The sequence below is a fragment of the Haemaphysalis longicornis genome, unplaced genomic scaffold, assembly GCF_048455015.1.
Source record: "Haemaphysalis longicornis isolate Haplotype H1 unplaced genomic scaffold, Haemaphysalis longicornis Haplotype H1 scaffold_1, whole genome shotgun sequence".
Taxonomy (NCBI): Eukaryota; Metazoa; Arthropoda; class Arachnida; order Ixodida; family Ixodidae; genus Haemaphysalis; species Haemaphysalis longicornis.
In genome coordinates this window covers 353067285-353131964 of record NW_027526203.1, presented here as the reverse complement: position 1 = coordinate 353131964, position 64680 = coordinate 353067285, and the positions used below count along the sequence as shown (strand labels likewise).

The 64680-nt window shown below is 47.5% G+C and overlaps 2 protein-coding genes across 6 annotated transcripts in view; one reads left to right on the top strand and one right to left on the bottom strand.

Annotated features, from left to right (window-relative positions):
- The first annotated feature begins 17989 nt into the window (after window positions 1-17989).
- On the top strand, window positions 17990-43950 carry LOC144154892 (uncharacterized). Of its 3 annotated transcripts, XM_077685988.1 has the most exons (19): window positions 17990-18385; window positions 18508-18600; window positions 18668-18811; window positions 19881-19979; window positions 20080-20127; window positions 20189-20275; window positions 20353-20436; window positions 20761-20856; window positions 25916-26032; window positions 26099-26218; window positions 26300-26404; window positions 27737-27805; window positions 27889-27987; window positions 28074-28136; window positions 32169-32288; window positions 33343-33456; window positions 33521-33622; window positions 33686-33766; window positions 42814-43945. In XM_077685988.1, exons 1-19 carry the CDS (start codon window positions 18380-18382, stop codon window positions 43036-43038), a joined length of 1872 nt encoding a protein of 623 aa, XP_077542114.1. In that variant the 5' UTR covers window positions 17990-18379; the 3' UTR covers window positions 43039-43945. The 3 variants fall into 3 exon arrangements, with proteins under 3 accessions (XP_077542114.1, XP_077542116.1, XP_077542115.1); XM_077685990.1 differs by lacking the exons at window positions 17990-18385; window positions 18508-18600 and having other exon boundaries at window positions 18673-18811; window positions 19885-19979; window positions 42814-43949; XM_077685989.1 differs by lacking the exons at window positions 17990-18385; window positions 18508-18600; window positions 18668-18811 and adding an exon at window positions 18898-19183 and having other exon boundaries at window positions 42814-43950.
- A 5267-nt stretch (window positions 43951-49217) lies between these two features.
- LOC144154893 (vesicle-associated membrane protein-associated protein B-like) overlaps window positions 49218-64680 on the bottom strand; it is a 34380-nt gene continuing 18917 nt past the window's right edge. For 2 of the 3 annotated variants that reach the window (XM_077685992.1, XM_077685991.1), the window contains exons 4-7: window positions 61989-62069; window positions 55670-55750; window positions 50772-50873; window positions 49218-50676 (exon numbers count right to left, since the gene is read on the bottom strand). In XM_077685992.1, coding sequence (XP_077542118.1) covers window positions 50470-50676; window positions 50772-50873; window positions 55670-55750; window positions 61989-62069 — 471 coding nt within the window. In that variant the 3' untranslated portion in view covers window positions 49218-50469. The remainder of the gene's footprint in view (window positions 50677-50771; window positions 50874-55669; window positions 55751-61988; window positions 62070-64680) is intronic. The other variant, XM_077685993.1, reaches the window with a different exon arrangement.

Sequence of the window (64680 nt, the reverse complement as noted above, 5' to 3'; positions counted from 1 at the left end):
TTGTGACTCAGGCCCCTGAATATACACAGCTCTGGGCAGCCGCCGCCCAGGCAAAAAGCGAAGATGGCCATCGGGTATTGGTTACTGTCGCGACCGCCGTTTGCCCGTGGTAGGGCTGGTGACTGTCGCGCCTTCGCGCTTACAATAAAGCCGCGCCGGATTCGCCGAACCAATGCGATACGCTGCTGTCGCATTCATGTAAACCCGCTTTGGGGGCAGCGCGCCCGTTTTGTCAAGTGGGTGTTCCCCAGTTGAAAAATACCGCCGAACGAATCTGCCTAATCGCGGAGGAGAAAATGTCTGTCTGGAACATCGCTTTCAGGAGAGGACATGCAGTGCGCGCAAGCTGAGACCATACAATTATCCCACGCCAACACCCTCCCGGGCTCCACAGAAACGTGAAAAAGAATGAAGGGGTGACGTGCAGAAGAGGGGCATACTTTGCTGTGCGCCTCACCCACAAAGGCCCTCTGCTCCCCCCCCCCACCCCCCGGCAGTCATCCAGCTAAAGCAGACGTTTCGCCCAATACGCAGACCCATCGTTTTCTTCAGAAGCCCCGTGTACATGGACGCGACGGGGGCGGGGTGAGTTGAGTGGCGGGTTCAGCTTACCTCGACGCGTCCGAGTTTATATGAACCCCGTCCAAAGAGTCGAGGTGAGGGGAGCGGCGGGGTTCACGGAAAAGGGCCTACCGTATTTTCACGATTCTAACGCGCACCCTCTTTTGCTAAAAGGTAGCTTAATATTTGTGTGCGCGTTACAATCGGGCTCAAAACCGAAATAGGCTTTAGAGCGGCCAGAAGCATTGCCATGCGCAACGGACACGAAGTACCCGCAAAATCCAACTCAATCCTATAAAAACAATCCGTCAACACCACGTTAGTGAATTTCGGCGCACTGATTCCTCAATGGCATGCCGCATACCCTGGTCAGATGTTGCACATTTTTTTTGTGCTTCTGCTTAGCCCCTAACGCTTAGAATTATGAAGATCAAGGCACTTGAAATCGCAAGCAACTTCCTCGCTATAACTTTATTTCCAGCAGCAGCTGGATAAGCAACCTTATGAAGCACAATTCATTTTTGGCTTCCAGAGCTGCATGCCAAATAAAATCTCCCTCTTCCAGGTACGTGGCAGTGTTGTACACGTTCCTCCAAAATAGGAACTAAAGCTCGTTCCTCGTTCCTTGCCAATTTTGAAACGAGTTCCCGTTACAAGTTCCTTTATTGCGAAAGGAACGCGTTCCAGTTCCACTTCGAAAATTGGAACGAGTCGTTACATTAACGTTACAATTAGGTTTTTAAATTAAAATATAGTGTCGGATAATCCTGGGTCGAAATTAAGTGAGACATTTAAAACTCACATCGAACTATGTATATTATACGAATATTAACACCACCGGCAGCAGATTATCTGGAGATAAAGATAATCAAAACAACGCTCCTAGGCGAATTTTTTCAGGGAGCACCGGACAAACTCCCGACGGCTCGAGGACATTTCGGTGCAGGATATTTCGGTGCGGAAATTTCGGTGTACGGACATTTCGGTGGACGGACATTTCGGCGACCAAATTATCCGGTGCTTGCCTGTTTGCGACAGCCGTTATATTTTTATTTCCGCTTAACGTGGGTTATGGACAACAATCTGGAGCAGTGAATTTATTTTTTTGATTGATTATATGTTCGATCTTTGCCAGGTATTTTTAGAAATTCTACATTTATATATTTTTGTTTAATACCTTTTCCTGGGGACACCTGTTATGCAGCCGATTGAATTCTTTAGCACACGTTTTTTTTTTTCATTTATGACAGGTTGTTAATTTATATTCGCTCTTTTTTAGCTAAGGCAATTACCCGCGTTTACGATGGTCTACCACCTCTTTTGTATTTTTTTTAATTACACACCCTCAAATTACATAAATTACATGCACACTCAATATCCAAAAAGTAACAAACATTTGCTAGCCCCCTAGAATCTAGAAAACCTTATGAAGAGTATTACGTAGGCTGGGCTGCCTTGCTAAAATGAATTCGCGAACACTGGTCTAGGATATTGTCGGGGAGGAAAAACGGGCCTTTTGGAAAACAGCCGCAGGTTCTAATGTCCTAAATGCTGATTAAGCGCGTACCGGTTGTGCATACAAATTCCACCCATTGTGTTCGGGACACAACCAACCTTCGTTTAATGTTTACAAGCCTACATTTACCACATTTTAATTCTTCGTTCTAGCGCCCCCCCCCACCTCCCGCCTGTACGCTCGAATCTCGACCAGATTTCTTTTTCAGCCATATTATTTTCGGTTTCCCCTGAAAATCCTACTGGCGTGGTGGAGTTCACGGTCTCCGAAACGTCACCGCAGGGATTTTTTATTTTTTTTTATTTAGAACATACTGCTGGCCTCTTAGTGGAGGCTTTTGCAGGAATTGGGTGATACATTAAGAACAATGACATAGCACACTTCGCGTTTAAAACAGAGAAAAAGCTTTACATTCACTATTGGCGCACGAAACCATTATAATATGACACAAAAAGCCACCCAAAAAGCCGCTCAGAATACAATGGCCACTATCGTTTGCTGGCTACGCCCTTCCGCGCGTCGCGGTCATATCGACGGCGCCCCCACTCCAGGAATCGCTCTTTCTGCGCCTTCATTCGCCCCCTTGGGAATTAACTCATCAAGTCGCGCATATCATGGACACCCCAAGTACACATCGCTTCCTCCCATTATAAGGAGCAAACCCGCCGCGGTGGCTCAGTGGCTAAGGCGTTGCGCTGCTGAGCACGAGGTCGCTGGTTCGATTCCCGGCCGCGGCGGCCGCTTTTCTGATGGAGGCGAAAAGCAAAAACGCCCGTGTTTACGACATTTCGCCGCACGTTGAAGATCCCCAGGTGGTCAAAATTAATCCGGAGCCCTCCACTACGGCGCGCCTCGTCGCCTGCGTTGCGTCGGCGCGTTAAACCCTACAATCAATCAAATCAATTATATAAGGAGCAAAACAAAATGACTAGGCTAGTGTGACGAGGGTGGCAGCAGTCTATAGCTTTCGAAGTCCAGTAGACGCAATGGTGAAGCACAAGTGGCACCCCTGTCCCCACGCTTCTGGTCAAGAGGTCCAATGAGTCAAGAGGTCCAACGAGACAAGAGGTCCAATAGTCACGTGACAGCCGAGTCAAGAGGTACAACGAGTCAAAAGGTCCAATTTGGGTCAAGAGGTACAACGCGTCGAAAGGTCCAATGCGTCAAGAGGTCCAACGCGTCAAGAGGTCCAACGCGTCAAAAGGTCCAACGAGCCTCCTTCAGCTCACTTTATAAAATCGCTGGATCCAATAAAATGTCCTAGTAATATCTGGTTTAAGTTTTGCGGGTTTAGATTGCGATAAATAAGTGCTTGGGATGAGTACTGATTGTTCTAGCTATTTTGATGATTATGTCCTATACTACTTCTATATGGTTGTTGGCGAAAAGTAGACAGACAGACTGCTAATAATATCCTGCTTACACGGGCGCAGTTAACAACGGTCAAGCGAACCGCGGTTAGACAAAACCACAGTTTGCTGCGTTACACATGCAGTTCAGTCACGCTAACCGCAGTTGCCGCAGCCGCAGTGCTCAAAATCGCGCAAGTCAGTTCGGACGCAAGTGGCGGCGCATCAGCGAAGGCGGAAAAAAAAATCACCTGGCGTTCAGAGGAGACGAAGGTTCTCAAATAGCGAGCTTCCCAAAGCTTTTTGGGAAGCCCCTCTCCTCGCCGCGCGCGACTGCATTGTGTTTGGCTCTGAAGCGACTGCTTTAAAGATATTTCCTTTTGTCTACACTGCTTCTCTTTTGTTTTTTATGGTGAAGTTAAAAGTGTGGTCATTTATTTTTGTTACGCTCACAACCAAGTGACCGCGGTCACCGCACTTGGAATTTCGCGTGTAACAGCCAAAACCGCAGTTTGTGATAACCGCGGTTAAAGTTAAGTAACCACGGTTAAGCTTAACTGTGGTTACGTCCGAGGTGTAACTACAGTATAACGGTTCCTGGTAACGGTTACTAAGTGCTTGAGTGACATATTTTGGTCTATTAGAATTAAGGGTCTGTGTTCCAGTATATGCGTTCTCTGACAAATATTACACTAATTCTATAGAAATTCTCGCTTCAGCATCTTACGTTCAGCCTTCCAGTTTAGTATCTCAGTACTCTTAATCACCAATACTTCCTTGCGTAACTCTGACCAGTCCTTGGATCTCGTGTGTTCTGTTTTTTATAAACGTGACTAGCGATCGGGGCCCCTCTCAAAGGTTGCAGAATGCCGTAGTCCCCAAACCGAATTAATATTCTTTCAAGGCGTAGCACAGATTAGGCGTTTCTTCGTCCCTGTAAAGTAAAATAATTCAGCTTCCATCTAGTGACTTCCCAACGCCGACACACCCTGTAAATTAGCTACTCTTTCAGCGCTATGGTAATTATTTTACTCAAGAAAGGTATAGTGAGGAATTTTTATCGAAACAGAAACGCACAGTTACAGGAACCATTTATTGAACAGTTGAATGATATTGAAGTGGAATGAGATGTTGTCCGCAACAATCAAGTGAACACAAACGTCGAAGAAGTGCCCTACAAAGTCCCGTGCATGGTCGAGCGTCGTCGACTAAAATGTAGCGGTGTTTGCAGCGTTATTCCGAACCATCAAACTGGATAGGAAACATTGTCTATCAAAGAAACGTTTGATACACAAAAGTATCGACTAAAAGTATGTTCACATTAAATAAGGTCGCCCGGAGCGGTGCAGAATAAACAGAGGAAACATTGGGTCAGCTCTAAAAAGCTGAAATAGTCTGGCGCGGATAGGCGCTGGTAAAAAAAAAAAAAAAAGAAAGCTTTTCGAAATTACACCGTGACTAGAAGCCCAAACGTGGCAACCCTATCGAGATAGTTGATTATTACCTGTACCCTGCATAAACGCCGTTGGAGCTTTCCTTGTAAAGACAGCCCACAAAATTATTATTTACTCGCATTATTCGCACTTAACCCAACACAGTTGCGTAAGTGGGAATAACAAAACGCTGTGCATGGTTGCGTCTACCGCGCTCTGCTTGGCGCCTAATAAATATTCGTAAAGTGTGCTTGAACAATTCTACGAGCATGGATGCAAATGTAGCATCCTTTATAGAACCTGCAGTGCCAACAAACGTTCACGTAGTGCGGTTGGCATCTTGCGGTGATTTGTTACAGCGTGGACCTCTGGACTCGTTGGACCTTTTGACTCGCCTCAGCCGCGTCAAGAGGTCCACGGTGAGCCAAGAGGTCCAAAGAGACAAGAGGTCCATAGCGTCAAAAGGTCCAATATTGGACCTTTTGACGCGTTGGACCTCTTGACTCATTGGACCTCTTGACTCGGAATCCTGTCTCTCTACTTAGGGGGATGATTGCCGGCGGGGCTCAGCTTTCCCCTCCCCTAAGTAACGCCACCGGAAGTGCGATCGTTGGTTTGTTAGTTTTAAGTAGAACTGACACCGAATGCAACAAAGGCGAGATTGATTGAGAGAATATATAAAACGAAATGCACACGCGCCTAATCGACCTCGTTTTTCTGTTGTCTTTGCGCGGAACGTTTGCTGGGGGGGGGGGGGGGGGGGGGGGAGAGAATAGACTAAAAGCAGCAGCGTCTTTCACCGTTGGGTGAAGTGAAAGGACAGCGCTTTGGTAACACTTAAAGTATTAATTTGTTGTTCACATGAATGTTAAAATAACAAAAAATGGTTGAACGGATCCAAACTAACAACGTTAATTTTTAACATCTACTACAGAAATTGGGTTTCACGTGACGATGCTCCGCCAGGGTTTAGCGTTCGTTTCCACGAATGGCGGAGCAAGCACAAGTCTCGAACGTAAAATCATATCAAGTCACGAAATTACAATATTAAAGCTAAAATGTTCAACGAATGCCTGGGACATCCCCTCACTCAAAATGTCTGGGCCAAGGCGTCGTGCACCAAAATGTCCGTGCCCAGAAATGTCCAACCGAAACGTCCTGGACCGAAACGTCCAGGACCGAAATGTCCGACACCGAAATGTCCGGAACCCGTTTAGCAGTCCGTCCGTTTCGTTGGCTAAGTTGTTACCGGATTGACCGGGACCGGTCTGCTCCTGAGCGCGTGGAAGGGCGAGTAGGAAGGGTGCGGATGCACGGACATGGCCAAGGCAGGCCCGCGGAACTAATCCCCCTACCGCGACGAATGCCCAAGTGCCCAGCCGGGTCCCGGTCAACTCAGTAACAACGCATACGACAGAACGGACGGACTGCTAAAACTCTCTATTCTTTCTCCGCCAGGGAACAATTCTATCGGCCAGACGCGCATTCTGGCCTCCCCAGACAAACGATGAAGGGTGAAACGCATTCTCGCAACTACGCTATTCACCCGCCGAACGCTGCGTAAGCAACCAGCATGAAAGCAAGCACAAGCTGCGGCCTGCTGCGTGGTTATTCTTCTGCCTTTGACCTTCGAGGAAGCACGTACGGCTGAAGGGCTGGCAATGTGACCATCTTATAGGAAGAGAAACGCAGTAGCGCTTTGTGGATTTTTTTACTCGAGCCTTGGCATCAAAAACAGCCAAATCCTAGCGATGTAACGGCAGGAACGCCGTTCCTGCCGTTCCTTAAAAAACGTAACGAGTTACCGTTGCAGTTCCACCGACCCTTAATGGAACGGTGGCGTTCCTCCGTTCCTCCAAAAAGGAACTAGTTCCAGGAACGCCGTTCCTTGTAACGCCGTTCCGTACAACACTGGTACGTGGTGTCATGTCCTTTCCATCTGCGCAGTACCGTCAGTGTCAAATTTTTTTTTTTCGAATTTTCCTGCGCAAAGTTACCCTCGCGTTACGATTGGGGGCGCGTTAGAACCGCGCAAATACGGTATTCTGCTCCCCGCGCCCCGCCGACTCAGCCCGACGAGCGAGCTAACCCACCCCCTGCCTCCGAGTTGACTGGACTCGCCGCGACGGCTCTCTGACCCACCCCGTCCGCTTATACATGGGGGTGTCGAGTCCAAAAAACCTGTTTATTTCGACTCAACGCGCCCTCGTCGGGTCAATGTAAACGGGGCTCGAGTTGACTGGACTCGCCGCGACGGCTCCCTGACCCACCCCGTCCGCTTATACATGGGGGTGTCGAGTCCAAAAAACCTGTTTATTTCGACTCAACGCGCCCTCGTCGGGTCAATGTAAACGGGGCTAGAACCACCACCGTTTACACGTGGTTCTGCTTACGCATACAGAGATCGTCTTTTCCCTTTCGGGCCTTCATCGTGCCAGTCTTCACCCGTCAATGACCGGCGGTCCCTCTTTTTTTGCGCACTCCATGCTTCCCCGGCCATACCGTGACGAGTCAATCTACTCTGCTGAGAACGACTCAGCCGGGCAATTATTCTCTGTGTGGCGACATGCCACACACAAAGGGACACAACGCACGCCTTTGGCGTCACTCACTTTGACCCTTCGGGCAATGAATCCCAACACGGCAACAACATACCGCCGGCAGGTTCTCCGACGTCAACAACGGCGGGAAACTCCCATTCTGTAGACCTCGCAGGACCTCCACAGACCGGATCAGCTCCCAGTTCCTCCCCTTCTCTCTTCGACCCCAATGTGCTCTGCTACGCATGCCATGGCACAACGAAGCCTGACCTTCCGCACCTCGTCTGGTCTTGCCCGGACCTTGCCGTGCTTCGCGCCCAACACCGCCCGGCGTGGGTTCACTCCTACGAAGAGTGGATTCGGCCCTCTTGGCGTGTCAAGGACACCTTGACAGCACTCTGGAGCTTTGTCTGTGCGGCGTCGATGGCTGGACATTACTAGCGTCCTTCCTGCCCTCCCCCTTCCCCTGCGGCTTCGGGCCATCCTTTCTTAATAAAGTTTTCTTCCTTCCTTCCTTTGGCGTCCCGTGGGCTGAGGCTGCTGAGCTTACCCGAAGGCGCCATCGCTTTTGAAGCTGCACCCCTCCGCAATTATCCTGACCTGAGTGCTTCGTTTTGTGTAAGCACCAATGCGTCAGGACAGGCATTCAGTCGTGAATGTTTTTATTAGCAGCACGTCCGAAGGTTATGCCCCTTTGTTCACAGGCGACGTACCAGGCATAAGATGCAGCACGGCGCCGGCCGGAAAAATTTCGGGGGGGGCTTGAGCCCGGTCAGCCCCCCCCCCCCCCCCCCCCCCCCCCCCCCTGGCTACGCCACTGGTTCCGTTGCCAGTCGACCCAAAGACCAGGGAACAGCCAGGAGGAGTGGCAGGGGAATCTGCACCATGGTGAAGAAGGGCATCACGTTCGTCGATCACGAGCTTCTCAACAAGAGCATGATAGAGCACACAATGGTGGAAGTGGTAACGGGAAGGAAGAAGAAGGAAAGCACGTACATAGCAAACGTATACAGCAGTCCGTCGCACGGGAAGCAGAAATTCAAAGCTCTACTGCACAAGGCGAGCAAGATCGCGGGACCGGACAACAGATTGATAATATGCGGAGGCTTCAATGCACAGAATCAAGCATGGGGGTACCAAAGGACATTAGCAAAGGGCAGAGACTTGCTGCAAGATGCCACGGACTTGGGACTAAATCTAATCGCGGACCCAACCCAGCCCACAAGAACCGGCAACTCGGTCACCAGAGACACAACGCCGGACCTCACTTTCGTCAGAAAGGGCAAAAACGACAGGGCAGACTTCGAGTGGCGCAACACGGGCAACCTGGGCAGGGACCACTACATCGTGGAAGTCATGATCCCGATCGGGTGCAACGGAGGTACATACAGAGGCCACCGAAAGCACCGACACACGGATTGGGACGCCTTCCGAAAGCTGCTACCCACCCAGCAGACGGACATCACGGACATAGAGGAGTGGACAAACGAAATCAGGTAGAAGGAAAAGGAAGCCACCAGAACCATCGAGACGGAAGACAACGTCGGTAGAATCGACAGACGACTGGCCCACCTCATCGAAGCCAAACAATCGATACAGGCAAGGTGGAAGACGCAGCGAACCAACAGGAAACTGCGCAAGAAGGTGGCCTAACTAAACAGGGAGATAGAAGCCCACAGCAGAGTGCTGTGCACCCAACAATGAAACGAAGTGTGCAACGAGGCGGACAGCCAGATGCACTGCGGCAAGACATGGAGCATGCTGAAAAGCCTCTCAGACGAAAGGGCAACCAAATCCCACCAGCACGACAACCTGGCCCGAATCATCCACAAAGCCAGAAAAGAGCACGGGGAAGACGAGACGAAGAGGAGAATCAACAAGTACCTACCGACGGCACCCACCGAGGCGCACCCGGAATACCAGGGGGAACAGAACGAGTGGCTAGACCGGGACATTGAGGTGTGGGAGGTCAGGGCCGCCTTACAAGACCTAAACACAAAGTCGGTGGCGAAACCCGACCGCGTCACAAACAGAGCACTCAAAAATCTAAACGAAACGGCCATCGAGAACCTCATGGCCTACTTCAAAAGTGCTGGCGCGCAGTGTCGCTGCCCCGACAATTGAAGACGGCCAAGACCATCTTAATCCCAAAGCCAGGCAAACCTCCCGGCATCGAGAACCTCAGACCAATCTCGCTGACGTCCTGCGTAGGCAAGGCGCTAGAACACGTCCTCATGAACAGATGGCAGAGGTACCCAGAAGACGGAGGGCTCTACCCCAACACCATCATTGGGTTCAGGAATAAGCTCGGCACCCAAGACGCCATGATTCAATTAAAGCACGATATTCTCGACGACACAACGGGAACGAGAGACAACAAGGCCATACTGGGCCTGGACCTCCAGAGCGCCTTCGACAAAGTGAGGCACTCGGCGATCCTGGCGCAAGTGGCCAAGCTAAACATGGGCGGCAGGACGCACGCGTACATCAAAGACTTCCTGACGAACAGAACCACCGAGATCAACGCCGGTGACCTGCGGCTACAAGAGAAGCAGCTGGGCAGCGTCGGAACCTCGGTCATCTCACCATTACTCTTCAGTCTGGTACCAAGCTAAACATGGGCGGCAGGACGTACGCGTACATCAAAGACTTCCTGACAAACAGAACCACCGAGATCAACGCCGGTGACCTGCGGCTAGCAGAGAAGCAGCTGGGCAGCGTCGGAACCTCGGTCATCTCACCATTACTCTTCAGTCTGGTAATGATCGGGGTGGCCGAGAGACTCTCGCGAGTCGCGAGGGTTCGACACACCATATACGCCGACGACGTGACGCTGTGGGTACCGGGGGGGAGCGACTGGTACATCGAGAGCACGCTGCAAGAAGCAGTCGAGGCTATCGAAGAGCAACTAGACGGGTCCGGCCTCATCTGCTCCTCAAGCAAGTCCGAGCTACTGATGATTCCCCCAAAGATGACAACCGGAAGGACAAAGGGAGACAAACCCGAGAGAGAGAGAGAGAGAGAGAGAGAGAGAGAGAGAGAGAGAGAGAGAGAGAGAGAGAGAGAGAGAGAGGGGGGGGGGGATCAGGATCAAGACGAGAAGCGGCCTCACGATCCCTGAGGTCGAGAAGATTCGGGTGCTCGGCATGCTAATCGAACGGAAGCGGGTGAACGGCGAGGCGGTCAACCGAGTGACGGCCAAAGTAAACGCGGCCATACGACTCATAAAGAGGGTTTCAAACAAGAAAGCAGGAGTGAAGGAGGAGCGCCTCATGAGACTCGTACAATCCTTCGCAATAAGCCACGTAACGTACGTGGCAGCATTCCACAACTGGAGGCAATGCGAGCGGAACAAAATCAATGCGCTGATACGCAAGCCGTACAAGGCGGCACTCGGGCTCATCGACGGCACGAGCACGGAGAAACTCCTGGCCCTCGGCGTGCACAACACGCTGGAGGAAATAGCAGAGGCGCAAAGAACGGCGCAGCCCGCGCGCCTCACAGAAACAAGAACAGGAAGACAGTACTAAGGAACCTGGGCATAATCCTGAGGGAACAAGACAGAACAGAAGAGACAATCCCAGAAGACATCAGCAGAAGGCTACGAGTACACCCCACCCAATACCGAGAAACATGAATCCAGAATACAACAGGGAAAGGCGAGAGGCGACAGCCAGGGCACTCATCGACCTCCACGCCAGGGACGAGGGAGCCGTATACGTGGACGCGGCCGAATACCCGGGAGACGAGAAAGCCTACGCAGCAGTCGCAGTCGAAACCACGACAGGGACAACTAAGGCAGCAGCAAGCGTACGCACATGGAAGGCGCATCGGGCAGAGGAGATGGCCATCGCCCTGGCCATCGCCGACACCGAGTGCACGACCGTACTCAGTGACTCCAGAACGGCAGTACGCAACTACGCCAGGGGAAGAGTGAGCAGCGAAGCCGCACGGATACTGAGAGCGACGAAAATCGAGAGCCGCCGCGTGGCGATCAAATGGTTCCCAGCACACGTGGGCGAAGATGTATCCGAAAGAGGGTACGCAAACCACACCGAAACGGCGAACGCAGTGGCGCGAGGACTCACTAACCGCGCTGCGGCAACCGCCGCCGTCGATCCAACGTGGTTGTGGGAGACCAAAGACAACATGGACACATACAACGAGATAACTGAGTGGTGCAGACACGAGAGGAGAACGATGCCACCGCCCCACTCGGGCCTGACCAGGGAGGAAGCGGTGCTATATCGGCAACTCCAGACGGGGACGCTACCCATCCCAGCCCTAATGAAGCACGTGTGCCCGGACCTGTACACGAGTGACCTATGCCGCACATGCCAGAAGGAGAGAGCCACAACGGATCACATCGTATGGGACTGCAGCAAAAATTCACACGAAGCGGCAACGAGGAAGACGATCCCGCCGCTGCTAGAAGCAGCGACGAGGAGCTACGACAGAGAGACCCAGACCCAGGCCGTCCAGCAGGTCTCGGCCGCACTCGAAAGGCAGCGACCCAGCGAAACCGAGGGAAGACTGCCAAGGGCAGGCGTGGCCGACCCGTGGAAGTAGCGGGGCCGCGGACAAAGTAGAGGTGACACCAACCGAGACGACGTCAAGGCCGCGTCGCGGCGAAGTACCCTAACAAGGCCAGGGCGACAAGCCGTCTGCAGGCCCTATCAATAAAGTTGTGCCGTATCCCGGAAGTGCGGCGTCAATCAGAAACCCAATCGCCCGGCTCTGGCTGATTGGCAGGAGGCTCAGCATGGAGATGGTGTTGAAATTTTTGGAGATTCTGGCCGAAGTGACGAACTCGAGATGTTGATACGATATAGGGAAGTAAAGAATCTATATACTGTGAGAACTGCTACGTATGCTACCCAGATTGTCTGCCGACTGCCGTTACAAGCAATTGCCTCGAGGGCTTTTGAAAACGTCATTTCCATATAGTCTGCCTAAAAGGACTGCAAGATACAAAATATGATAGCTGAAATACGTGTATCCGCGGCGCAAACGACCATCAAAAATCGGATATTTTTAAACCGAAATTGAGGAGAGCGTGGTAATTACGGCCAGGCTGAAGTGACGTTCCAGCCCCGGCACATACGGCGAGCGAGCGGCGGCACGCGGGTGTTTGAGACAGTACGCTGATTATAATTAATGTGTTTCTTATGGTGACACCAAGGTCCTCACTGACACCATTCATCAGTGTTGACACCACTGACACCTGGCCACTCAATGACACGATTCGTGCTCACTGACCTCGCTAACGGGCTGTGACGTGCAAAACAAACCACGTGTTGATAACAATTTTCATGATGGCAGACTGGTGGTGGTGGTGGTTGTGGGATCAGGCGGCGTTAGCCTGGCTGGATATGCCGGCAATTGCTCCGCCCAAGCTCCTCCTAATTAGCCAAAGGTAGTGTCCTTTTACCACAAGTTTGCCAGCTCCGTCTCCTCAAGGAAGCTTAGGAGAAGGCGTGACACGTCTCTTCGCAGCATCTAATGTCCCCTTGGAAAGACGATGTGCTCCAGAGTGCTGTGTGGGGCTGCCAGCTTTCGAATCGCTGAGAGCATTGCAGTCCGCTCGACATCATGCTCTGGGCAACACATTACGTAGTGGTGTACATCCCCTATCATTGCACATGACGAATACAGAGGCGATCGCACGAGGCCCACCTTGAATAGCCATGATGTGGTCTTCGCTAAGCCCGTTCGGATGCGGTACAGCAATGTTGCCTTTTGTGACGCAAGGCAGACTCTTCGGCAGCCTATAAGCATGTTTGAATTTAATTGTATTTGTATGATCCTCGCGGCAAGTTATTTGGAGGAAGGAGGAGGAATAAACTTTTATTAAACAGCAAGGTGCTGGTATCAGGGGCACCCGCCCGGTGAGAGGAGTCCTTAGTCCAGGACACCTTGGAGTCTATCGGCCTTCTTAGCTCTCTCGACCAACGTTTGCTGGTCGGAGAGGTCAGAACTGGTCAGCATCTCCACCCACTGCTGAAAAGAGGGATTGGGTTTGGTGTGAGTTGCGGCGTGTTGGAGCACTCCCAAACGATGTTAGATAAAACGATTTTAAGATCAGTTGGTGGCTCTGAGCCTCTCGTCTTCCTCGCGAACTTGAGGCTCGCCACGATGCGCATGCTTGCCCTCGCTTCAAAAGACCGCAACGTGGCGTTTCTTGCATGTCCCTCTTACACTGTGCTAACTGTGCTTATAGCGCTCTAAACGCCTCGTGGGTCATGTTTGCTCGCTTCTGAAGCGGCCTGACGCTGCTTTTGTTGGCCACCGGTACCGGAGTTTTGTCGCCGCCATTCCCTTTCGTTCATCTTTAGCCGCCCGGAACTGGCCGCAAGCTTTATTTTACTACGCGTAGTAGTGGCGACGGGATCCACGGGACCCGTCGAGACGGCGTGCAGCGGGCGCAAAGGCACGGGCGGGCTTCGAGCCGCGCTACTATACTTGACGAGCCCGTCGACGACGGAGCGAAGGCTGCGCGCTCTTACGTTCTCTGTCGCTCTGGGGACAGATCGGCGGCGCCAAAAGTTTCTGCCGACAACTTCTCCTATCTACTGCTCACGCAAAGAAAACTGCACTTTTTTTCCAAGGACCACACGGCGCGTGCGCGCCTCTCGTCTTCGCGCCTTCTGGTTTCTTGAAGAAAACACGACGCTATAATTATGGGAACGACAGAGTGGCATGCATATGCAGCGGTGGGGTGCATATATCCTACGCGTGTGGATTTACGGCGATAAAAGCGCGAATGCAAAAAAGCAGGGAACGCACACCATCGTCACGCGCACGCCCCCCTCACGGTTTCACCAGCGTCGCGCAGACGAGTGTCTCATGCGGGCACAGCATACTGCAGCTGCCCCCCCCCCCGCACCCTTTCGGTGAGCGCTCGCGCCGCCATGGTGAATCGCCCTCCCCTTCCAATTTCGCGACACTCTCCTCCTTTGCTTTCTTTCACTTCTTTCACTGCCATCGTTCACTCGGTTACGATGGCGACGCGGCTCAACCCAGAGACGGCCGCCAAAGAGCTGCGCCCTAAAATACGCTGTGACAAGTTGAACAGCTGCCGCCTTGGTAGCGAAAAGACGGCAGCCGACGACCGCCGAACAGTGCGTTTTCACCCCTGAAATCGCCGGGGCAGTCTGCCGGTCGAGCGGCGCGTAGCAGTCGACGCGTCTCTAGCAGGCGGCAAGACAAACAACGACAAAAATGGTCTCCGGATAACAAATTTTCAAAGCACGGCCTCCTGCTCTCTGTGCATCTAAGCCCATGGGCTCAGATCCCCTACCCGCGCTTCCTGATGGCGCCGTTACCATGGTTACGCTGCAACGACGAGCTGCAACTCGGAAGCACATCCTTCAGGCGAAGAATACGAGCACGAAAAGGAACGCTCACAGTGATGCGTCGCATGCAAGGTGCACGCGCCGTCTTGAAAGAATGAGCACGTGGCGAGCACACGCGCTTCGTGCGAGATTAGTGTCTGCCCTCTATAATACTATTTCCATTCAATTATTTTCTTTTTTGACTGTTTAGGAATGTTGTTATGCGCGTTTCAAATAAAGAAAGTAAGAATTAGTGCATTGTTTGTGCTCGCTTCTGTCTATAAACTATTGCAAACCCAGCCAATCGTGGGACACCACGCGTCGCCATATCCGCGTTCTATCAACAGTCAGAGCCTGCGTACCGCGTCGTCACCTTCCAGTTCGCCCTGTTGGTTCGCGCACTGCAGGAGATGGAAGCCTGCGCCGCGTCGGAGGTGCCAGGGGATCAGCCAGTCACAAGGAAACCAGAGTCCAACTGCACCTACAGTCATTGTTCCCGAGGCCCATTTCAACTCAGCAAAGCGGTCGTAGCCCCCGTGAAGCCGCTGAGGCCGCCCGAAGTGGGAAGCTGCGTTCTCGGCCAGGTGTCCGCAGTTGTGAGTCCTAGCTGCTTCTACCTGGTTTTCCCCTACGGACGGAGGTCTCTTGAGCGGCTCAGCACGGACGGCATAAACAGTTACTCTAAAGAGACGTTTGATACTCTTAGAGATTTGCAAGCCTCCTGCGACAAAGCGTGCTCGCGAGGAAACCAGCGTGAAGTGCCGGCACAAGGCGAGATGGTTGCTGCCAAGAGCAACCTGGATGGGCGGTGGTACCGAGCACGTGTTGTGTCACTGGAAAAGGGGGACAGGCTTAAGGTGTTCTACGTGGACTCCGGATTCTGTGAGTCTGTGCCTTCTGATCAGGTCAACACCCTTGAGGCCAGCTTCACGCAGCTGCCCCAGCAGGCGCTCCAAGCATGCCTGGTGACCGACAAGGCCAAGAACCGCCTTAGCAACAAACCCATCTGGGACGACTACTCTTGCGAAGCCTTTGCCAGCTGCGTGTCCGGAAAAGACCTCGTGGTCAAGGTGGTGTGTGCCGCGCAAGGACTCTTGCACGTCAGGCTGTTTTTCCCAAATGGTGACCAGCTGTGCAGCGTCTGGAACTGCCTCAGAAAAGCCCGCAAGACAGAGCCAAACTGAATGTATTCTCCTGTGACTCATTCGTCCGGCTATTTGATGTGACCCCCAACATCAAGACCTGTTGTTGATGTTGAAATGAAGATTTTATTTGATTTGATTTAACCCGCGTGAAGCTGCAAGTCGGTGCTTCTCGATTGGTTCGTGAGCGCTTTTAAATATCTTCACCCGTGCCATAATGCATGCTCATGAAAATGTGCACGTTTTTGTTCTTCCGAGCAGGACGCATACTAAGTAATAAATAAAAACTAATACGGTGAGCAAGAAGTGCCCATCAGTGTCAATTAGAAATGGCTGGCAGGCTTCGTTTGCACAAATACGTCCTGTTGAGCTTTCAGCCAAGGGTGTGATTATACCTCCAGACCAACGTCTGCCAATGCTTGCAGTACTATGGTGTAACCGGTGTTCCCTGTTTGGCAGAGGGAGCAAAATTAAGAACTCCCAGCTTGCTCCAAATTGAAACTTGCAAATGCTTCCAGGTACTAATGAAAGAAAAATTACACTGCGAGCACTCAAGTCTGGCTGCGTGATTTGAACACGAGAGCATTGTGGCAGTGAGAATTGAAGCTACCGTGAATTTACGATGTTATCATCTGATCTGATCTAATTGCACGGTTTGACGCGCCGACGCAGCGCAGGCGATGAGGCGCGCCGTAGTGGAGGGCTCCGGATTAATTTCGACCACCTGGGGATCTTTAACGTACGCCGAAATCTCGTACACACGGGCGTTTTTGCTTTTCGCCTCCATCAGAAAAGCGGCCGCCGCGGCCGGGAATCGAACCCGCAACCTTGTGCTCAGCAGCGCAACGCCTTAGCCACTGAGCCACCGCGGCGGGTACGATGTTATCATCACTGGCCCCTTCAGTGGGTAAGGTTGGATTGTTGGTGGGTATGTTGACGTCGCAGTGAGGTGTTTGCAAGTCGGAGTCCGGGGCAAAACTGTTTATTGGAGCAAAACGTACAGTATACGTTATAAGCGAGTGGGTCTAGAAAGGATAGAAGGAACATAAAGCGGGCAAATACCCAAGCGTGCTAGCGGCGCAGACGGGCCAACCCGTGGAGTTCACGCGAACGAAGTGACAGTATGCAGGAACGGGCTGCAGTATGCGGGTGTACGCAGCCAAATGGCAATTATACATTGAATCGGCCTTAGATTCTGACGGCAGCCCTCATCGTCCGTGGCCAATTCCTTGGAATGAGTACGTTATCGCAGCTTGATAAATGAAAATGAAAATAAGTGAATAGATATATGGACCGGTGGCGCGGCACGGGCACGAGTAACGCGAAAAAAGAAATTAACTGGCATCACTCCACGCGGCCACCCACTCCGAGAGATAAAAAAAAAAATGACAGTCTACGACGCAGTTAGGTTTTAGCGTAGCGCGTGCTTGACGCAATAATGACAGTTTTGACTCATGTTTTACCTTTTAGTCTACACTAGGGAGCCTACACTTGCGCGCCTCCGGAGGCACAGCGCGTAGGATGGAGGCACGGAGGCGCGTACATGTAGGCTCCCTAGTCTACACGAGAACATGCAGCACTCCGCGCATTATCTGCCTGCATGCAACCGTGCATCAGTCGCCGGCGTTCCCTCGAAGCACTGCGGATGCGTACGTCGTGCTTGGTTTCCGTAATTTCCGGTACACTGCAAGCTTGATGCATGCAGTGTACCACGGTACACTCATGCAGCTTGCTGAGATCGCGATAAAGGCCAAAAGCTGTCAGCATCCACGTTTAGGCGAAGCCTAATCCCGAAACTTCCCACGAAGTCAAGCACAATTAACCGCTCGCGTCCTAGAATAAGTTTTATTTCTAATAGAATTTTATTATGACAGCGCACACATTCGACCGCTGCCAGCTTCCGATCAGCCTGCTCTGCTTGGCTTTCGCGTCGTTACAATGGATGAAAGCCAATAAGACAGCGTCTTTTTGGCGTCATCTAAACTAGAAGTAGTATAACGGCGCCGCCACAAAACAGGGATGATTTTGAATAGGGCGCCATTTTACTACTTGAAGGACATTGGCCGAGAGTAGTAAAGTAGTAGGGCCCTGGTTTCACGGCTATGGCTAGGTTCTCTAGACGCAGAGAAAAGAAAGCTTCCCTAGATTGTCCCTAGACAATTTTCTTCTCTGGCGCTAACACGCGAATACCTACCGTAAGCACCATCCCGTAGGAAAGCTTCGGTTGCACAATAGCTACTGACTAAAACGAAGGAAAGCCTCAACGAAAATCGTGCACATGTGCGCGCGCGCACAAACGTGAACATAGAAAACATGCATGGAGAAATGCATGAAGGAAAGAAAAGCCCCAACGGGGAAACGCAAGTATTGTATGGCGTCTTGAAATGAGACTGCGCTTCCAAAGCTTGAAAATATCATGCATGTAGTGTCTGCTTTAGCAAAATTTCCAAGTTCGTGTGATTGTACCAATCTACTCAAATGTCAGACTCGATTGCGCCTCAAACATGCAGGTGAGGGTTTTGAAAAGTTAGCTTTTCTGCACATACTTTCGGTTGTGCGGAGAAGCGAACTTTCGCAGCTTGTGAGTGTGGTGTTTAATAATGAACCGTTTCTCCTTTCATGGGCCGTTAAGGAATCTGAAATGTTTAATGCGATCACAACAGGCAACGAGTCAGTCGTTCGTAAACTTCTAGACTGCAGTGTTTCATGCACAGTCATCAACGAGGTGAGTACTACGACGTCGCGTGCTGTGGATGACCTCTTCTGAACTCCTTTCCGCCTTTTCGTTTCAGAAAGGCGAGAACTATCTGCACATTTTGTCTAAACAAAAATTTGCGAGCCTGTCCCCAGAAGACGACAGTATCAGGCAGCGATCCAGGCGGAATATTATATACATGCTCTGTGCCGAGGGGCTGAGTCCCAATCAACGCGACGGGGTAAGTGTGTCTATAACTGAATCGCTCCTCTGGTTTGTACATGAATTTCTCAGCCGAGTAATAACGTCTTTTTTCTAAAACCTCATGGTCGTCCGTGGGCCTTCAGCAGCGGTGCAATTTAAAAACAATACTAATCATGCTGAAAACATGCATCTACAAGAAAATACAAAAGAAGCGTTACCATCTTAGGTTCCTACATGAATCGGCCCAGCTTAACTGCTGAGACCTCAACCGCGAAATTCAGGTAAACGCGTTAGTGTCCAAAAATTTCAGCCGCCTGGGTATAGCATAGTTCCATACTATATTAGTATGACATGAATTTTGCTCTATATTAGTATGAAACTCTGCCCAAGATGGAAGGACAAAAAGAGAGTAAGTCGCTTTTCACAAGCCTTGTGGGAACTTGCTGGCCATGGCCACAAGCACGTACTCTTAACCATGGTGTTACAACGTTGCTGGAATGAAGATCTGAAAACGAAACAAAAAGAAAGCCCAAACAAAACTGGAACATTATTTTTCACCCCAGAGCAAAATCTAAGGGCTGACTTCGTGGCTTTGGTTTCATCACATTATTACTTGGCCAGCTGCCAGGCTGGCCCAGTGTGTTTTTCTGTCATCTCTGTCTTCGTGCGCTGTCTGACCTAGCACGCAGTACGAAATTAGCCAATGTGCCCATCAGCATTTGAGTAGTTGGGTAACTAAGCTCAAAGACGTGTCCATTAGGGGAACTTTCAATGGCTGTGCATAGATCCTATTATTTGTTCTGCTTGAAAGATTAATCAGTAACTGTGAAGTGAACCATTAGTATCCCAATTACGGTACTCACCATGTTTATGGTGTGCTCACGTTATTTTTTTTTGTTACTCTGGGGTGTAGATATTCAACATTTTTCAGGGTGCTTTCATCTTTATTCTGCCTGGCACAGCTTTTTCCTAGCTAGAAAGGTTATAATTCCTATTTATAACTCAGATCCAGACTAACGTCTTTATTCAATGACCCATCAGCTTACCAGTGTCTTGGTAAATACAACGGGAGAAAAGAATGTAAATGTGTGTAACCTTTACTTTAGGAAGGCAAGACTCCTATGCACTATGCCATCCAGTATTCGGACCCGTACCTTCTTAAAACCTTTCTTCAGTGTGCTCCAAACCCACCAAGTGACATATGTGTAAGTATTCTTGCGGGCATGTGTTACGCTGCGCAAAGAAGAGTGTTGCTACTAGTACAAAAGACTTTGGGACCCTGAATTCCTTGCTTCTTGTTTTTAGGATGCTGTGGTACCTATTTCACTGCAAGAGGTGCTTAGTAAATTTAAGGTAAACTTATTGTCTGGATAAAACTTGCACAGTTTGCTCACTATCATATGTTTCTTTGTAGCCTGGCCTATGCAATGCCATTCAACAGCGTTCCATAGCAGACGTACGTAGAATAGTAAACATGTGGTGTCGCACTGACGTCTTCCAGGTGAGTTCAAGGTAACAAAAACCAAGATGTCCCGGCATTATAAACTTCTGTCACAAATTCTCTCACCTATCTTTCAGAATGGTTGCAGTCTTAAGGAGCTTGCCTTGGAATCTGGACATGAAGAAATTATAACCTTGATACTTGGAGTCGAGCCCTCAATGGTAGTGCACATGGAGCTGAGTTTGCATGCTCTGTCACTTCATTTGAAGTCTGGGGTGGAATGCAATTTTGGTGAGGCAGCACAAACAGGAATAAATTTCTTTTTTGAGCAACTTTTGACTTAATTTTTATATGGAAGTTTATTCACGTGAATTTACTGTTTTCATCAGTGCGCATGGAAATACCATTAAAGAAATTTCATTTATGGACCATGCATTATTTTTATCTTATATCTGTTCAAAAACATTACTTCACAAGCAAGAAAGCAGTTTTATGTGAATTATTTATCGGTTATGTGTAATTAGAGAAATGCATTTATTTTGCAGCGGTTAGTCCATCATGTGCTTGCAAGGAAAGTTGAGAAAGTGAGAGAAATTCTTTGCACAGAACGACACAACTTGAACTTGGACCTGCGAAACATGGTGAGTGCAGGCAATTTGTTTAGGATATTGCAACTGCCATCTTCAACATTTAAGATGTTGTAGTTGAATTCCAACTGTTCAGCACATTGCACCTTACTTGCTAGCTATAGTAACCAATAATGATTACTATGCATAAATGCACATATCTTCACTTTATGCCCAAACTTTGATACATGGTTAATTTGACCACAGCAAGTGCATAGAAAAGGCAAAATGATGCCTGCTGACTAGTTTGTCCTACCAAAATGTAGCTGCTTCTTTAGACTTACGTCCTAGTCAGATAAGGCTGCCATAATTGCAATTTATATCACAATCAAATTGCCTAGGCTTTAAAAATTCGCTAGTAAGATACACCCTCTAGGTAAAGTACGAGTAAGGTATCAGCATCGCAATTTTCGGCCCATCCTTTATGTGGATATGTGTTTTGTTTTGTGGTTACAAGGGTTTGGGTTTTGAGCAGGCATTGCCTGATTTACTTTCCATATTTATTTCGCGCATACACATGCAAGCATTGTTGCACACAAAGCGAGGCAGCAGCATCTGTAGCAGCATGCTGCGCACACATGACGCCTAACGCTTTGCTTATAGTAGTGGACGTCCAGCTGGTGTGTCGTGGTTGGCAAGGCATTGATCAGCTCCATAATTGAGGGCGCCCAGGTTTGATGCTGGTCCCGACAGCTTTTTTTTTCTTCATGCCACTAGATAAGGTGATGCTTCATACAAACAGAGGTAAACTCCAGTAGTGGTCTCACCCTAAAAATGTAAGCTGTGTACACATTGCAAGTTTTTGCTTCCCAAACTTTAAGAAGCTTGATTTCCCATCAATTCAGGTAATATCAAGTCATAAGAAACTGCCAGGATTGGGTGTGACTAAACATGCACTTGTTTCTTGCTGCATTTTTTTTTATTGTTAGCAACATGCCTTTTTTTTTTTTGCAACTCTCAACTTCCTAAACTAGTAAGGTTTTTTTTTGCTTAAAAGTAGATGCACGCACTTACCTGGTGCAATATATCTCAAGGGTATCTTATGGTGATCTGAACTGTTGTGTCGTTTGTGGGCAATTCGTCTGAACCAGAATCAAAATATGCTTAGATATGCGAGCCCTGATTGCCAAAAGAGGTTGTTTAGAACCAGGCTTTGACAATGAGCACAAAATTTACAGTACATTAATTGTATCTCATTGTTTAGAGTTTTTATTGCAACTCGGACAACTGCTTTTCAGAACATGGCAGCACTAATGAACAAGTACGTGGGAGGAGGGACACAACACAGTGCGCTAGCTTTCAGCTGTTCATTAACTTGTTGTAAAGATAAGACTCTCAGGTGAAATAATTGAAGCTGACAGTATTAAAAAAAAAAAAATTGGCGCAGCTTGCACTAGAGGTGCAAGGCTGGAGTAACAGCAGAGCTGGCGGCCCCTCTCCCTTCGTCGGAGACCCGGCTGTTGCTCCTCACATGCCGCTGAAAGTTCTCCATGACCGGCAGGCCCAGACCCTTTTGTCCGCAGCCTTCCACATCTCTCCCGAAGTGCATCATGTTAGCATGCGCTACAACCGGCGGCAACCGGCTTTGCAAACTCTGTGTCTGTAATGCAAACTCGGCGTCTGATGTGTTCCCACTTGAGACACAAACGCAGGTGAATGGGCGAGTAGAAGAGCACGCGAGATATCACGCCACGAATGCTGGGCAGAGTGTTTTTGAGGCCCACGCTCATGTGTGTTTGGTATTTTTTCTCGTTATTAGTATTTTTTTTTTCCAAGCTCATCACGTGGCGCAGGCCCACACGCAGGCCTGGCCGACACCAGGCGCTCCTCACGAGGCGCACGTGCACGTGCGCTCTGCTTTTTTCTTGGTATTTTTTTTATGGTAACGCTATACGGTGGAACTAAAAGCATAAACAGCTCTGCTGTTAAAAAAACCAATGCCACAAGTCTCAGCAGCAACCTGGCAGTAAAAGTTTTTGGGAAGCAGCAAGAAAGTTCTTTTGTTGGCTAAGGTTCTCATGATTGTTCCAGTATTATTTCAGTTTTCTTACTTGAATAAACAGTTAAAAGTTAATGCGCTGCATTGTCGTATTGCCCCCATGTCCTTTTCTGTTAGTTTCCCCATGTTTTCCAAGTTCCAGTACCAACACGTTTAACAGTCCATATTGCAAAACTGCTAGGTGTTGTTTCCTTATATGACATCTCTAAAAAACTCAGTGATCCTCTGTCAATGGCAAGCTCATGGGGATATGCTCTCATGGGCGGCGCCCTGTTCCATTTGGTGTTTTGCGTTCGGTCATAAGTAGAAATAGCAAGTTAGATGTCCGAGTGGGTGACCCAAGGACTTGAAAAAGGTTTATTACCTACACGCTTCTGTGCCCTTTACAATTCCTTTGCTGACTTTTTTGTGTAGCTTGCCTAAACAAATGGCCTTCAACATATCTTGCAGCATTTCAATGCACTGTCCACAGCAATAATGGCAGACATACAAATAGTAGCTGTGCCAAGCTGCATTGGACCCACATAACAGACCAAGAGACAAAGGGTTGACTAGAACTGTCTGTTTGGTTTTATTTTGCAAGTTCATGTTAACAGTTGCTTGCGACCAAATTTTGGCACAGCTGTATGCTGACACATGATATGCGGCCACTTGCAGTGGTCACACAGTTGTAGAAAGGGCTGTGCCACTCATGGTTGTGCACACTTTATCCCGGCTGGCTTGTCAGGGCGTCTGGGAGCCGTGTGCTGTTATTACCAGCTACGATTGACCCCCATTCAGAGTGCACGGGGCAACCTAATAAAACCAGGAAAATGATTGTTTCTTATGCTCGTGGCGTCCATATCTGTAATTGTAACAAGCGTGAGCTATGAGTGGAATGCTCTGGTACAGCTTTCCAAGCCGTGATTATTCGAAACGTCATCAGCCAGGTGGTACTATTCTAAATGAAGCTGTTGACAACCCTCCCTCACTGCACAAATAGGCTCACGGGTCTTTGAATTTAAAGAAAAATTTGCAGGTACTCCCAAGTAGGAATTGTTGGATAAATGTGTAAGCTGCTCTGCCAAACATTGAGCCCCTTTGAAGTCGTTTTCACTATTACACAGATGGATTACTGCGAACGAGTTTTTTGGGGGTTTGATAGCAAAGTATGAAGGCCCTTGCAGCTTTTTAAAGATTCCATGCATCCCTACAGAGGGTACACAGACACCTTTTAAAGCCGGCTTCGCTACTTTATACAGATGCACGGCTGGAAAGACAATTTTTCCAGAGGCAATAGAAGAGGTTTTATATGAAAATATGCGGTGCACGTTAAAGAGTCCCAGGTGGTCAAAATTAATCTGCAGCCCTCCACTACGGCGCACCTCATTGCCTGTGTAGCGTAAGAACGTTGAACCCTACAATCAATAAATATGAAAATATGAAGGCATATCAAATACCCCCCTAAAACACCTTCTGTGTTGCAGAGAGTGCTGTACACTGAGTTTCTTTGATTTCGGCTTCAATACTACTATGCACAAACGCTTTGATGAGAAGATATTTATTTAGTGGCAATATGAGCGGTCCTACATGGAAGTATGTAGGGCCTGGGGCCTTTTAATAATGGCATGTTTGTATGAGATGAAAGTTGGCACACCAAACACTACAGACGGACAGACAGGATTCCTCATTGAGTCCACACGGAAATGCTTGCGCATTTAAAACATATTTGAGCAACTGATGTGAAAATAGGGAAGACGTGTGTTGAAATGTGCTGGTCACAGATATGAACTAAAATCATGCATAAAATGAATATAGTTTGGAGTATAGATTTAGTTAAAGATTTTTCAATTTTTTAGAAAAAGCTGTTCAATGGGACCTTATGATTTCTATGGAACCATAATCTATAGGAACCTAGGAGCGAAATAAGGGCTGTTTCTCAGTTCTAGTTATGTTGCTTCATAAGTTATGCAAGCCCAAAATTCATCACTGAAAAACCGAAATTAAAATTTATGCTTCTTTCTTCAATTATGAGTTTTCAGGTTATGTAACTTTCAAATTAGGAGATCTAGAGATGTGAAACAACCTTTATGCACTCCTTGTTTCCTCAGGGTTGTATAAAAATGAAAAGCATCTATTATGAAGTTTTTTCAGAAGATTTGACAAAAGGTTAACTAGAATTTATTTTATATATGTGATCAGCGCACTGCAACGCACATTTATTGGTCTTCACGGTGATAGCTTGAGTATTAAGAACATTTCACCAAAGGCCCATAAGCACCTGGTCAACTTTTATGCTGCTGCTGTTGCCCAAAAGTTGGCTGACACAGGCCACTTTGCAGGTGCTCAGAAATGCATATTTCTGATTTCGAGTTTAGTTCTTCCTGCATGAACTACAACCATGAATACTATTTGCTTCAAAATTATTTGAACTGTATCACGTACTCATGAATTTGAACCACCAAAGCAGTATCAGCACAGTCAAGCCAATTGTAGGCCCACTTATAACGAGGTCACCTTATCATGAATAAATGACCATCACAGTATCTCTTAGGGCAGTAAGAGCCCACATATTACAAACTGCAGTTTTAAACTACTGCAGTTTTAAACTAATAAATGTCCCATGGCTGCCTATGGGCTTGACTGCATTTATGATCAAACTTGAGAAGTCTAGGAATTTTAGCAGTCGAAGTGTGCGTGCAGCTGTATTAACTTCCTTACAACTGTAGTGCATGATCTGTACATATACAAATAAAATGCGAGCACAAAAACATGAACTGAAACACAGACTGCGCAGTCTCTTTGTAATGTTATGTAGTAGTATCATCATCGGAATATGTATACCTAACCATGGCATTATTTGACCTCCAAGAAGCATAATTTTGGAATTTGCGTGTTCCATTTTGTCTTTGTGAATAGTAGTTTTGTGTGGCAATGCTGGGCCCAGCTGGGAAAATAACCATAAACCAGCTGGGACCAGGTACCATTTTCTCGTAGGTATGCTTGTACACATCTTGGTGTTTATGGTGTGTGTCTCTCTCATTGCATGTGTTTGGCAAAGAGCATTGTGGAAATGTTTATCCATCTCACTTGCAGAGTGACCATGGTGCTCCCATTCTCTATTATGCCATTGCTAACAAGGACGCCGACATTGTGAGGCTTCTTGTACTCGCTGGCTGCCACATCTTTACACTTATGCGTGATGCAGACAATGTGAGTGCTCAGATTGCTTCTTAAAGTATTTCCCCTGCCTAAAAATCCTCCATTTTTTCCCCACAGCAAGAGATTCCTGTCCTTTTCTCGGCTCTTACTGTGGACCTCAGCATGGAGTTGGCGGATGCCTTGATGCCCCAAAACTTGCCTGGCCAGCGTGAACTGATCAGAAGGCTACTGTACAAAGTAAAGTCTTCATACGTGCATATATGTTGCCAGTATCCAGAGTATCAGTGTACTGACCAGGTGCTCTTTTTCTCGGCACAGAGCAGCACAATTTTGGAAGTTGCCCTTGAAAGAAGGGTACCTCCTGGCACATTTGAAATTCTTATCTACAGGGGTGGCGCTCAGTTGCTCGCTGGACGGAATCGGGTGAGATCTTCCACAAGTCCTAGACAGATGATCATGCAGCTGTTTCAAATGCGCTGATTGTATGTGATGTTCAAGTGTAGCTTTCTCAGGAGAAAAAAGCGTATGTACACTAAGTCTAGGCACAAAATTTTTGAATGGCAAGAGCATGTGATAGGCATGGAATGAAAATCAAATGCCGTAGTGTATTTATAATTACTAGAAAGGCCACAGGTCCCTGAAGAGAGTAACATACACAAGCAATATGCATTGGTAATTTTCCCCCACAAAATTCAAGTAGATGTACCTTATTAAGATACCTATAGCTGCCTTGCAACAGGGCTTTTTCTGCAGGCCAAGCCTATGTACGTAGTGCAAGCCCCCCGAGTTGCCAAAAGTGCCAGTGATGCTGTGCCATTGACTTATGTAAAGAATTGGAAGGTGCAGTGTGGGGTCAAAAGTGTACATTTTAGGAGTGGTGTCAGATGCATGAAAAAACCAGAGAATGAAGAAGAGGTACGGGCTGTGTGGGAAAGGCGATGTGGAATTGGGATTAAAATAGCCGTCACACGAGTTTCCCCACTTGTAGATGCCCAAGCGAACGGCAAAGGGGCCTGCAGTGGTCCAGCCTGACCATGTTAGTCATGCGTGCTTGTACCCAGGGACCTCATGAATGCAGAACATATCATGGCAGTGAGCTCAAGAGAAATAGCGTCTTCATAACTTCACTTAATGTCATCTTTAAAAGTCACAAACAAATCTCAGCCACAGAGCATCTCCAATGCATCGTCAAACCCTGGGCCAGGTTAACATTGCCATAAGATATCCAAAACCTGATTTCCAAATTGCATCAAATGGGCAAATAATGATTTTTGGCTTCAAAGTGAATGCCTAATAATTTTGTTCGAATAATTTTTTATCAGCTCAAATGTTAGTGTAATTCTTTGTATCTGAGTTCATTGAAATAGTTGTCTTCTTTTCAGTCTTCGGAACACTTCGGAAATATTTTGATACACTATAGCTGTTCAATTCTAAGTGACATCAAATATCATAGTATTCATGTCAATACTGGGAAGTTACGACTATTTGCACAGCCCTACATCAAAGCCAATACTTAAACGAACCATCAATGTAATCTATGATAATCTCTTGTATAAATTTCACGAACAAGGCCAATCAACCCGGATCTTTCACAGGCCCTAAAAGAGGCATGTGTCATTTTGTTAGGTACATTGGTGCTCTGATGGTTAATGCTTTGATAGAAATATATAGGTGTCAGGTGCTGGTCATAATATAATGCTAGTCCACATGTTTACTGCGTAGAGCATGGTTTTCTTTTTATCTTTTTTTATCCAGGAAAACAAGACAGTGAGGGACATCGCTCAGCAGGCTCAGCTTTATGATTATGTGGAAGCAATTGATAAGGTATAGTTTCACGACACTGTTCATTATCAGTGTGAAAGAATTCGTTCCTGTTCACTTTATACCTTTTTCCATGACATCTCCAGGTGGTTAAGGAATGGGTCAAAGACGCCGCAAGCTACCCCGATGAGCGACAGCTTCTAGTATTATGTGGGTATGACCACATTACCACCCTTTTCCCAAGAGTAAGAGCCATATAAATCATGTACTGTCAACCACCTATATAAGTATGGCCATTAATGGTTCCATCCACCTTTTTCCACTGCGAAAGGATTCCTTTGACCAGTTGGCACCTGATACCATCAAATACCTGGAAGGTGTAAGAGCATACCAGGTGTGTATTATTGCTACTTATGGAATTATCCTTTATAATGTTAACTTAGATAAGGATAAACTAATAGCAGGATGCAATTAGTTCCTGTACAAATTTAATTTATTTTTTGCTTGTTATAGGCACAAGGTGGTATAAGATGCTTCAAGACTAGCTGTGTTTACAAGAAAAAAGTGCTTTATTTATTATTGTTTACACCATCACCTTCAATATGATCTGCCTGCACAGCAACATGTACAGCACTCCCTGTGTTCCTGGAATGTGTTACTGGAATCCCACTGTTACTGGAATGTGAACCCAAAGTCTTCTTTTCGAAGTGCGTCAAGCAACTCCCGTGATTCACGTTGGATCTTCGCAGTGGTGTTAAAATGATGATTTTTGAACATGTGGTAGCTGCAGCTATGAATAGGCTGCATTACTCAGCCAGCGAACTATAACATGTGAACCAAAGCCGCAATTCACTTTGCGACATAATGAGGGTATGATCGACTCACATGAAGGTGCCAAGGATGTGCTCGAAGGCAGGCGAAGTCAACACACCGTGCTTTGTTATTGGCTATTCCAAGACTGGCTATTCCAAGCCTGGATCCGAGACAGTGTCTCTATGAGCTCGCTAAGCCATCAGTGGCTGCAGGCTCAGTTCGTCCCGTTATGCAAAACTCGCTTAATCTGGGTGTCGGGGAACATCATCTCCTAGTCCGACCTAAACGGTTCCTGGCCATCGCAGAAAAGCCCTAAGGAGAGCATTTCCACTCCGCATGTTTCGGGTGGTGAACTTTTGTGTGAGGAGAGCTCAGCGACAGGGTGTACAGTTGTTGCGGAAAATGTGTTACAGATCCAGTTGCTTTCCCCAAATGTCCTTCCTTCCTCAGATGCCTTAAAACTTGGCAGTAGAAATGGCTATTGATAGTGGCTGGCCCCAGGGATGTGCAATGCGGCGAACTTGAAAATTTGTGTGGGAAGGAAAACCCCCCTGCAGGTTCTTCTCAGGTATTCATTGGCAACTGGGACTTGCCACAGTGCCAATAACTAGACGAGAGTGCTTGGCAACGGCACAAAGACGCATATATTCTTAAGAAAACACAATACACATCAAACCACAAAGTATTTCACTTGAAAGCAAACCCCACCTCAAATTTCCGTCAAAAATACATAACACAGAGAAATACTAGTTCTAAAGAAAACATCCAAAGAAAGTCCCCGCCAAACGTTGTGCGCAATGAGGCGTTGTCTGCAGGGCGTCGTGGGTTCTGGTGACGATGCGAGGCAAGGCCTCACGGGGCTATGATGAAGTCATCGCGCGTGCCCCCCCCCCTTAAAAAAAGAGCATGCAATTGGTCGAGCTGCGGACTTGCCTCACCTTTCTCTTCGGTCACGGGCCCAGCAGTAAATGTGAGGCTGGTCCCAGCTGGAGCCTCACATTTACCCCTAGGGGTTCACGGGCTTTTCCACTGTGAAGGCTGTTGCTTTTTCTCAGGGTCGTACCCATAAATCCAAGTTTCATCACCAGTAATGATCATCAGTGGGTCATCACCGGCACGCTGACAGAGTCCTTGGCAGGTGTGCACTATTGGCGCAGCTTGCACTAGTAATGCAAGGCTGGATGGAGAAACAGCAGAGCTGGCGGCCCTTCTCCCTTCGTCGGAGACCCGGCTGTAGCACCTCACATGGATTTCTGAACTTGCCGCTGAAAATTCTCCATGACTGTCAGGCGCGGATCGTTTTGTCCACTGCTGAAGGCTCTCCATGACTGGCAGCGCGGATCGTTTTGTCTGCAGGCTTTCACATCTCTCCCAAAGTGGATCGCATAAGCACGCGCTAGAACCCGCGGCAACCGGCTCCGTGAACTCAGTGTCTGTGCCCCCCCACTTCAGGTGTGAATGCACGTGAACTGGCGAGGAGAACAGCACATGAGAAAGAAGGAAGGAACAGTACAGGAAAGGCAGGGAGGTTAACCAGGATACTGTCCGGTTGGCTACCTTACTCGGGGGAGGGGATACGTGAAATGAAAGGGAAAGAATGGACAGCAGTACATATTAAAGGAGAAAATCAGAGGAAGAAAATCAGAAAAAACACAAGGCGTGACCATGGCAACTACAAAGGCAGTACTAAGGACGCACACAAAACCAGAAAATGCACAAAACTAAGGCGGCACACTGATAAAACTGGCGAGCTAAGGGCACTGCACTGTGGTAATGTCCCTACAATCGTTCAGACAGGCCCGTGTCCTTCAAAAAGCGAAGTAAGACTTTTGTAGCCTTTCCGGCCTGTGACGGACAACGCCTATGACACAAAATTGTCTGTGCTGTAAAGGGGTGGTCGTCGAGTCGGCGAAGTGTGGTGGAGAGCTGTTGCCTCGGCGTTATGAATCGGTCACAATGGCACAGAAGGTGTTCAATCGTCTCGTCGGTGGCGCACACATCACAAGCAGGGCTGTTGGCCATTCCAACGGTGTAGGAGTAAGCACTGGTGAAGGTAACACCTAGCCACAGGCGACAAAGTAAGGTGACGTCCGAGCGTGGCACATTACTAGGTAGGCGGCGCTGCAAATCGGGGTCGAGCGAGTAAAGATGAGCGTTCGAGAACTCTGGTGTGTTCCACTTAGCGAGAGTGACTTCGCGGGAAATGGACTGCAGCGACCTTGCTGCACCAGTGCGTGATAGAGGGATGCAGGTCAATCTTGCACCTTTGTAGGTGCCGTGAGCCGCTCTATCCGCATGTTCGTTCCCAGTAACTCCGCAGTGGCGTGGGACCAAGCCACTGGAAAACAATATCATGTCCATGCCTGACTACTGCATCATATAAGCACTGGATTTCAGCAACAAGTTGTTCGTATGGGCCGCGGCGGAGGGCAGACTGGATGCACTGAAGAGCAGGCCTCGAGCTGCATAGCAAAACCCATTTTTCTGGCGATTCCCACTGGATGAATAGAAGGGTCTCCCGAATAGCTGTCAATTCAGAAGCGGTTGACGTCATCGAGTTTGAAAGCTCAAAATGAATGTCGATTGACTTTTGTAGTATTATAACAGCACCAGCAGAACTGGACGTGGTTACCGACCCATCCGTGTAGACATGGACCCGGTCTCTGTAAGCCTCATGTAGAAAGAGTAGGGAGAGCTGTTGAAGACCACTAAGTGGAAGGTCCGCTTTCTTTTTTATTCCCGGGATGTTTTTATTCCCTGGGCTGAGTTTTCTGGTAAAAGCTTAAACAGCTCTGCTGTTGAAATAAGATAATTTGGGTGGTCAGGACCTTGCATGTGTTCTTGTACTTGCGCTTGACAAGAAAAATGATGCAAAACTTTGCAAATAGAAATTTAAGACAGGGTGGCAAAGCAGAGGAACAAAAAGCTTGTCAGGCACTGTCATAAGGATATATACAAGTTTACCCCTGACATAGTCTGAATACAGGGTGTAGTACCGTTGACTGATTGCACTCCCCTCAGTCACTGAAAAGAGGTGATGCATGGTAGGTGTGTCAGTGGCTGGTACGATCAGATTTTATTGCTGGGCATTCAGCAGGTTATTTGCTTGTGCCTGTATTGGCAAAAATTTCTTGTTTATTTTTTTAATTGTGCAAGTGGCGTTCCAGTCCAGCTAATTAGCAGCAGGTTTTCTCACAGCTGCAGTGTTGTGTGATAAGGATCCCCCCTTCCCCTCCCACCTGCATGTTGTGCAGTGAAGTTGGAAAAACGCATGTAAAATTGCCAGGCCATTTATTCGTAATATTCAAATATACTTAAAAAATTGAACGCATTGAATGGTACAAATTTAGGTGCACTGCAAATTGAATGAAATGCTGTTTGCAAAGTATTCAATGTGTTGAATATTTGCACACGTGTACAATTCACATTTATAAAATGTGGTCATGCCAGCCCTAGGAGGCAGTCTGTGCTTCCATGCGGTACTTCTGTGGAGATTACAGTGCAAGCTGTGGTAGCTTGGAAGAGAAGTTTGCATCTACTGAATACTTAACTTTATCCGCAGGCAAGAAATTGTACTACTCGGGTGGCACTAACAATAAATGAAAATTTTCAGGAACAAATTTCAAGGCTCACAAAAGCTGTTGAAGATGGAGACTATGAAAGATTTGAAACACTACGAACGTACAGTTCAACTGTATTTAGAGCAAACATTTGCTGGGAAGCCTGCGAAAAGGTAAGGACTATACTTGGTTACAAAGAAAACTTTGTCAGCAATCACACTGCCATGAACTTTGCCTTGGGATTCATTTTGTTTATGTTTTGTTAACGGCGTGTTGCCAGGGAGAGCACCCATTTGCTCCTTCTGTCGTAATTCGCACTGGGCAATCTTGTTTGATGGGGGAAAAGGTGTCGCCTTGTCATCACCAACTTGACTGTTCTTGTTAGATCAACAATGTTCTCAATGTGATTGAATGGTTCTAAAAGAAACAGAGTTCCACTTCGCATGCAGAGCAAACGGAACAGCATTCCATTCACAGACACTTCACTGTGCAAGTCACTGTGTTGACTGCTTCTCCGATGGGAGCAGCCAAAAACAGGCACTTACTCGATGGAATCATGCAGATAGTTGAAAATTCCCGATGAATTCTAGGACAATCTTGCGCTAGAGCTTTTCATTGTGTGGTATGCCGTATGACGGTGCAGCCATGGGCTTCATTCTTGCTTTGGGCAATCTTTGTTCTTGCTCCTCAGAGAAAACGACAAGAGCAATTTGTGTGCAATTCTTTCCATTTCAAATGCTGTCGTGCTGTTATGAAAGACACTTGGAGGGGGTGCAACATTCACGCTACTTGTAGTATTTGCCTCAGAGTCACAATGATTGCCCGTATGTTGTTGTGCTGACCATTTGTACTCTTCTTACGACGTCAGAATAAATTAATTTTGAATTTCACCGGGGATGAGCTTGAACTGCAAGTTCAAAAAAGCATTTTTGTAATTTGTGGTTGACCCTGTTCGCATTAGCTAATCATTCAGATAAGCCTTACTGCGTCACACGCAAAAGGTAGGCCATGTCTTCCTGTATTTTCTTGTTACATAGCTTTTTTTATTGGACCAACGGTGTCCTAATTGGCGCTAGTGTCTTCTGAGAGGTGCTGTTCCGAATGAAGTGAAGTTATACGTTGTCTTCATGGTCCCTTCAGAGGGACAGTGAAGTGATGCTGAGTTTTATTTGTGACTGAATGAGTGTGAACAAAGGCGCCGTCTTTTTTTTCTCTTTTCTTTTACAGGGTGATGGCCAGCCACTCCTGCACAGGGCTGTGCTGTTTAATCAGCCACAGATTGTTGAAGCAATTCTCCAAAACACACCCTCTGGTCAGTCTGTGGACACACTGTTGGATCAGGTAGGCAGCCTTCACTGTGCCCGACACCTTTTGGCAACTGAGCAGCCGCTCATGTCCTCCACAGCATCATCGCACTGCGCTCCATTATGCCTTTGCCATGCGCAATGGCCAACCCCTGGTCAGGCACCTCATCAATGCTGGCTGCTCTGAGCACACACTTGACAGGGTGAGCTGCATTTGGTGTGCATTTTGCTCACTGCTTGTCACTTCACTGAGATTTTGCTTCCAGACAGGAAAAGAGCCTCTAGATTTCAAGATGCGTTGTGGGTCACCTGCGATGGAGGCATTGCTGAAGCACATACGCAACAAGGCAAGAAATATGTTGACATCTTACGATCTAGCACGCATAGTTTGGCCTAAACAGAGCCGCTCGTGCGGAATATAGCAAGTGCCCGCTTCATTGAAACGGTGACATTGGGGAAGATAGTTTGCCAAATGCATACATTTATTGTCATGCAATTGTGCCAGTTGTGGTCTCAATGCATTTATGTATTAGGCATGAGATGCCCTTAGCGAAAGTTGGAACCTAGATCTTAAATTTTTCTGCTTGTGGTGACCATTGGCTCATGGGTGTTTGCACATTTGTCACACATTTGCACCTGATGAGCTGAGGGTTGCAAAGTGCATGCGTCGTACCACCGTCTCGTGAGGACATTGCCAGTTTCAGTGCACACCAGTGAGGATCAAATAAGTCAAGCCCCATGCGCCGAGTTTTCTTCCTATTGCTTAATATGAAGGCTATGAAACTGTGTTGTTGTTGCTCGAGTGGAATTGTAATAATCAGTTTATCAGATGAGTCATGCCTTGAGGGTACTAAAACTGTAGGTCAGGTCACCAAATGAGATGAAAGCTGCCTCCACGTACAGAAGCTGTTCATTTTTGAAACATAAAATTTGATCCCAAGCAAAAAGCTTCTCATTGATCTGCTTGGCAAGGCCTGGTGTCCAATAAAGCTAAAAGCAGCTGGCTGGTCTCTTTATGTTCATTTTATGCCGTAGAAAATCTTGTAAAAAGGACCTTACATTAGCCTTTTTTCTTTGCTGTCAAGTTTACCTGAGAAATTGTAGATTTCAGCTTTCATATTGGTGGTTAAAAAAATACTCTCTTTAATTCTAAACTATTCTAGCAAATTTATTGTATATGCATTAACTCGCTTTGAAAGCAAGAAATGACCACTCACACATGCCAACAAATCAGCATCAATAAACTGGAGCAATGGTTCTGAAGATGACGTGTAAAGTGCAGCAAGAACATGGCCATCAGCCTGGAGAGCAGTGACACCTCATCATAGCGAACTCTTAATGTAACTGGCTGCTTAGATCCTCATAGGCAAAAAAACAAAGAGAAGGGAAGTCGCATGCACAGGTCTACTACCTTACCAGCAGTAGGCAAGGGTAATGACGATCTAATCAGGGCTTGCATGCACTGCTCACTCTCTGGCTACCACAGTGCCTGCCTTTACATTCCATTGAGTACATTTTGCTAATGTTTTTTATTCATTTCTTCCCGTTGCATAACGCTTATAACAATATAACCTTCAATGTGGTGTGATTGGCCAGAGCCATTTTGTTGCAGTTCTTGGACCAACAAAATGTCTACATTGGAGCATAAAAAAATGGGGTTTTGCAGAAGCCAAAAAAATAGTATTTGGAGCAGCGAGAAGCATGCCTCTGAGTGTTAAAATGTACTTTAGCATGGAAAACAGCCCACAGAAACACCAAAAAATGTTTTCCGAGGCAGAGAAAAATTTGTTCACAAAATACTTTGTTATACTTTATGCTCGCCGAAGAACAGAACACTGTGCTAGTTGGTAGGGATTTGTCTTAAAAACAGCCCAGAACCGAAGAAAACACTGGGGCACAGGAGGCACAGGACAGGCGCTGACTAACAACTGAATTATTAAATGGAAACACAATATATACCCAGCAGCTCCCCATAGTGCATGTGCTGAAATACTCTTTGTGGTCAGGATGCCACTACACGGCAAACCTTTCTGTCGCAACTGCAGGTAGCATACTTCCACGTATAATTTTCGCACACCCTGCTAACATATTAACAATCTAAACTACACATAACTTCTTCCATTCCAAAATGACGAAGTGTAGGGCACGACAGTCGCAGATGAAAGACAACCCGTGATTTACATAATGCATGGAATTAAACTTAGGTGACCTTAAGAGATGTGCAAGATTGACTTTGTAGATTTTAGTACAGCTCTTAAAGATTTTGAGCACGTCTATTTTTTTCCTCTATGGCATATAAAAAAAGGTACAGTGATTCCGCGACGATAACACCATCACACATGAAATATCCTCCCCCTCTTCACCACGCATGCCCTGAAGAGGCTTCAAAATCATGTTTAGTCCCCATCTATGTAGGCGACTTCACGACTAAGCAAGGCAATAGATGGGTGACTAATACAATGTGAACCAGCTTTTAAAATGTGTCTGGCTTCGACAATTTCTCTTGTCTGCTGATTCTTATGCCCGAATAAAATGGTTGTGCGCTCAAACACAGGGGTACATTCAGGGGTACATTCAGGAACGCATGCGCGGCAATGGGAAGACATGTGGCTCAGGTCCCATTTTTGTTTTGAATAGTTATGTTCCTTAAGTCTTGTATTTAAACAACGCCCGGTTTGGCCAATGTATACCTTGCCACATACAAGTGGTATGGAATAAACAACCCCCGTAGCACATTGGACGAACTTCTTTTTGTGATTAATACCACATGCTCCTTGACGTTTTCCTGCCCTTTTGTTCACTTTTGGGCAGATCTTACTTAACTTATTAGGAGCTGAAAACACTATTTTTACGTCATACCGCCCAGCCACTCGTTTTATACCGTGTGACATCTTGTGAACATAGGGTACCACGACAAAGTTTTTCGGCTTTTCTTTTGGTGGTATGGCCTCCCTATCCGACTTTACCCACTTTACCAGCTTTTCACTTGCTCTAGAAATAACATGATCAGGGTACCCGGATTTTTTTTTTAGCTTCTCCACCTGCTGTAAGACACTATCGGGCATTGAATGCTCACACGATTTTGAAATGGCCGACTTCAAGCAGGAAAGTGCAATACCCTGCTTCACCACTTTCGAGTGCGCCGACTCAAAGCTTAAAAGGGCTTTTACAGACCTGGGAGCGTACGTGTAGCACATGTGCCCTTCTCCGAAAGTCATCCTTAAATCCAAAAACTGGAGCACTCTATCTCTAGGTAATTCGAAGGTAAATCGAAGACCCTGACCGCACTCTTTGAAAACCTTTAGTACGTCGGGGCAAATTCTGCAGGAGGGCCTGTCTACCACCACCAGAAAATCATCCACATACCGGAACACTTTTACAACAAGCCCCTCAAGCTTCTCATTCAGACACCTATCCACACCTCCCAAAAAGATATTACTGAGAACAGGGGCCACTCGGGACCCTATGCACACGCCACTCCTCTGAATAAATGCTCCTCCTTTCCACTCGACCACAGTGGAGGCCAGGTAGAAGGACAACAGTTCTAAAAAGGAATTCAGCGATATTTCATGTGTGATGGTGTTATCGTCGCGGAATTATCTGTCATTCGTGTGCTTCTGAGTTTTTATTTATTTTTATTTTTATTTTTTTTGTGTGTGCAGCCGATAGCGCTGAGAATGTGACGTATGTGGGGCGCCTGGGTATTTAATGTTCTGATTTTTGTAACAATAAACCAGTTGTGAGTCTGCGCTTGTGGTGTCTTCAGTGTGTTCACGTCCTCGTTAATTTGCGCGCAGTTGGATTTTTAAGATGCGTCAATACCAACTTGCCCAACTTTCGACCCTTGTACAGTGATGTTTATGAATGAGCATGAAATCATTCTAGCATTTTCATGCTGCAGTCATGCTTATAGTACTGCGGAAAAAGACATTTGTAGTTTTCTTGCTATGATGTACAGCCATGAGCCTAAGTTTACAGACCATGGGAGCCAAAACTAACCGATGGGCCATCTGGTCATCTGGCCACCTGCGCACAGTGCCGGCGTGGCCACTGTCACCTGCTTTTTGGCGACTGCCTCTTGCTTTGATAAATCAGCGCCATGGGAAATGTGCCAGCTAGGGGAGCACTGCCGGGCACCCCCATCTCTGAAAAGGGTGGAACTCGCCCACGGTGTAAGAATATTTAGGTGTTGACACTGCACCTGCCAGCGTGACTAGATCTTTTTCGCCACCCCACTGCACTTCTTTTGAGCGCGGACAGATGGCGCCGCGCCACGGGGTCCTGTCCAGTCGCCGAGCTGTGGAGGCCGTAATGCGGATGTTGCTGGATCGTTCGAGCGTGTACTTTTGTTTGTGCTGCAGTTGGGCACTGGAGACTTGAAGCTGGCGTTGGTACCGAATCATTGTGATATACTTCGGGTCTTACTTGATGGAACTGCATGAATGGGAGGAAGATTGATTGATTTGATTGTAGGGTTTAACGTGCTGATGCAACGCGGGCGATGAGGCGCGCCGTACGTAGTGGAGGGCTCCGGATTAATTTTTACCACCTGGGGATCTTTAATGCATGCCGAAATCTCGTACATGCGGGCGTTTTTGCTTTTTGCCTCCATCAGAAAAGCAGCCGCTGTGGCCAGGAATCGAACCCGTGTCCTCGTGCTCAGCAGCGCAATGCCTTAGCCACTGAGCCACCGCAGCGGTTGAATGGGAGGAACAGCAGTGAGGATATGGAGAGTAGCTCTTAAGTTTCTGAAATGGTGACATTTTGGTCTGCCTGCCTTTCTGTCTGTCCCTCGATTCAGCCGCCCAGCCAAAAGATGAAGGAATTCTTGAATGCGATGTTCATATACGCAGAACATTTCCAAACCACAAAATATGGTCGCATACTTCATACTTGTAAACATTGTTCACCAAAAAGAAAACGTGAGGCATATTTGATGCAAAACAAATACAAAACTAAATAATATTTTTTTTTCACTATTCCTTAATTAAAAATAGACATGGCCGTACTATTTGCGTTCAAAACAATATTTTAACCACGAAATATGAAAAGGACTTGCGCTTTATCTTGGAGTTTGTGGCTCGTGCACCAAGCCAAATAGCAAAACAAGGTCCAAACAGATGGTGCGCCAGCAGTGCGAATGCGGGAAAATTGAGTATAGAAAACCTCAATCGCATTTATCATGGGAGAGAGAGAGAGAAATAACTTCATCATATTCGTTGATTGTTATGGCATGGTTGGGGGCCCTATTCCAGGGCTCCAGTCTCCAGGGCGCCGGTGGCTGTTATGGCGGATGACTGAGACAGGAAGGGAACAGCGTGAGAGGTGGGCGGGGGTGGGAGGAGAGGCACTTTCGTGGCAGGGGCTGCAGAAGACTATCGTCTTTCGATGACATTGCAGCAAAGCGAGCAGATATACAGCCAATGTTTTGTTCATCTGCATGGCTCGTGAGTGCATCGTTAACTATACCAGCCCCTAATACAAATGTTGGCCTCAACACACGTGCACCCACATTCGGGTAAAAAATTGCCTGTACTTGCATTCAAACATTGCGTGAGCACTGTAATGCGTCAGCGTTGTGAGAAGGTGATGACCGGCTAGTTAAGAACACGGTTAGCTTCGCCTACCTTACATTCTTTAATGTGCACAGAAGCTTGTAGGACGTTTTCGCATTTCACCTGCATGAGAAGTACTGCATCCGCCAGGAATAAAACCTGTGCTGTTGTGCGTGTAGTGGAACGCCTCCGCTGCTATACGCGTGACCTCGAGGATCAAAAGGAAACCAAGAGTGCATTCGCGATGTTGTAATGGCTAGCACAGTGTTTTGGAAAGGTTGAGGCCCTAACGTAAATGTTCAAAAAAAGAGAGAGGACAGGCAACGTGAAAATGGTTAGTGGAAATGCCCTGGCGTTCTTCCTGCCAAACTTGTCTTTTACACTGACACCAAAGATGAGGAGCGGTTGTTGTGCACGGGCCGAGGTAAATACTTGTGCGACTGTTAATTAAGTGGGACCGGCAAATGTCACATATAAATAATTCCTGTTGGCCCACAATGTTGGGCCACAAAATTCTCCACCGAGCATTCTAGGGTCGGGCATATTATGCAGCTTCATATTTGTCATGAACGTTGCCGGCATGTTTTCTGCCTTTCATATGAACATGTTTTGTGACGCCGAAATATACAGCAGTTGTAAACTGGCCTTGAGATTGCAGAGTGAAGTAAATTGATCCCGTGCCATGGCATATCGTGTAGATGCTGTGTGGCTGGAATAAAAGTTTTCTCTCTCTTCAAAAAGTGGTCTCATTGACACAAATAACGCAGGGCTCACACCAGCGTTAGTAGCCCGAGTACCTTGTGACCTCCAGACATTTAATCCTGAGAGTACCTAATGACCAGGGAGCTCGACCAATGAGCTGGAGAACACGGGAGAAACTGCGACACAAAAAGCTAGTTCTAGCATAGCGTAGCCCCGCTTAGGGCTCCGCGAGTGATTGGCCCCTGCTCCAGAGCGCCCTTGTGTTGCTACGGTCGGTGCAGCTACTAGAGAGTGAACACAGTCGCATTCTCCGCCGCGGTGCCTGGTCAGTGTCAATGCCAAAATATATTCTTACACCAAGGACTCGCCTGATGTGCTGCATGGCACTGTCACGGTTAGCATGCTTTGGGTACATAGGGCTCATTGCCTGCTTATTAGCACTTTTCTGAATTGCATGAATTGCCATTGGCAGCAACTAGTACTTCGGGCACTAATTTATATTGTGTCAGCTGATGTACATGCATCTCTTCTAAATGGGAAGTTATGCCTCTTACTTTCTGCTTTAGTGTGGAGTGTTATCTACAATATTTTATTTGCTTATAAGGTGAGCAAAATCATTAACTGTACATCACAGAAACTGTCACTTGTGTTAAGTGGCGGCAGGACAGAAGTGACAAGAACCATGGTAAATGATGAGCGATGTATTTACATTATTTACAAGTCGGCCATGAAGGAGCTCGCTTAGGCTACACCCACCCACAGTTCCTTTTGTCGTCGGAGGCTGGAATCACATCGTCATGTATCACTTCGTCCCCTCGTAACACTGTTTTAAAGTTCAAATAAATCTAATTCAAGAATATAGTTTGCATGGACTTCGGTAGTTGAAAACTTTTGCCCAGTTCAATGGGATTTCATAGGGCAATGGAGTCATTGAATAGTAAATGTGTGTGTGGCTGCATTGTAGTACTTGAAAGATTACAAAGCTGGATGTTTACGAGCATTACGAAATGGTACGTATGCTGCGTACAAAACATGAAGTCTCTTACATTGCTGCAATGCATACCTAAACACCACAACATTTGTGCAAATTTTAGTGGGTATGGTTAGCATGAATAATTTGAAAAAAAAAAAGTACACTATCTCAAAGACGGGGAAAGATGGTGTTTTGTATTTTTTTTTTCCGACTGCACTGATTTTTGTCTGCCTAAATGTATGACACCTAGGAGATGAAAAACAAAATAAAACGCTATCAGCACGAGATAAGCACTAGCGCACCAGCTCTGCCAGCGAAGCAGCAGTACCACCAATGACGTACTGTTTCCACAAGAGGTGTGTTGACCAGCAGCCTGCTTCCCCTGGCGCCAATTTATCGGAGTGCGAGACAATCGCTAAAAAGCGAGTGGTAGTGGCATGGGTTCTATATGGATAGAGGCCACTCCTGCGCTGTCCGCCGTCTTGACAGCAGGTGCCGCACAACCAGACGGTGCAGCGGTTAGTTTTGACCACTGCTCCCATGGTCCATAAACTTCAGCTAAAGGCTGTACATGACAAGAATGAAACTTTCCGAGCAAAGCTGTCAAAAATAAGTTTGGTTAGCTAAATCTCCACATGCCTGGCTGTGGGCCAGAGATGGGCTGCCATTAGTGCGTTAACGGACGGGGATGATTGTAGTTGAGCCACGTTTGGAAATGTGCAGTCAAATGTTCTTAAACAGAGTGCTAGCTGCAACATCCAACAACGCGGCCTGCATAACATTGCTGCCACGTGTACACCTTGTGGGAAAAAACTATGTAGGATGCTGGGGTTCTAACTGTGCATGCTTGAACATCTCAAAGAGCAGTGTGTGTACCGAAATGTTTGGTGAGGCCAACTGTCTACCATATGTGTATTTTCAAAAATGGCACTACGTATTAGCAGTCTTATTGCTCTTCAAGATTTATCACGGGCTCTCTCTCTACTTTGTTAATGCACATCTTCGACAGCATCGACACCACACAGCAGGTTAGCCCTCTTTCAATCACCACACAGTGGTGCCAGACTGCAGAAACACCTAGAGTTTAGCCCTTCTGTGCTTCCACTTGCTATGGTGAATGGCAGGTGATACTGCTGTGCGAAGCCAATCAAGAGCATCCATTGGAGCAAAGCCATCAGCCATGAACACGGGTATTGAAATGAAAAGGTGGCTATCGCAGTTGCAACAGTATGGACTGCCTTAGCTTGCTATTTATGAACAAAAGGGACGATGCAGCAGGGCATCCCGATTGGCCCGCTTTAGTTACACGTGTACTAACAATGTAGGAAACTTGACACATGCTAAGCCCGTGTCGTTGGAAAAAGTAAACTTGCAAAGCGTTCCTGCAGTGTACAAGGTGATCCCTAATTACAAATTCCCAATATTTTTGCTTCACATGTTTTGCTGTGTTTTCACACTACAACTTTACAATATTGTGAAATTCATTTGGTTTATGGCTGAACTTCAATTATGTAGGGCTTCAGCTGTGCTCATTAAAATTCTCTACATTTGAAAAATAGTTTTTTCTCACATAATGACAAAAAGAAAGAGAGAAAAGCTCCACAAATAGATAAAACAAGCCTCTTGCCATATCCTAACGTAATGTGCAGGATGTTACATGTAGGATTCACACAAAATTACTGTTAAACTAGTGGTGTTTCCAAGCTCGTATGGAACAGTGAAGCGAGCGAAAGAGCAGCTTTTCACTTTTTTTTCATGGGGTAATGCAAAAACTCCATAAATTGGTACATTATTCCACTATGTGCACACAATACTTTTTTTATTGCTTAGTGTTATATACAGCATATCATGTATTACTGAAATGGGTTGTAATGTAATGGCATTCCAAGTGTCCAAAGGACAATGGGGTGACTGAGCGAAAAGGCTTTGTTAAACATGGGAATAACGAGGCTTTCACTTCACGCGAGTTCCATTTACACCAACGGCAGTTTGGCAACCACAGTTTGGGAACCTGAAAACCATTACATGTAAAGCCCTTTAGGGGAGGTACATTGTGCACAGATGTGATGCATGAATATCTGCATGATTAACTGCATGAATAAAATAAAGCACAGGGTAGGAACGTTGCTCAGAAAAGTACCTAACCACTTTCTTTTCATGTTAGATGCCGCTCGACGAGTCCCGAATTTGGAACTCCAAAGTTCACCCGAGAAAAGGGAGTTCCAAGCGCCGTAGAGATGCCAGTGGGCGCGACGGACCCGCAGCCTTGCAGAGTGCTGTCCATGCACCCGGCTGTCCTTGCCAAATTGCGCACGTGCCAAACACAAGCAAGACCTCTCTGGAAAGCCAGCCAAATCACCGTGCCAGCGACTGGTGTGCAATCTTGTGAAAGTAAATTTTTTTCTTTGGCGAAGAACTGCATGGACCACCGTCCTTTTGGTCTTTTCTTCAACTGCTCCAAGACTTAGCTCAGCAGCCATTTAGCGCCACTTTTGACTACACTAGGCTGGTCTTTTTCTATGCAGAGGCCAGAGGCCTTTCGCTAAACCTGGCTTCTCCACGCCTCCGTACTCTAGTTACCTATGTCACTGTCGTTAATCTGACATGGCCAAGCTGGGACGCACTATAGTGCTCGGTGCCAGTTTTGTCAAAGGCATGGCAAGACCACAATGGAGCACGAAAATTGAACCTGAACACACAATTCTCACTATTTCAGTCCATCAGCTAATCACTTATTTTAAATAAGCGCAGCCACGGGACACTAAATCTAGTCAAGCCATAAGTGTCCTTCCTCCATAAACTGATACTATCTTAATTGGGCGTTTATTTTGTTTGTGCTTCATTTGCCCTGGCAGTACCTGGCTTGCAGCCAGCAGCCACCCACACCAAACCGCTGTGTGTTGAAGTGAACTGATGACGCCTCCAGACAAATAACATCAGAGGTGCAGATAGTACATGTTCCAAGGGCAAGCCTTGTGGAGGTAGTTTTGCAAGTCGGAAAGCTTAAATATGCTGCTTTGTCTGGCAATTGCTTGGTCTCATTAATGGTGCTTGTTGTCATTGAAATGCAGCCTCTCTTATTTCTTCAAGTACTTTTCGTGCACACCATTGCAATCTTCACTCAACCCAATACTGGGCTGCACTGGCACTGCATACTTGCACACAACAGTTTGCATGCCAGCAACCCTTTTGTTGGCACAACGTACATACAAACATAAGAAACTTTATTTGCACCAGTCAAAAGCATAGAGTAACCTCCGTGCCCCCCCCATCAGTCGGCCGGGATCCCTTGGGACACGGCGGCTTCTAAGGCGGGACCGATGACTTTGCACCGAGTGCTTGAGGTCCAGCTGAGTAGTAGGACCTCCCAGGATGCAGTATTTCTATGAGGTTTGTTGTGAGAGGGACACATCCACGCCATGTGGACGAGGTCCGCAACGCCGTTGCAGTTCTTGCATCTAGAGTCGTATACTTTGGGGTGCCATTTGCTGTTAATAAAGGGTTTGCGAAGACCCCGGCTCGTAATTTCCTCCAGTAGACCTCTTCTTTCCTGCTAAGCTGTGGATTAGCCGGGAGAAGTACCTTACATGCTAGTCTATAACGTTGGGTAATTTCGTGAAAATTTCGAGGTTCGTCTACTCCGGGGATGGTTGTAGAAACGGGTCTGGGGAATCCTCGGCGATCGTCCGGAAAGTAGACCTTGGGCGGCCGCATGCGCCTTTTCGTTCCCGATGAGACCCCGATGAGCTGGAGCCCAAATAAGTGTCACCTGTTCGGCTGTTACTTTTGCATTCACGAGAATTTTCCAGGCAGCGTTAGAAATCCTGCCTTGGTCGTAACTTCTAATGACCGACTTAGAGTCGCTAACTATCACCCTCGTTCCCAACTTAGTCAGCGCCAGGGCGATGGCAGCCTCCTCTGCTTCTTGCGTGTCGCTACTAAGTATTGTGCAGCATGAGTGCCGGACGGCGTCTTCCATTACTAACACTACCGTGTAAGCTTTCTTTCCTAGGTGTTTTGCGGCATCGGTGTATAGGACGTCCGGCCTGCCTCCGTATCTGATTTGTAGAGCGATGGCCCTGCTCCTACGTCTGCCCTCGTGATATGCCGGATTCATGTTCCTGGGTAGGGACGATATCGTTAGCGTTAGGAGGTCTGCGCAGTGTCCAGTGTCTGCCTTTATCCGATGTGACTTCTGGATGGAAGACAATGGGCCACCGGGCACTGGTAGCAGTTTGTAAGGAGTTGCACTGAGTAAGGCAGTCCCGTAGCCTGCAAGTTACATTAACATGTATTTGTTTTCAATGGCTATTTTGCATCCAAATAAGTTACAAGACAATAGAGCAAATCGGGCGACTTATGTACACAAAACCATGAAATACGTTATGAATATACTAGTTCATAGAAGTTCTGTGCATTATCTTTTCCTGCGTCACCTACCGCAAGCATTGTGTAGCGACAGTGCTCATGTTTATTTTATTCATGTACCCATCACTGCACGGGCCCAGCACAGGCCCATAGCAATGGTTTTAAAAAGTGTCGAAAGTGTCAGATAGTGCATAGTGTGTAAGCATTCTCTTCAGGGGCTTATTTCTGCACACAAACCTCTGCCCATACAAGTCTGGCTCATTAAAGAGACTGCTTTCTTCCAATAACGACACCAACTTTACCACAAATTTCAAACAAATCGTCAAGATATTAAAGAACACATATCAAACAGTGGCGATTCCACAGCTATGTCCCGGCTATTTCTCTACTGCGTCAAAGAATTTTGCTTGTGCAATTAGAGGCCACCATCCTAAGCCACCATCAAGAAACAGGACTGGGCGATGGCAGACAAGCACAATGCATGCTGTACACACTGGTGCTTCTACATTTACGTGTTCGTAACTTCCATTGTTCACCCTAACATAGTTATTGCTATAAAAAAACTTGCACAAAATATAAGCAAAGTATCTCATTCTGCGAGATTACATTTCCTTTCCAATTTGCGTTGGATTTTTTCAGCCTCAGGCAATCGTGATGAGCTGCCCATAATACATCACAAGTTCAGTGCAGAAAAACAGCTAAGCTGTTGCATGGGTATTCTCCGTTTTCCTCATTATACAGCTTGTTTGAGTGAAGTTTGTGTTAAAAGTGGTGTCAGTGTCATTCTAATGCGGCGATCTTTTGAATAAACGAAACTTGCATTTTGTCTTCATTGCCCCTTTAAGGGCCTTTTTTAAAATCTCGAGTCGCAAGTTAAGAAGGGTTCACACGGAGGAAATCCACCCACTTCCTCACCAAGCTGCCCATCACGTGATCGCACATCATGCCACTGTGCATACGCACGGGCAGACGGCACAAGCACACCTGGCACGTCCCCAGGAGCGATGTTGCTGGGATCGGAGGCGGTTTGTCCACGCTACACAGACGATCCTCGCCTCGTCGGGGAATCCTTCGCTGTTGGGGGAATGCTTCTTGCTCGTCTGACAACTCTGCTTCCATCACTTTTAGTGCCTCGCTCTATCCCGGTTACAGCTGATGACAGACGTGGCAAGTCCGCTGGGCCCAAGTTTCTGGCTGGCATGTGGTGGCTGCTGCCAAAGCACCGAGTCATTCCACTACCTGTCAGCGGCAGTGGGACACATAGTGGAAGAAACGGCAAAGAAATCCCCACAGAGGCCGCCTCTGATCCCGAGCGGTGCCACCCGCGCACCTGCTGGCTCCCCCTCATGTTTATTTATGCACAAAGGCGTGACGTGTGGTCACGATACACAGAGTCGCGAGTGAATGGATAGATTTTTCCCTCAGTGTGAACCCCCTTTTACAGACAGACTTTAGGAGGGGGGTTGCCAAAGGATGCATACGCATAAAACAAGTTCTGAAGAACCATTAGGGCATGCTCACTAGGATTGCAGGGCCTGCTTTCAATTTTCTTTATGCCACACCTAGGCAGCAATAGCAAACATTGGCTTTGCTGCATAGCACGTACACTGTTCTTAACTCTTTCGTTGCCACGCCTATTCAAATCGATCACCGAAGATCGATACTTTATATTGCCGATTTCGATATGTTGTAGTCGTTTCTCGTACACCTAATGCACCCAAGTGGTTAGTCTAGGCACTGCACTTTTAGAATCAGTTAAGAAATTTTCCCGCCCCAGCAACATTGACATTTTTTATGGCGTTTTTTGCCAGCTTAGGTGCGCGTTTTCACAAAAGGGGGCATGGCTGCTGCACTTGACAAAAAAGCATGCCACTCGTGGTTATGCTGCATTACCATCAATTTTTTAGATGCGACGCATCTCTTGCTCGGGGGTATGTCCCTCCGGCGTCGGCGTTGTCCGCACGCTCACTGCACATGCGCAACTCTCCTCCGTTCTTCTCTCCGACAGCTGTGCGCAACACTCTCACTCCGTCTCATTATCATAACAACAGTTGTGCGTGTGCGCTTCGCTGCTCTGGGTGCGCGCATGTGTGCGCACTCTCACTCCGTCTCATTATCATAACAGCTGCGCGTGTGCGCTTCGCTGCTCTGGGTGCGCGCATGTGTGTGCATGTGCGCGACTCTCCCCCCCCGGCTCCTCTCCTTTCAAAAGCAGGAATAAAAGCGGGGGGGCGCACGGCGCCGGATCAGTCCAGCGCTCGCTCTCGCACTTGACTTTGCTTGACGATACCTCTGTGCAAGATCTTCCGATGAAGACGTGATGGAAGCGACAGTCCCTTCAGCGAGTGGACTGACGCAATCCAATATCAGCGTCAGTCCAAACGCTCCCCCCTGCTGCGTCGCATCACATCAGGGTTCCCTCGCGGGAAGATGGGCGTAATTTTTTTTATATCAAAAGGTTCCTGGCAAGTGAAATACCAAATTATGCTGTCAGCTTTGTAATCCGACAGGTTTGAGAGGACATAGTTACGTGAAAATTACACCAGCTATTCACTAGTGATGTTTGGCATAATAAAGCTACCCTATCTCCAAACCAAAGCTTATTTCTAAAGGTTCCCCATGTCTAACAAGTCGACCTAGCATTGCCAGCCAGTTACCAGCTGTTTCAGTTTCATTCTTGAATTGCGAAATTCATATTTGGTGCTACTACACCGTTACCCAACTTCAAGCAGATTTGCCATGGTGCCTCTATCGCCCGCTACTGTTCCTCGAAAAATGCACGCCGCTCATTATTCCACTTCACCCACGCCTTACTTTTCCGATAATAGCTTCAAGCTGAAAGTCGAAAGATAACACAAAGTCGTCGGATATCAGTTCAGACGAGGAGAGCACTTCCAGTCAACCTTGACCACCACCAGCTGTCCACCGGCCAGTATATAGTTTCCGTACGATGGTATTTCCTGAGGTCTAGTGTTGACTCTTTGTAAAACTGTCTATCCCGACAAAGGCTCCAGCAGGCTTGATATTGTTTCTTTTCAAAAATGTTAGGTGGCACTGCAATGCAGGAGGCTCATAATGCTGAACTCTATAGCGTGGCAACTTGGTGAAAGCTTGCTGGCCATGATTCTAGTGCATCGCACCTTATTCCTGCAAGCAGGACTACCATAGTGAGTCAGAAGATGATAATAAACGGCAGACGGAAGTTCTGACAGATAAGCGATGATCAGAACGTCAACAGGCATCCATCACAGAGTTTTTCTTCACATCGCTTGCTTACCTTGAATCTTGTGCTGGCTGTAATCATTGACAAGGTGGTTTTTACTACTACCAGATTCCTTCCAGAGAACCATATCAAAATTGCAAAATTTGAAATAGAGGTTGGGCTTCACCACAAGGCACGCGCACCATGCGTGCTAGCATTTTCAGATATCTGACAAATTGTTCCGAGCAAATCCATTTTTTTCTAGGAGGGGGTTTCTGAAATGTTTACCTAAAAAATGTATATTCTAAATTCTTTCTGCTACTGGTGGTTTGTTATACAGAACTTCCTTGTTCTTACTTCTTTGATGCCTGGGCAAAAATTTGACAATTTTTTTTTGCAATCATTATTTATGAACAAATTAAAACTGGTATCATTGGAAAGGGTGTTGAATCATCTTCATTTTATGTCACTACAATACGTGCCTAACCAATATGTTTATCACAGAAAAAATATTTTCTTAGACCCCTAAAAAAATCGGCTAATTTCCCGCGGTTAACAAAGCGCGCATTACCAAATCAGCTTGTCTGCACAATACAAGTGTGATGCAAAAAAGGTCAGAATGGTGTATGGGGACACTGCAACTACAAAAGCAAACTGCCTTGATAATATAGCTCCCGTCAACCTTCCCGCCACACATGTACCCAGGGTGGTCTGGCAATATTAAAAGGTATCTCCCCCCCCCCCGCACATTTGGGGTTAAAAACCATTGGCTGACAGGACAGTATGCCCAAATTAGAGTTCTGCCTTGAAACTTCAAAAATTCTGATACAATTCGAATTTTCCAAGATTCAAAAAGCAAAGGCACAACAGAAAACTGGGTAAAACGGTTTGCCGTGTGCAAAGCAAACAAGTCTTATAAAAAGAAAGTGTGCTAGTAGCTCAACTACTTCCAGCCAAAGGAATGCCATTGCACCTAGCAGGAAGACTGAAGCCACAAATATTTTAAGTTCAACCACTTTTATTCAGCTTTCTTAATTCACACATCCTTCCCTAAGGTTGGGCAATGTAGCTTGCATTAGTTAGGGTCACAAACAATCTTGAGGAGGGTAAAATGCTGCCCAACGAAGCCCCAAACTTTACACGCTATCTCTCATTTATGTGCCTCAGCATTAGTAATTTTCTAACAGTGCAAAAAATAATAATAATAAGGAAGAGAGATAGAAAGAGAGAACACAAGGGCAGCTAAGGCCAAGCATCACCATATATGCCGTGCTATCAGCTTGGATGGCCTTTGCCACTTGAAGCGATCACGATTCGTGGGCCTAGGTTGCCACACGTTCAGAGAGCCCTAAACGAAGACAGTGAGCGGCCTCGCTAGTATCTCCTCACTAACACAGGGACAATGCAGGCAATGTTATGGAGTACCAAAGCACAGCCTTGTCAAAACTACAACTTCGATTACAGACTGTGCTCTTGCCACGATGCTGAATTGGTGGACATTGCAAAGAAAGCCTAACTGAAGTGACGGAACAGCCCCCAAAGGTGCATTAGTGAAGAGAATTTATTTTTCACATCTTGTGGCTTCTAGTGCAGTAAAGGAACAGCGTCGCGGCAGGAGGGCCCTCAGTGGCCCCCAGTCTGTTCTCCTCTGTCCTCTCCTCTTCCACTGTCCTTGCCCACAACTCCATCCTCCCCTTCTCCCGCCTGCCTCTGCCTAGGCACTGGGGCCGGGACGCTGTGCTCACTGCATCCACACGCCTGAGCACAGCAGCCACACTCTGGGCACCCCTCCAATTTTGCTTGTGCTTCGGACCACACACACACACACACACTGGGCCAATCTGCAGCAGACACTGGGGGGAGGGGGGGAGAGGCAGGAAAAATATTAGAAAAATCGATGACGGAATCTTGTAAGTTCAAGGCCCACATGCTGGCGAATGGCTACGGGTTAAAAGTACTGCCACACAGAGAAGAGCCTTTCAGCATGCACACCGCCCACACACACTCAGTCAGAAGGGGACCAAGGAAGGGGATTGGAGCGGTGTCCAGAGGGGCACACTGCCAGTGCTGCCTACAGGCCCCACAACAGCCTGCGCCTATACTGGATCAGCCGCTCCCCCCCATTTTGTCTTCACAAATGCCGACAGCAGCAGGGGAAGAAGGCAGTCGTCGCGGGTGGATGGGGGAACGGGGGGTGAGAGGAGGGGGAGTGGCACGCTGGGCCTCGTTCTCAGTGGCAGCCGGGAGCGATCAGAAGAGCCACTTCCCGACCAGCACTCCCGTGACCACCATGACAAAGGCGAAGAGCGTCAGCATGAAGGGGGAGATGCCGGACGCGTGGGCAGACATCTCCTTGGTGCGGTGGGGCATCTGCGAGGTGACCTCGGGAGCCACGTGCGAGGTCACGGCCTCCGACGTGGCCGTGGTGTGCTGCATTCGCTGCCTCAGGCCATCCTCCTGGAACAGCAGATGGCACCACGTGCTGGGGACCTGCCCGTCCGGTCTGCACACCCAGCAGCGGAGGCGTTGCCCCACGCACGGGGGCCACTCACCTTGAGGGCAGCATTTTCCTGGCGAAGGTTGGCCACTTCCTCGCGCAGCCGCCGGCATTCCTCCGTTGCCTTTTTCAGGTCCGCTTCCAGATTGCTAGCCGTCTGGAAGAACGTAGCGCTCGTTAGTCGCACCAAGCTTACGCTGCCGCTTGGCCAGGGAATCTGAAAGCAACCCTGCATGTGCGCACTGCACAAGATCAAGCCTACACACGGCAGTTCGGTGCCGATTATGCTCCACACAAGCCCCATTTCCCTGCTCAATGCAAGGCCTGGAACTCGGCGCAGTTCTTCCTTCTCAGACTTGCATTCTGAAGCTTCACAGCACCCATCAAAACATGCAACAGCACACGACTACACCCGATTCAGAATTGCTAGGGGAGAACGGGAAAAGGCATTACTCTGTCAAATCTCCCACAACCTTATGAAATGGGTGTGAAGGGGAAGGTGAAGGTATTATAGTGAAAAACTGCAAAACTGTTCACATGGAAGATGTGATATATATGGAATAGCTCACTCAAGTTAATTTTATAGAGCTTTCTTCGAATGTAATTATTGTCCACATATTAATTTCTTTGACACCATAGCTTATAAGTGTATTAACCCTTTCAGGGTCACGGACGTACATGTACGTCCTCTGCAAACACCTTCAAAATGGTCAATAACGTACATGTACGTCATCGCTTGTATGTTTAAAAAGTGCACCTTTTTTGCCAACTTCTCTTGCTTGGCATGTGCTGCCACACTGCGGAAATACGTCAGATTATTTTCTTACGCCGATGCCTCTTTTTTTTTTATTTTTTAATGATTTACTTCAGCGGCGCGCCGGCTATCGCTTGCAAATTCGGTAACGAGGGGGCACGCTGGGTACCGCCCACCTAAAGCCCTTTATGCCCACCGGACGCCTCTCGCTTCTTGCGCCTGCTACAGACCAAGGGCGCCTGCGAAACTGATGAGGCTCTTTTCTCCTTTTTTTTTTTGTATTTTTTAGGAGCGGTGCGCAGTCTATCGCTCACGCATCTGGCCACGCGCGCGGGCGCAGCGGCTGGTTTTGGTATCGTCCACCGGGCGCTTACCGCTTTTTGCGCCCGCGAAACTGATGTCTATCTGATTTCGATTCACTCAAAAGGTGCTAGCTTGTTACTCTCTCGTTTTCATTTAGAATTTTTCTTGTGTTACCCATGAATAAACCCTAAGTATGTAACAACACAAACAATTTTTTTGTCACTTTATGGTCACCCTAAAAAAATTACGATAATTTTTTCTCGAAATACGATTCATTAGAAGAATTTAAATCAGCAATAAAAAAATCAACCCTGGGGGGTCGCATTTGACGAAAAAATTCGACCCTCAAAGGGTTAAAGAGGCCACAAAGACAAAATACAACTCTGCTTAATTTGAAAGAGCTAGGTTTCAGTACCTCACTCAGCTCCATGCAAGCCACAAAAGACTAACTAAGAAGAATGCAGAAGTATTAAAAAACTCAAATTTTGCGCTACGATGACGTGTTATGGGCAGGAGTGACATCGTAGGGGCCAACACTAAAAGCAATTTTCAGCATGTTAACTTCACGTTAGCACTCAAGTGTAGCAATCAACAAAACTAGAGGCTCCACTACAATCATCCAGTCTTAGCGATGAGCTAGTTCAGCGGCTGCCAAGACACAAACCAGATTCTGTGACGTTACAGTAAAGTTGCCGGAAAGTGGCTAGGGAGTTGCCACTGCTTCACGTTTTCTTCGATATCTCCGTTATTTGTTTGAAGTTTGCAATAACATTGGTATCATTGTTGTCGGGACAAAGAAATATTTCTAATGAACCAAACTTGTATTTTGTCTTCATGATCCCTTTAAAAAAATGCAGTGTTGAAATAAAAAAAATATATATAAAGTGTCTCAAGGCTTCTTCCACCCACAGCACTATAGAAATGCACAAATTAAGGCCCCCGGCACATTCGTCTTAAAGGGGCACAGCAGACAGACAGGGATACAGAGAAGAAGCACGGAACACAGCACTACGCGTACTGAGCCAGCGTGCATCTAGGCCAATCCATGACATTTGTATGGCTTGGCTTGGCCTAGATACGAGCACTTGGTAGCTACGGCCTGGCAATGGTGGGACAGGACAACAACCAGGGAGCAGAGCAGGAAACCTTTTGCCCGCACACCGGGCGAACCCTCTTTCGTCACCACTTCAGCGTGGGCCATGTAGAAAACGTGGCAAAAGGAATGCATGCAATCACGCTCCCAAAATTAAAATAAAAGCGCCCTCGTTAACTACACTGCTAGTTGACACCCCAGAGTTATTTAGTGGGAAAGCTTTTGGCACGGTCAGCTTCAATAGAAATTGCCTCTTTATATCCCGTATGTAGTTTTCACACATTCCTTGATTTTTTTTTTTTCAGGAGTGCATTCTAACTGCATAGAATCAAGTTCTTGCATCATGCATTCATGTTGCTTTATAACTGCACAGTACACACGCACAAAAAAAAAAAAAAAAGCCAGTTTGAAACACTTTTCTGCACTTCGATTAGAAACACCGCAGGAATTAAGCTTTGGCTGCCTGCAACTTTACAAGCAGTTCACCTATTAACAGCCGTGGCGACATGCAAGCACTGTTAAATGCACTATGTAACACACGGTGCAACAGAGGCCTACAGCATTACGCCAGCCACCATGCAGCAAGTTTCACTCGCTGTGGCCCAGCCCTGAACAGCTGGGCCACTCTGACCACACAGGGGCTGCTGGTACGAGACTGGCACAACTGCCCGTTTCATCCAGCCACTGCTTGGAGCTTGAGAAATAGCACACCGGTTTTGACCTACATTAATAGTGCAATTCCAAGTCGCATAGCTTAAGCTATAGGCAATTTGAACTGGCCCATTGGCCCCAGACACAGCGGTACCTAGTCGAACGGGAGAAAAAAAAACCCATCAAGTGTGCAACAGTTAGTTCAAAGAAGATTTGCCACCTGCAAAGACTGGCCTTTTAGCTTGGGCACTAACCGCCACACCATGACAAGCCCGTGGACAGCAAGAAAGAGCGTGGGAAGATACATAACTGAGAGTTAACAAAGAGGCCTACCGCTTGGTCACTCATGCAGCTAACAGCAGTCCACCCCTTAAAAAACAATGACAAAAACCTACATTACCGGCGGGTGCATTTCAATAATGGCAGCTTGAATACGCCAAAATATGAGCTAAGAAATCTCTTCAAATAGCATTATATCGTAAATATTTATACTGTATTTCGATACACTGTAGTTCAAATTAATGAAGTGACTGTATAAACATATGTGCTTTTGTAAAACCCTTGATTCGAGAAACCAAGCATATCTGCCCTTGGTCATGCTAACTTCTCTAGCTTCTATTCTCGCTTTTGGCTTTGCAGACGTACTCTGTAGAAGAGAAGATAATGTAAGTGGATGAATTTTCTTTCTCACAGTTATAGGGCAATGGCCGACAGCTGAACATTCTTGTGGTGCAGTAGATGAGATAATAGAGGCAGCGTGCCCAAGATGACAGGGTCACTGACCACTCCCTGCTCCCCCCCTTCCTCACTCAGCAGAAATCCAATACAAACCTTTATCATTAAAGGAGCCATGAAGAGAAAATGCAAGTTGGTTTTATTCGAAAGATTTCGTGTTTTATAGTGCCCCCAGCGCTTGTCCGGATACAAACGGCGCTTTATTCACTGAGAAATTAAACAATTTAGGTTAAAATTTTGATTTTCCCGCTCAATCGTGCGTTTTCGTGGTCCCAAATGACATCACAGGAACCGACCGCTCTGCAGCCTAGAGTACCTTCATTCACGCATCCGCCGTACAGGGTAGAGACACGTATACGCTGGCGCCGCCATTTTCGGTTGCTCGCTCGCCGCCGAAGCAAGTCATTGTGTCAAAACCGCGCTAAAATTATCGCCGCAGCGCGGTTTACTGGAAGTTTGAATCATATTGTCTGTTTCGCGTTGCTAGGTCTCGTGGGAAACGAAAAGAATAACGCGTTGAGCCCGTTGGCCCAATTGCGGCGGCACGGGACCGTTCAAAGGTTGTCTCCACCCTGTACAGACGTGTTTGTTTGTTCCCGCGTTTCCTTACGTTCCGTAACCTAGATGGCGCCACCATACCGTGGCAAGCGTTTGGTTTGTTTTTGCCCGCATTTAAACCTGGCTTGTTTTTGTTCTGGGAGAAAATATTCGTTCCCTGAAACAGTGCTCGCTCGACAAATGGGGTCACGTAAGACACCGTTGCTTGCGTCAATCGGCCAGTGTCGTCTGAGACAACCCCAAGCCCCGTAGGGCTGTGCAGCTAAACCAAGCATGCTGTGCGCAGTACGAACAGCAGAACGCATCAGTACTTCTATGTTTACATGTGCTTTCGTAACTTCCACTGTTTGTCCCATCATTCTTATTGCTTTGTAAAGAATGTGCCCTAAATTTAAGCGCAAATCGCTCGTTCGCCTAGTTTGTAAGCTCTACCTAATTTGCGTCTGCTTCTGCCAGCCTCCGCCAATCACAGAGCTTAGCTCATCTGACATCATAGGTTCTGTTGCGGGAAATGAGCTGGTGGGTCGCATGACCATTCCCGTTTTTCCTAATTATGTAGCTTATTTGAGCGAAGTTTACGTTAAAAGTGGTGTCAGTATGATTCTAACGAGACAATCTTTTGAATGAACCAAACTTGTGTTTTCTCTTCATGGCTCGCTCCTTTAAGGTGCTCAGCCACTGCCTTTAGAAAAGAAACTGGATGTAACCAATTTCTGCACCTTAGCAACCAGTCCGATATGGCTTACTGCTAACGTGGGGGGAAAGGCTGGACAGTACAACAGGTGCCTGTAAAGCCTCGCATACAAGCGCAAATCGCACCGAAAGGGCAGTGAAAGGGGGGCACCCGGGAGAAACTCACCTTGGGGGATTTTTGGGCACTGTCTGGCTTAGGGGCAGCTCCTTTCTCGTCCCCATGGGACGTGCTCACGTCTAGGTTATTCTACGGGAAAAGGGGGGAAAACAGTTCGGCCCAGGGAGAGGGAAGGGAGGCGGGCCACACAACACATGCACACTCACAGCCTCCTAAAGGCTAGCATCCACTGAGAGCAAGGCAGCTCTGTGCTGGCCGCCTGTTTTGGACTAATGGTTAACAGCAGCCATTACGCAACTTCGCAAGAACTGTTGTACTGCAGGGAAAGTGTGTGCTTGTAGTCCCCGCAAAATATACAGAAATTTCTGCCTTCGCATTGAGAACATAAAAATGCCAGACAATAGGAATGCAGTACAGTCTGTCCTGCAATGACTTTGGTCATGAAACTTTGCATTGCACTGATTGTCTCACCAACTATGACCCTGAAAAGGGCCTCTAAGCACTGCAGCCTTTGACCAGAAGCCCGGAAGCAGAGTGTGAATGGAAGCAACACATCCTTGCAGCAGGGGTCAAATAAAGGCCACTCCAGCCAGAATCGTAAACCAGCAATGGTTTCCAATAAGTGGTCGTGTCGGATGTTTCCTCAATTTAACACTTTTGCTGCTGTGGTGCTGCTGCCTATGCGTAAAGGGGCCATGAAGACAAAATGCAAGTTTGGTTAACTGAAAAGACTGCTTGCTTCTCCCGATACCAGTCTTTGAACTTCAAACAAATACGAAGGAGAAACATACCAAGCGGTGCCGACTCCCCAGCTACTCTCCAACCTAAGCCACCGCCAAGAAACACGACTGGGCAAGAGTAGTGGGGCCTCTAGTTCCATTTTATCTTGTCAAGTGAATACTAACGTGTAGGCAAAACACTCAAACATATTTTCATACTGGCCCAATCATGTCAATCCTGCCCATATTACATCACCGTAGCACGAAATTAAGAAGGTTTTATATATTTCTTGCATTTTTTCAGCTAAAAAGTGTCTTCCGTGGCTGGACTGGAGCTGAGGAAGTTGCCAAAGGCTGGTTCTTTCAAACTAAACAAAGCTGTATTTCATCTTCGTGGCCCCTTTAAAAAAAATAACCTAACTAATATTTAGTTACCGTTCTCTAGAAAAGTGTGACGAGACAACAGACTCTCTTAATGCATGCTATTCAGTGCTTGGACGTTATGGACCACTGTGCAGGCTGGCAAAGCCTTACATGCAATGCAACAAATGCCATTACACCTCAACGATGCCAACTGACTAAGCACTAGCAGTACAAACCAGCAGCTGATATGTCGAGCGTACCTACGAACAGCAAGCATTACGAGTGCCAGAACAGATGCTTACAAAGGAGGCCAGTGCAATCGCTCAACCCGCTAGATAGATGCTGACCACATGGCTAGATCAGGTTCCCTGTGTGTCACGCAGTAAACACTAATGCTCCCATTTTTGCAATAGATGACCACTGCTAGTCCAAACACCATGAGACACAGTTTGCCAAGCAAAACCTTCACCCATTTTGCATGAACTAATAGCCCTCAACGAAACACTTGCAGGATACAACTGCTTCTCCCGCCTTTGCTGCCTGGAGTCCAACTACGAGGCTTCAAAATGCATGGCAAACATACATGCACCTAAAGACTGTGTGTGGGCAACACCCAAGAACAGCTCCAAAAAGGACTCCTGCACAGGGCACGAGCTTAAGGTTACACTAGAGTGCTCATCGCAGCAGCACGTGGGAGTGGCTGGCAAAAGAGCCCATGCAAAAATTTCCAGCTTTTCTGCAATACTCGTACTGTGGCACTGAACCTGGCACCAAAAACTGGGCCATCCCTGAAAACTGCATGGAACCAATGCATGCGTGCTTGGTCTGCGTCGTGCACCGCAAGGGCCATCATGTTTGGGAGCATGCCATGCAGAAAAGCCAGCTTGCGTCTAGCTGTAACTGCTGTATAACAAACAGTTGTGCTGGGAAAATGGCGATGTTAGCTCAGCATAACAAAGACTCAACTCGACCATTGTGATTCCCCCATGAGAAGTTCTAGACTAGGTTCCGAGCCGTTAGAAAAAAGCAGAGGCTAGCATTAGCACAGCCCACCAGCAAGAGTGCACAAAGGGGGCAGGAACCAAGAGGTGGCAAGCACGCATGGCCACTTCAGGTGCGGTTCTGAGAGGTTGGAGAAAGCGCAGAGGCAGCGCTGTTTCACTTTTGTCGAGGCCGCCAATTCAAGTGCTGCCTTAACGCAACTGCCTGTACAGCGACCCCTTGACAACTGCGTGGTGGTGAAGGTGATTATGGAATTACGCTAGCCAAACATTGCTCAACAGGTGCCCACAGCCACCTATACGCTCACTTTGTGATGGCACTACCAGTGGTGCGCCACTTGAAAAACCATCGTTGCTAAACATCTATTTGCTTGGTTACAACTACGATGACACCCATGGCATCTTGTCTGTACTGTACTAGTGCGGATCAGTTCTTGTAACGGGTCCACTGCACACAATTGGCCCCTGCAACAACGTGATAACTTGTGTGACCGGCTAACAGATCATGAAATTTAATGTATTCAGTACCGCTTACAAACAAGCCATCTCGCTCAAGACCAAGGCTTCAAAACGCAGGTTTCTAAAATAGCGGTACACACTTTTTCAGTCCAAAAGCCAAAATGCAAGCTAACAAGTTTCCATACATTTTTTTTTCTACAACATATGCAGGTTAGACACACTGTTGACATGTACTTTTGTACTGACTGCCCTTATAATGTGACATAAGTAAAGGAATACCGAACATTGATGTTAAGACAGCAGAAACTAGACAATACCATAATTACTCGCATAATTTGCGCCCCCTTAAGTTTAATCCAGGCTTACAGAAAAAAATTTTACTCTCACATTTTGTGCTCCCCTATTCGACTGAGACAACCCATCAGCACATGCTCACACGCTTTGGACGACAGCGCGGCAGCATGGCGCATGGGAGCGCAGTAGTACATGCATAGTCTCTTCCTTCTTTCCTCCTCACCGCCCCTCCATGAAGCAGGATTCACACAACAGAAAAAAACCTGCCTTTCTGGCCCCACAGAGCCCACTCACATGATGAGCTTAGGCTCCACCCCTTAGCAGGGATCATCTGCTGATGGTACGGGAAAGAAAATGCCACCCCACCTTTTTGGTCAACCGTGGCGGACCTCCGCGCAGAATAGAACCCGTTTTTGGCACTGCGGTCACTATGCTTTAGGTTGTAGCAGGTGCAAGGGTAACTTTACCAACGAGAGTTGGTAAAGTTACTAGTGGAAATGACAAGTGCGGGCAACGGTTGGAACATCGCTGCTGGCGCTGCTGTTGTCGGGAGAAGAGGGAGAAGCACACCTTGGTGCTTGGGGGTGCTGTGGGCCATCAAGAGCAGCTTTCCTCCACGCTGTCGTCTGATATTCACTCCGCATGTGTGGATGCGCCACCAAGCTAGACCATCTGGTGATGCTTCTGTTGATGGCACACATCCATCTGCCTCCGCGGGCCTCCTCGTTTGTAGTGCGAATCTTGCTTGACTGAGCAGAGACGTGGAGGAACATCCCCGCACAGAGGCCCCTTCTCTCACCCTTTCCACGGGGAGTTGGAACTGCTCGATCGCGTGCCTCCACCCTCCTTTTCTTTCTCTTCCACCACGAGCTCACACACAACACACCCAAAGGCTGACGCACAGTCAGAAGCACTAACTTCTGCATAGGAGGTGCGCGAGGGCTCTGCCGTGGTATCGCCCAAGCCTTGCCGCCTCTCCTTTCCCGCATCCGCGCTGCGACGGAATCCTCTGTTTCTTTTTCCTGCGTACGCACTCCAACAGAATCCTTCTTTCGCGTTCATATTTGGAAAACAAGGAAACATGCCACCGCAAAGCACTTCAACCTGAACGAGAGCCACGTACGGTATTGGAGGAAGCAGAAGGGTTCACTCCAAAATACCAAACCTGGAAAGAGGGCGTTTTGGGGACCAAAGCAAGGAAAGTTTTCTGCCGTGGAATAAGAGCTGTTAAAGCATTTTTGACAGATGAGGCCATCCTGTCTTGCCGTGTTGTGCGAGATGCTGCAGTTTGAGGCAAGGAAGATGGCACACGAGAAAGGGGTTCCTGCCGAGACATTCAAGGCGAGCAGAGGCTGGGTGACGCGCTTCACGAGACACCACCAGCTGTCTCTCAGACAGAGAACAACCCTCTGCCAGCAGTTACCACATGGCTACGAGCAGAAGATTGTGTTATTTCCCCACTTTGTGATCGGATTACGCCGAAACTTCGTCATGTCCAAGATTGGGAACGCCAACAAAACGCCGCTGACGCTCGACTTGCTGCCCAATGTCACGGTGAGTGAGAAAGGCATATCGTCCGCGCCCATCAAGACCACCGGCTGCAAAAAACAACGCTGCACAGTGACGCTTGCCAAGTCAGTGGATGGTGGCAAACTCTCGCCCTTTGTCATCTTCAAGAGTGCCCAAATTGAAGCTTGGAGACCGCATTCATATCTGCACACAAAACGGGTTGACGAACGAGGAGCCGACAATGCAGGACTGGATCGACGTCTGAGGCAAGAGACCAGGGGCTTTGCTGCAACTGCCATCGCTGTTGGTGCTCAACAGCTTCAAATGGCATCTTGTGGAGAACGTGAAGAAGTTGTGCAACACGCAGACCAGCCTTGCTGTTATCCCCGGTAGCATAAACACTGGAGTGGATGGCCAGCGGAGAGAATGGGCTCACTCCCATTGGGAGGATAAAGAGACCGAACCTGGAGATGGTCTTTGAGTGGATCGTGGCAGCATGGGACCTGGTCTCGCCCAGCATCATGGAGCACAGCTTCAAGAAAACGGGCATGCTGAACGCGCACAACAGAACCACGGACGATGCACGTTGGGAGGGCAGGGATGGTGGCTGTGATGACAGCTCTGAGCCGGACTTCTCGATCAGCGATTTGGATTAGACCACAACTGGATTTGACTGGTCAAAGCATGATGATTAGGAGGTTTATTGCGCCAACACTACACAGGCGATGAGGCGCGCCAGAGTGGAAGGTTCGGGATTAATTTTGACCACCTGGGGTTCTTTAACGTGTGCCGAAACCTCGAATACATTTGCTTTTTTGCCTCCATCAGAAAAGTGGCTGCCGCAGCCGGGTATTGAACCCGCGACCTTGGGCTCAGCAGCACAACGCCTTAGCCACTGAGCCACCGCGGGGGCCAACTGGTCAAAAGTATGTGCTGTGTAAATAAACAAGTATTCACTTGTGCTATCACACTTCATTTTCTGTTAAAGTTAATTCCTCATAGGACCACTTATCCGGCGCAATTTGCGCGCTTCCTTTTTGAAGCTCTAAATTTGCGAAAAAGTGAGCAAATTATGCGAGTAAATACGGTAGGCAGACCGTTGTTGCCTGACAAACACACTGTAACATGGCTATAGGTTACAAGTGCCATTTAGTTGCAAAGGCAAAGTCTAAAGCTGCTGCGAAGCCCAATAAACCCAACAAATAAGCCTATCAGCTTGTTGTACCCACACCTTATATTTTGAAACACCGAAGTTCACACAAGAATGGACTGTTGCATCTTCCACAGCCAATCATTGCAGCACTACTAAACTTTGAGCCCTAATACTACTGCAGCCACTACCACAACCCCTCTAGTGGCATGCTTTGTCTTGCCCTCTGCCCAAGTTTCATCACCTTTCAAGCATTAAAGGACATGTTACATCTCCGTGCCCCTGCCCAGAAATACCGCACAGGTGCAAGTACTCACGGTGTACACCAATTCACCAGAAGGGGTGCGGCACACACACCTAAGGAACTGCCCCATCAGTATTTGTAGGCGGCCTAAAGGGTAGGTGCTCCTATCTGCCGAGTGCCTTCCACCCCAAATACAACAAAAAACGAATACATATTTACATTACTTTAGTAAGAGCAAAAGGAATGGACTGCTAGTCGAAGTTTTAGATGGGCTGCAAAATGTTCCAAAACTAGAAAGAGTTAAAAATTAACTTGCTCACATGATGGCCCAGCACCTTGTGCAGCAACATGAAAGCACTTAGCCAGGTTGTGTGCTTACCCAAGGCAGCCACTGCAGTTACAAATTGAACCCCCCCCCCCTTAATTCTCCCTACACACACCCATCTACAGGAAGCATTCTAAGGCCAAGGAAAGAAAAAAGTCAGTGTGCTTTGTAATCTGTATGTTAGAACTCTATGCTCCAGGTAGAAACACCCAGCAGCCCTTAGTCAAACTGTACAACTGCAGATTAAAATGGCTGCTGTAATGTCACACTAGGTAGATTTGTTCAACCACAGCTGAAACTCACTTGGGGAGTGGCCTCAGAGGGCATTTCGAAGACACACCTTAACTTTGAGTCCATAAGGCTTTCCGGATTGGCATCTCTCCACTGCAAAAGAGTAATGCCATTAACTGTAACGTAAATGGCAAGTTTTAGCAGCAAAGAAAAGAAAAGTACCACGTATCAGCAGACAACCACAGTCCAACCCACTTATAACAATATTGAACTGGCACAAAAAAGCCATTGGTATAGACCGTTCCAACGAGGGCGCCGCCATCTTGCGTGCGCAGCGCCCTCTGGTAGTTGGCCGATTCGCTGGCTTGGGCATTTGCTCCGCGGCGCATGGGCGCCAGCGGCGTCTCTGAATTTTCGTTGTAGCGCGTTGTACGTTCTTTTTCGTAATAAACTTAAATTAAAATGGGAAAGTTGTTGCGTATGACCACTTTAAGCGATCTGGCTTAAATTGGCGGCTTTTGGGGCCGCGGTGGAGCCGAAATTTGCCTCGAGATAGCGTGGTCCATGGTGGGTAAATGATGCAGTGTCGAGCATATGTTTGCAATACTTCGTTCACAATTTTTTTGGTTTGCGCGTGTGTGCCCAGGATCGCGTATAGCGAGTATTTTGGTCGCTTTACTGCGGAAACTGATGTTTGTTAAAACGATCTGTGATACGCTCGGCGCCCACGGCCAACAATCAGAAGCGGGTGTCAGTGTAGCCGACTTCTGGCTTCATATCCCTCCAGGGTGCAATGCAGGCAGTTTTGGGTGAACTTAGTAAGTATTTGGCATGTTACATAGTTTGTGTTCAACACCTCAACCTCAGCCACCACTGCCGCGAACATAACAAAACTTCCTCTCTCTCTAGAATTCCAACCTGCCCTGCAGCAAAATTTAGCCGTGCAACTAATATACAGCACAAATAAAATATACAACACGGTTCCTAAAGAGCGTCATATAAGGACTTATTAAGCGTCCACCGCTCAGCAACCATTCAAGCGTTCGCTTTTGAGTTGCTTAGTTTGATGTTGGCGACAAAGAGACATCACATTTGGGTAATAAACTGAACCCTTGGCTGGAGTGAGTGAGTGAACAGCTTTATTTTGCCCGAGTCGGGGATGGGGAAAGAAGGGAGACTGATTCTTCTTCAGTAGCCACCTTCCCCCCCCCCCCCCCCCCCCCCCCCTCCCTTCCCTTCCCTCAGATTGGCTGGGTAAAGGGACAACCTAGGGAGGTAGTAGTCACTGTGAAAATCGCCAAGATGAGCCCACGTAATACTTGGAGCTGGGTATGCCGCAATGTGACCGCAGCAGCGGTGGAGATGGAACTAAACAAATACCATCTGCGGCACAGGCAAGTTTCAGTGACCCATTTTAGTTTGAAAAGAAGGTAGAAGAATTTTCTGCCACTACTCCAAAGTATAGGTGTACAGAAAGAGCTCAGCAGAACAACATTGCCAAAAATCTTGTGTGCTTTAAAGTGCGCAACTCAGAAGCTGCCAGTCTGACTCACTTATTAGCATCATTTCATTAAAATAATGCGTAAATTAGTGGTAAACCCGCCCGCACGATGCCTACAAAGCATAGTCAAAGGCAAAGCAGCAGCCCCGCCAGGCCCACCGTGATCGGTGCGCACACTCCACAGAGGGGGAAAGGCGGCCCGGCCCGCACGCTGCGACTGCCGAGTGCGAGAGTACATTTCCCCCTGGCCCAATGGAACGGTCTATATCTAGTAATTGTTATAACAGGGTTGGGCAGAAAAGGTTACATTTGTAAGCATTTAGGGGTTTTCACCCAGTATTTACAAAGCGGAAATGTAACTGCATGGCCGACCACCAAGACTTAGCCATGCGTGTGCCAAACGACTCCACAGGGCCCCTAGGAAAGACCAGTCTTTCGCATAGGAGGAAGTCTTTCTATAGTTTTTAATGATTGGCAGATTGCATGTTACTAAAGTGGCATTGTTTTCTGCCTTCTTTAAAGGGACAGACAACCGATTTTTGTCGCGTATATGTTCTCTAACTCGTATGAAAGCCGGCGTTTTATTTAGCCCGGTAACCACAAGCAATTTCTAAACAAACTGGCGGAAATAATTTGAATTTGGCAGCAAACTTCCTGAAATCGGAAGGGTGGCGGTTCGTAGTGTCGAAACTTGACACTACAATATGTGTCCGTCACGTGACCTGCAAACCTAGCAGCTACTGTAACTGCTGAAACGTTTATTTACGTATTCAAAACCTTTTAACACAAGTATTTAAACAAGGTTAAATTGTATATGTATTTCTAAACATTATTTTGAAAATTTTAAAGACACGCCGCCCGCCGTCGCTAGGTTGCTCTCAGAGTGGCTAACTGAGCCCCCATGCCCAGAATCAACGGCAGCGCTCAGTAAACAGACCCAGTGAAAGAGCTTTGACGCTTCTGACTGAGTCAGGGGTGTTTGTTCTGCCAAAATATTTGATTTCAGTTTCCGAATACGCCCCCCCCCCCCCCCCCCCTCCCCAAAAAATCACGCCCAGGGAAAATCGAACTTCCCACCTCCACAACGTGAAGCCAGATTCTACCTATCGTCTATCCCAACAGGTGGCGCATTTGTGCAAAATAAACCGTTGCATTAAAAAAAAAAAAAACACATAAAGGAACGGAAAAGCCTGCGATTCAAACTTCTTTAGCTGGGGACAAGTTTTTAAATATCGTTTTTCATTTCGCATACAGACAAATGTA

Coding starts and splice junctions, on each gene's coding strand:
- LOC144154892 (XM_077685988.1), top strand. Junction 26,033..26,098: donor TTATGCGTGATGCAGACAAT/GTGAGTGCTCAG, acceptor TTTTCCCCACAG/CAAGAGATTCCTGTCCTTTT. Junction 28,137..32,168: donor AAGGTGTAAGAGCATACCAG/GTGTGTATTATT, acceptor GAAAATTTTCAG/GAACAAATTTCAAGGCTCAC.